The sequence below is a fragment of the Mustelus asterias genome, chromosome 17 (assembly GCF_964213995.1).
Source record: "Mustelus asterias chromosome 17, sMusAst1.hap1.1, whole genome shotgun sequence".
Taxonomy (NCBI): domain Eukaryota; kingdom Metazoa; phylum Chordata; class Chondrichthyes; order Carcharhiniformes; family Triakidae; genus Mustelus; species Mustelus asterias.
In genome coordinates this window covers 62,493,999-62,565,399 of record NC_135817.1, presented here as the reverse complement: position 1 = coordinate 62,565,399, position 71,401 = coordinate 62,493,999, and the positions used below count along the sequence as shown (strand labels likewise).

At 44.0% G+C, this 71,401-nt stretch overlaps 2 protein-coding genes across 2 annotated transcripts in view; both read right to left on the bottom strand.

Annotated features, from left to right (window-relative positions):
• LOC144506180 (sorting nexin-9-like) overlaps positions 1–3,087 on the bottom strand; it is an 87,594-nt gene extending 84,507 nt beyond the window's left edge. The window contains exon 1 of the mRNA XM_078232028.1: positions 3,046–3,087. Within this exon, the coding sequence (XP_078088154.1) occupies positions 3,046–3,087 (42 nt within the window). The remainder of the gene's footprint in view (positions 1–3,045) is intronic.
• A 7,850-nt stretch (positions 3,088–10,937) lies between these two features.
• On the bottom strand, positions 10,938–57,462 carry paxbp1 (PAX3 and PAX7 binding protein 1). Its single transcript, XM_078232817.1, has 18 exons — positions 56,923–57,462; positions 47,537–47,662; positions 45,206–45,379; positions 44,529–44,744; positions 42,309–42,412; positions 41,409–41,629; positions 39,424–39,610; positions 30,875–30,998; positions 29,686–29,788; positions 27,292–27,407; positions 26,029–26,228; positions 22,132–22,279; positions 21,175–21,296; positions 20,168–20,244; positions 15,419–15,485; positions 14,472–14,618; positions 12,433–12,587; positions 10,938–11,550 (listed from the first exon to the last, which is right to left on the bottom strand). Exons 1-18 carry the CDS (start codon positions 57,362–57,364, stop codon positions 11,433–11,435), a joined length of 2,847 nt encoding a protein of 948 aa, XP_078088943.1. The 5' UTR covers positions 57,365–57,462; the 3' UTR covers positions 10,938–11,432.
• Positions 57,463–71,401: the final 13,939 nt, after the last annotated feature.

Sequence of the window (71,401 nt, the reverse complement as noted above, 5' to 3'; positions counted from 1 at the left end):
GACCAGTCTGGACACACAAGCTGATTTCTACTGATGGGTGACTCCAGAAACGCATCTTGAATTTGTCAATGGTTCACTCGAATACACATCTGCAAGTAATACGGCATTCATTGTCGTGCTGGTAGACCTCGTTCCTCAGGTTTCTGAGAGGTAGCATCAAACACATTTTAAGAGGGTATCCCTGGTCTCTAAACAGTCAGCCAGTAACTCTGCCTCTGGGTGTGAATGTGTTTAGGAGCGTGGACTGCCGTAAGACTAAAGCATTGTGGCAGCTGCCCAGGAATATATGCTGATCTCTGAAAAATATCCTTGTGTCCCATACTGATGGAATGGAAAGCTTTGCAGTCAATTTTTAAAAAAAGTTTACTTCTTATTGTCACAAGTAGGCTTACATTAGCACTGCAATGAAGTTACTGTGAAAATCCCCTAGTCGCCACACTCAGGCGCCTTTTCGGGTTCACTGAGGGAGAATTTAGCATGGCCAATGCACCTAACCAGTCTGTCTTTCGGACTGTGGGAGGAAACCGGAGCACCCGGAGGAAACCCACGCAGACACGGGGAGAATGTGCAGACTCCACACAGACAGTGACCCAAGCCAGGAATCAAACTTGAGTCCATGGCGCTGTGAGGTAGCAGTGCTAACCACTGTGGCACCGTGCCACCACTGTGGACATTCCTGGATGATCAATGGGTGCATGATTGCCACAGGTATACAATCCATGACATTCTCTATGAGGACCCAGCGAAAGATGCATAACCAAGCACCCACTGATTCTGACTGCCCAGAAAATGTTGACATAAAAGGCAGCCCTTCCCAAAGAGCCATTCGTCACTTCCCTTATGTATTTGTGGGCCACTGAATGCGATGCATTTCCTGAGGATCAGAAAACATTTCTGGCCAGCTGTGAATTAATATAAGGCACACAGCTTCATCTTTACATTGAAATTGTCAACCTGCATCCTGTGAGGGGGTTGACTGCCTGAACAGTTCCACCTCCAGTCCAACCTGAATCTCCCTCTTTTGGGATTTAAAGCTTCCTCTGCCTTTCATAGCTTCCTGATCAGAGAGCATACGGAAAACATTGATCAGAATGCTTTCAGGGATGAGGGACTCAAGTTACACAGATCAATTGAGAAGCTTCTCCTTAAAAAAGATCGAGGAGATTTGATGTAGGGGTCTTGATGAAGGGGGGGATGCAGGGCTTAGGGGAAAGGACGGGGCAATGGAATTAGCTGAGTTACATTGGCAGAGAGCCAAATACCTTCCTTCTGTTTCTGTCAACGTTCAATGTGATTCCATTCATTTTCCAATAATGTGGAAAAATTCCTTTTGAGTGAATGAAACTGGGGAGATAGAGTCATATTCCGGAATTTTACCGGTATGCCCACCCTGGAATCGGGCGGGCCAGGCTCGCAGAACAGCGTTTTCCGTGGCCTCAGGCGGGATCTTACGAGCCTCGGGCGGGCGAGGGGCTAACATTCCAGCAATAGAGTGTTACAACACAGAACGAGGCCCCTCAGCCCATCATGTCTGTGCCAGCCATCAAACACCTATCTATTTTAATCCCATTTTCCAGAACTTGGTCTATAGCCTTGTATACTATTGTGTTTCAGGTGCTTATTTAAATGCTTCTCAAATGTTGTGAAGGTTTCTGCCGCTACCACTCTTTCAGTTCCAGATTCCCACCACCCTCTGGATTCTCTCAAATCCTCTCTAAATCACCTGCCCCTTACCTTAAATCTATGCCCCCTGGTTATTGCAGGAAAAACTGGAGGGAATTGAGCTCAGCTCCTCTTTACAATCCCCATCTGGGAACAGTAACGTAGCATCATAAGCCGGAACTATTCCACCTCGCCCGCCACAGAATTGGAGCGGGTGAGGGTCTGACAACAGAACTCTCCATTGACCTCGGGCGGGAATTTCCAGTCTCGCCCGAGCGAGGCTGTAAAATCCCACCCATAGATTCATACAGCACTCAAAATGCCCATGGAATCTGCACTGACAATTAACTACGACTAAAGTCACGCTAATCCCATTTTCCAGCACTTGTCCCATATCCTTGCATGTTATGATATTCAAGTGCTCATCCCACTGGTCCTATTGAAAGGACGGGAAGACAACGCTGTTCAATCCCAGTTTAAACATTTACCAAAAGCACAGCATTTTTCCATTTTGATCCGATTTGATTTATTATTGTCACATCTATTGGGATAAAGTGAAAAGTATTGTCAGATTTTATTTCAGGTTCATGGCGACTGGAGTACTTGTCTTTTTTGAGTTAAAATTGGGCTAGTTATTTTGCTGTTGGGAGGTTGTGTTAAAGCCGCCAGTGTCTGCCACCTGCTTCGCCTGTTCATTTCCCAAATTCACCCCCTTGAACACCTCGAATTTTAACAAATTGAATCAATCACCGTCACACTTACATTGCCACCTCGACACACACAAATCCATTTGTTTTAATACTTGATCGTTAATTTTCAATCTTCTAATCGAGCCAGAGTCTTCTTCAGTTCTGAAGTTGCATTGGACTCAAAACGTTGGGTGGAATTCTCCGACCATTCACATCCCATTGCCGCTGCAAGTGAGGATGGAAAATTTGGCGCTCAGCCAAATCTTCATTCACTGCAGCGGAACCAGAGAATCCCGCCAGCCGGAAAAATTCTCTCTCCACAGATGCTGTCAGACCTGCTGAGTTTTTCCAGCATTTTCTGTGTTTAAATTCTTATTCATTACAAACTAAGTCAGAAAATTAAAAAAAAAGTTTCTAAAATCCAATTAAGACAACTTCCCTTATTTACACCTCGTTTAAAAGTAACTTTGCCCTTTAATTAGATTGAAAGGTACCTTTAAAGGATAGCAGTTAACATTCTGTTAGAAAACAACACCCTCATCTTGTCAAGACGTTGAGTTAAAATTTGAGTTTTAAACCAAGACTAATAGACAAATAGTTCCCTAAAATGTAATGCACCCCGGGCGACAGCTCTCAATCCCAGGGTAGCAAAATTGAAATAGTGACATTTTCTCCCGTTAAATTGCGAGCAAGCTCCATGTGTCCCGATTAAAGAATCTCCTACCTTAGTAGACATTCTCTCCGCGTGCCCCAGAGTGTAAAACTGATTGTCAAAGGCAGCAGAGCAAAGCGGCTCAAACACAGCTCTGAACCTCAACGCTCCTTTCACTATCCAGCGACTCGCGTCAGTCGCTCACAGTACACTTTCTCCAGAGACAGTGCTGTCCCTGACTTACAGCAGCAACTAACACCCCTGCTGGACATCAGTCAGCATCGTTTGGTTCAGATTCCCACTGGCTGAGTGATCATCGGCCTCGGCCTCCCATTTCAAATTCCAGACTCATCGTTAAGGAAAAATAACATTTCAAAAAAGCAAGATACACCAGTTCCTGGGGAATCCCAGAACAGAGCAACTGAGAAAACGCCTTCAAACAACTTGAGGTAATGACCAAATACTGCGGATGCTGGAATCTGAAACAAAAACAGAAGATGCTGCAAAATCTGACAGCAAGTCTGATAGCATCTGTGGAATCTATTGGAGAGAAGAGCAGATAAAGGCAAAATACGGCGGATGCTGGAATCTGAAACAAAGCGAAAACTCAGTCGGAATCCTGGAGAAACTCAGAGTTTCTCCAGCATTTTTTGTTTTTGGGAGAAAAAGCAGTACTTCTTCAGGGTAGCATTCCTGGAATAGAAGTTGAGGGCTCACAGACATCAGGTGTCCAACAAGTTTATTTGAAATCTCAAGCTTTCAGAGCTGTTCCTTAGGTGAGTTTTCCTTCCATTCATCTAGAGGGAATACAGTAACTTCATTGCAGTGTTAATGTAAGCCTTACTTGTGACTCATAAATAAACATTTTTAACTTTAATGTCCTTGCAGGGGCCTATGGAACTGCACTCAGTGTCTTTAATAGACAAGTCATAGGGTAATACTGCATGAAAACAGGCCCTTCGGCCCAACCAGTCCATGTTGACCATGGTGACCTCCCAATTGCTTGTGTTTGACCCATATTCCTCTAATCCTTTCCCATCCATGTACTTATCCAAATGCTTTTTAAAATGTTGCTATTGCACCTGCCTCAACCACTTTCTCTGGCAGCTCATTCCATACACACATCACCCTCTGCGTGAAGAAGTTGCCCCTCAGGTTCCTTTGAAATCTTTCCCCTCTAACCTTAAACCCATGCCCCTAGTTTTCAATTCCCCTTCCCTGGGAAAAAGACTATGTGCGTTCATCCTATCTGTGCCCCTCATGATTTTATACAACTCAATAAGTGAACTGGAGGAAAGACATTTTAAAAAAAAATGTGAAGTGCTTGTACCACTAACAATCTGATGAATTGGGCAATAAAAATCTATTATTTTAAAAGATAATTGGTATCGGGAGTACCACTAATGTCTTCTTGTGGTAGCAATGGTGAATTACCAGAAGTCTATGAAATTAAGGAACAAAATCCATGTTAAATGTATGAGAGGTTTATTTAAACATTGTTTTACATGATGTTTGCGGTGTGAGAATGAGAAAAAAATATACTGTGGCCTTGGTGGTTAATGCAGTTTTATTTTTAGAATGGATTTTCCATGTATAGTGATTGTGTCTGTTTTTCCCTATCAGGACCCAACTCCCAGCTTCTCCCCATGTACATTGCTTCAACTCATATAAAAGCAAAATACTGCAGATGCTGGAATCTGAAACAAAAACAGAAAATGCTGGAAAATCTCAGTAGGTCTGACAGCATCTGTGGAGAGAGAATAGAGCCAATGTTTCAAGTCTGGATGAACTAGTTCTGACGAAAGGTTTATAAAAGTATTTATTTATTAGCTACAAGTAAGGCTTACATTAACACTGCAATGAAGTTACTGTGAAATTTCCCTAGTCGCCACAGTCCAGCGCGTGTTCGGGTCAATGCACCTAACCAGCACATCTTTCAGACTGCGGGAAGAAACCGGAGCACCCGGGGGAAACCCACGCAGACAATGTGCAAACTCCACACAGTGACTCAAGCCGGGAATTGAACCCGGGTCCCTGGCGCTGTGAGGCAGCAGTGCTAACCACTGTGCCATCGGTCATCCTGACTTGAAACATTGGTTCTAGTCTCTCTCCACAGATGCTGTCAGACCTGCTGGAATTTTCCAGCATTTTCTGTTTTTGCTTCAACTCATGTTTTTTCCTCTCATCTGATCTTAACAAAATCTTTGGCTTTGAAAAACACTGGCTACCGAGGACTTGAAAAGACTATGCAGTTCATTCAGCAGGTCGACATCATCTGTGGAGAGAGAAACCAAGCTCATGAACCAAGCTTCTTCAACACTTCATATGGACGCGAAAGGTTAGCTCTGTTTTCCACTCCACAGATGCTTCCAGACCTGCTGGGTTTATCCAGCATTTTCTGTTTTTTTTATTGCAGATTTCCAGCATCTGCAGTATTTTGATTTTGCTTATCCAATTCATTCATCTGGCTGACCCTAAACACTAACAGTTTTCAATGACCTTCTTCATCAAACATGAAGCAGTTCTCCCTCAAGTGTTCCACATATCTGCCTCTACTTCCTCCCAGCATTGTATTCCACACATTCACCACCCAATGTGAAAAAGTGTTTCAACTAAATTATTGTTCCTCTACTAAGCTGGATCTCTAATCATGTGGTTCTAGTGTTTGTGACATATTGAACATGTTCAATTTATTGATTCCCTTAATAATCTTAAGCAGTTGAATAGTATCTCAGCAAATTTCTTCTCCAGTGAATCAGGTTTTTATCAGCAACTTGTATTCACATGCTTTTAACAAGGGAGAGACATCCGAAAGTAATTCTCAAACAGAGAATGCAAACAAGCATAGAAAGATATTAATAGTTGCAGAATGGACACACAATAAGCAAATGAACTTCAATATTGATAAGTGTGAGGTGAAAGCTTTTGAAATAAAGGAAGGAGGCTCCATATTGTTGGGATAATAAGTTAATGCTGGAGTATGGCGATCAGGTGTTCTTTATTCATAAATTGGTAAAAGTAACAACTCAGGTTAAAAACATCATTAAAAGGCAAACAAAGCACTCACATTCATTTCTAGAGGGATAGAATTGAAAATCAGAGGAGCTATGTTGAAATTAGATCGAAGTTTGTTTACCCTATATTTTAAGTGCTATGATCGCTTCTGGTCTCCATATTATGAAAGATAAAGAGGCACTGGACAAGGAACAAAAAATATTTATTCGGATGATATAATGAAGAGTTTAGGACTATCAGGAAAGCATAAACAAACTGGAGATCTTTTCCCTGGAAAAGAGAGCGAACACAAAGCCTTACAGAGGTCTTTAAATTTATGAAAGGGTTTGTTATGGTAGACATGGAGGCTGTGATTTACCACTTCGGGCCTAAGTCCGTCAAAAGAGATATTGGGAGAAAACAAAAGCTTTGCAAAGACATGGATTGTACAGTCTTAAGGGAGGTGAGGGAGATGGAGAGGTGGTTGGCTGAAGTCATGATCAACAATAGCAGAGGGACTTCATAAGAGGTATGCCACAGCAATGGAGAATTCAAGTGGATTGTACAGCTGGAGGGTTTCACAAAGGTACTGGAGAGAGAATCAATGCAATTTAATGGACTTAAATTGAAGTATGAGAACGATAAATTTGAGCCAATCTGCAAGATTGGGGTCAACCATAAATCGGATTTGGTGTGAGATAGGATATAAGCAGTTTTGGATGGGATGATGTCTGTAGAGGATGGTAGACTGGCCAGTTGATTATTGAAATTGTCACGAATGCAGATGAAAAACAGTTTCAGTGGAGATGGGCCAAGATAGGAGTGAATAGATAATGGCAGTAATTGTGGAAATCTTTGTGATGGAGGCAATATGGGAGTGTCAAAAGATCAGTTTAAATCAAATGGGGCAAAAAATACTTTTGCTCAGAGTGTAATAGCGGATAGGGAGGGAGTTTGAGTCGTTGGCAAAGTAGAGAAACGGTGGTGGGAGCTAGATTTTCTCACCCTGGGCTAGCAGACTTGGAAGTGGAGGGGTGCCGAAAATAATGCAGAGCTGCACTGGCATGACACCCTGGCACATTCTCACTACCAGGGAAGCTTCCCAGAGGTGGGTTGGGATACCCATCAGCTGCCCACTGAATGGAGGTGGTGTTTCTAACTCACCATTTTATAGCAGTGGTGGGCACCCTTTTTCAACACTACATTTTGCACTCCCTCGTTTCCTTTTCTATGAACGGTATGTTTTGTTTGCATAAGCGCGCAAGAAACAATACTTTTCACTGTATGTTAATACATGTGACAATAATAAATCAAATCAAATCAAATCCCCAACCACCCTGTGCCAGGCTCAGGGTTGTCAGAGCCAGAGCCAACCTTGCACCAACATGAGGCAGCTGGTATCAAAGACCTTACCTAAAGCCAAACATTGCAACCAGAAGGATTTCCCCTCCTCCAAGGAGTCTTGTCTAGGCCTCTCTGTATTGTTATGCCTCTTGAAACACCTCCATTTTGCTGTGCTCTCAAAACATCCTATCTGCCTCAGCATCAAAATCCCACCCTACATCCTTGATAGGATGATTAAACTGCCTCAGGCTGGCTCCATAGGTGCTGGCTCAGGATCCTTACCTGGAGAAAATTTGTGTTGCATCCATTACTGGACTTTGGACAGAGTGCAGAGTCTGATTGAAAGAGTTGAAGAGATTAAGCTGGGTACCATCAGTGCAGATGTGGAATTTGACATTTGTGCATTGCTGCAAATAGCAGCAAGTAGATGAGAAGGCAGAGAGTCAAGAAATAGTTACTGTTGCCAATGTTAATTTATTTTAGGAGCTCCAGTATATTTACTTGGAAAGACCTCCTTTCCATATATCCATGCTGCATTTGATCATACTACCACTGTTGTTATCTCATTTAGGATGCCTTCAGATGTTTGGTTCACAGGCCTGCATTATCCCAAATTGCCCAATACTCTTAAGGATTGGTGCTGTCGGCTACTTTGAAATCCTCAGATACCATTCCCCAGCTCTAATTACAAGGATGTGATTGATTTCAACAACTCTTTCATTAAATACATATGTTCACCTCAGAGATTTATCATCCTCGGCCAGCCAACAGTCACCTGATCTGATATTTGTATTTCCTGAACTATAATTTCCAAGTTGGGAAGAATAATAATGTTTCATTTTAGCATAGAGAACATATGTATGGTATTGGCTTAGATTTTCCGATGAATTATTGACAGTGCTCACTGCCAACATTCAAAAGAGTAGCCCACAAAGATCAAGTGATCAGCAGCGTGGATTTTTGATTAACATGTATTAGCATACAGTGAAATGTATTGTTTCTTGCACACTATACAAAGCATACCATTCATAAAGAAGGAAATGAGAGTGCAGAATGTGGTTAACAGTTAAAGCTACGGTGTAAAGATCAACTTAATGCAGGTCCATTCAAAAGTCTGATGGCAGCAGGGAAGAAGCAATTCTTGAGTTGGTTGGCATGTAAGACTTTTGTATCTTTTTCCCAATGGAAGGTGGAAGAGAATGTCCAGGGTGTGTGGGGGTCCTTAATTATGCTGGCTGCTTTGCCGAGGCAGCGGGAAACGTAGACAGTCGATGGGAGGGAGGCTGGTTTGCGGATGGATTGGGCTACATTCTTGATCTTTATAGTTTCTTGCGGCCTTGGGCAGAGCAGGAGCCATACCAAGCTGTGATACAACCAGAAAGAATGCTTTCTATGGTGCATCTACAAAAGTTGGTGACAGTCGTAGCTGACATGCCAAATTTCCTTAGTCTTCTGAGAAAGTAGAGGCATTGGTGGGCTTTAACTAGTGTCGGCTTGGGAGGACCAGGACAGGTTGGTGATCTGGACACCTAAAAACTTGAAGCTCCCGACCCTTTCTACTTCGTCCCTGTTGATGTGGATAGGGGCATGTTCCCTGTGCTTCCTGAAGTCGATGACAATCTCCTGCATTTTGTTGACATTGAGGGAGATATTATTATCGTGCACCACTTCACCAGATTCGCTATCACATTCCTGTACCCTTTCGTCATTGTTTGAGATCCGACCCACTACAGTGGTGTCGTCAGCAAACTTGGAAATAGAGTTGGAGGGGAATTTGGCCAATCATAGGTGCATAAGGAGTATAGTAGGGGGCTCAGAACTCAGCTTTGTGGGGCACCAGTGTTGAGAATTACCATGGAGCAAGTGGTGTTGCCTATCCTTACTGATGGTGGTCTGCAGGTTAGGAAGTTCAGGATCCAGTCGCAGAGGGAGGAGCCGAGCCCCAGGCCACCAAGTTTTACCTTTCGCCTTTCCTAATGTTTTAATTGAATACAATGACCGTTCAAGGGGATCTCTGATGTCCAGTGAGTGCTGGCTATGCAGGTTAAGCAGCTAATCACATTGAATAATTCTCAGATAACAAAGGAAGTTATAACCCATTATCATTCACTTTTTAATCATTTCACAGAAAGCAAAATAAAGAATGCAACATACACATGAGATGAAGGTAAAAGATGAGAACAGATTGCTGCAACTTATTTACAAGTCTAAGAGCCCTGGAATTTTTTTTAAGTTGCATTCAATTTATTGTAGTTACCAATTTACAGAACGAAGTTTATGCTCATCAATTATCTGCCCACCCTGAGTGTACTGATAATTCAATTTTAATTTGTTCCATTAGATCCCAACTCAGGAGACAAATGATTGATCTACGAACAAGCCAAATATTATTCTTTGCCTTCAACAGCATTTCCTTTGAAAAATATAAGCCAAGGTCCGTAACGCAATGCATATCATGATTGACGGGGCAGATCCAGTAATAGTGGAAAACAGCAAACTGGGACTTTAAATACCTGCAGATTATAGAAGGGAAGGCTGAGCAATTCTAAAGTTTTGTCATCATGGAAAAAGACGAGTTAGAATAGGAGATAGCATAGAGTCTTGATAAACACATAAGGTTGAGTTAGGAAGATTGCTCTAAATGCGGGGTCCTGAACAATGTGGAAAGCTCAGTAATAACTATAGCAGAGAGAGCAAAAGGCAATTTCAGATTAAAAATAATACCGTCACGGTGGCACAGTGGTTAGCATATGCTGCCTCACAGCGCCAAGGACCCGGGTTCAATTCTGGCCTCAGGTCACCGTCTGTGGAGTTTGCACGTTCTCCCATGTCTGTGTGGGTTTCCTCCACGTGTTCAGGTTTCAGTCCAAAGATGTGCGGGTTGGGTTGATTGGCTATGCTAAATTGACTCGTGTCAGGGGATTAGCAGGGTAAATATGTGGGGTTGTGAGAATAGGGCCTGGGTGGGATTGTGGTCAGTGCAGAAGCAATGGGCTGAATGGCCTCCTTCTGCACTGTAAGGATTCTATGATTCAATGATTCATCAGATTCAATTAAGTTCAGGTGCAAACCTGACACCAACAGCCAGATGTTAAAATCCTTTCTAGATCATTTTAGCTTTTTGTAATTTTCCATTGCTTGACTGCAATGGGAATTTGACAATACAAATACTTTGAATTATGAGCTGTAACTCACATTTTAACCCTTGTTTTAAAAACATGGCAATCTAAGGACATGTAGAACAGTACTAATAATGGCATTTATGAGCTTACACACTTAGTTTCTCAGCATGCATGAAGCGAGCTACTGTTATTAGCGTGCCATCACCTTCTTGGCTTTTATAAACTATGCAGAAGATTCTAAGGAAGTAATTCAATGGGTTAGGGCATGGCAGTGAAACAAGTGATGAACTGCCTTTTTCCATTCTGTTTCTGTAGATGATGCAGTAAGGTGAATAATTATTACTTGTGGGGTGTAGAAGATAAGGGATCAAGGGAGAGAAAGTGATTTCCGCATATTATTCTCCCAATAAAATCAAGCAATTCAGCTTGTGTCAAATCTGTATTAGCAGACGAAACATCACAATTTCTACACACTGAATAGCCAGTTTATTTTATTATGCATTTAAAACCATAAAACAAATGTAATTCATCTTCTACTAAATTAAACAAATGCAACCCAATGAACTTAAACTTTATCTGCAGGTTGGACTTGTATTTTCACAGTTTGTTCCCAGTACTTTGATGTAATCTTCTCTGGTGATAGTCCATAATTATTTGGACAAAAACAACCCAAATCTTGTAAATTCAGTTGCTTTTGATAAGAGAAGTCGGTGGATATTAAAAGGTAGAAACCCAGCCAAGATGGATCTAAAAAATTACATTCTCAGTTTGTTGTGTACAGGATGCTGGTTGTAGGAGAGTGCTGTTTCAGGAGTTTAGCTGTACCCTTTGAGCACAAAAGATGGAAAATATTAAATATCAACAAATGTTATTTATTGACAACACCATCAATTTCCTTTTACGAAACATCTGTACATATGTACAAAATCATACAAATGGCAGGAATGTTCATGTGTCTGTCCTACAATCTCATTTCCCATCAAGTAGTGCCTTGATGTCCTTCACTCCATATTCATTTGCTACAGTTGATGCATGGTCCAAAGCATGGATGACAGCCAGAATTTTAATCACTTGCTTGATATTCTCCCTAAAAAGTATTTCAGTTTGAAAAAAGACAAATTATTCACAAAATAATACATAATTACACCACTCATCATAATTACAGAATATTCAATCTTTCGGCTGCTTACATTCAAAGTTTGGACCAAAGTAAATGGCAGAGATACAGCATTTATACATTTTAACATGTCAATTTAACTTTTCAGATTAATCTTCTATCATTTTATACTTCAGCAGGTCCCTAAATGCAACCTGAACCCAGCTATCTCACTGAAGACTCCAACTTCAGCAGACTTTGAAACAAAGTAAACTGCCTTCATTTTAGGCAGAACATCTAATAATTATGCATTTCCTACTTTCCCTTTCTCACTTCAGTGTGGAAGTGGAAAGGAGCATTTTAAAGCAATCAACCAAAATCAGATTTGAAGGAGAAAAAGTGCCCCGAACATGAGGCTTAAGGTTAAGGTGCCAGCCAGCAAAAGAACATGAATCCAGCTGTGCTCTGTGAAGAGGTACTGAACAGGGGTCAGATCTGTCCTTGCATAAAAAAAGGGAACAGTGAGAGGGATAACTACCCTCACCAGAGATCTTGGAGCAGGTCATCCATCTTATTAGCCATGGATGTTGTGAAAAACTAAGAAAAAAATCAAAATGGGGCAAGTATAAATACCTAAAAAGACAACATTTATTCCTGGTCACTTCTCTTTTAAGTAGGCTTTAATGAAGTCACATCGCACATTACCACTGCCCTAAGACAGGGACGCTGCTTTATGGCATCATACAAGTTGTTAAGTTACAAGCAGGTACCGCCATCTAGATACAGAACATACCACCTTTCCCAGTAACTGCTTCAGATCCAGATATGATCGTGGATGGTAATTTAAAACATGTCTTATGTCATTATATATACCTTGCTGTACGTTTTTCTACATCAGAGCACCCAAGGCTTAGCCTGTACATGGTATTGGCCAAATGAACCAGGTAACAGCAGAAATTTTCCATCTGTGGGATACTTTTATCTCCTTTTAGGTTGACAAACCAGTGCTTTGGTAAACAGGTGATGAGCTAAAAGATAAAAGTAGAATCATGAAATTCAGTCTGGTGTTCATCTTTTGATTTACTTTAAGAGCAATATAATTTTTATAGTTATGTCTCAAACATAACGAGAAGTATTTTTGGCACTTTATACTATGTTGGGGTATGATGCACGAATAATCAAGCTTTAGAATCAGAGAAACTTACAGCACAGGAAGTATCCATTTGGCCAGTGCTGGCTCTTCAACAGAGATGTCATGCTTAGTCCCACAGCCCCACTTTTCATCCTGTTATTACATCAAGTACTTGTCCAATTTCCTTTCAACATTATCAATGGAACCAATTTCCACCACCTTTTCACGCAGCAGATTCCAAATCCCAGCAATACAATCAAAAAATTACCTTCCCTCTAGACCTTTTGCCAATAATTTTGAATCTATGATCTATAGTTATTGACCCATTCACCAGAGGGAATAACTTTACTCAATCAAAACCTATCCCTAGGGGAATTTCACAGTAACTTCATTGCAGTGTTAATGTAAGCCTTACTGGTGACTAATAAATAAACGTTAACTTTTAACTTAACCTATCGTGAAAATCTCTAATAGGTCACCTCTTAAACTTCTTGGAACAAAAAACAGTCATAGTTTTTCCAATTTCTCCTCGTAATGGATTTTCAGCTCTGCTAACCTTTTGGTAAACCTCCTCTGTACTCTTCCAATGCCTTTCACCCTTCCTGAAATGTGGTGCCCAGAATTGTTCACAAAGCTAAGTAACCCACATGCTTTTTTAACCACCTTATAACTGGCTCCAGAATTTAAAGTACAACTTGTATAAATAGGAGAATTTATTTTCTCTTAGAGGGTCATGGATCTTTGGAAATCTCTTTGCCAGAGAGCAGTCGAGGTAGGTTCACCAAATATTTTTGAGGCTTTTTTAGATCGATTCTCCTGTTAGTCAAGAATCTAAGGTTATTGGGGGTAAGTGGGAATGTGGAGTTGAGGTTACATCAGATCAGTCATTGTCTTATTGAATGGGTCGAATGGCCCACTCCTGCCCCTAATTCACAAGTTTGTAGTCTCATTTTAGGATTTTAATTCCATGAAAGAAGGTGGCTCACAGTCTATCTGAGCAAACACAACTGTGAAAATAAAGCACTGAAGAAACAGAAGCAGTTTGGAGTACTATTAGCTCAAGAGCTGGTACCCATTAGTGAGCAAATTATGTTAGCTTTTGATGAGTGCAGCACTCTTGCATTGGATCTGCTCTATTGTAGGTTCAAGCCTCACTCCATAGAATACAGCACAAAATCTAGACTGACACTCAAGAATCATAATGAAGGAGTTTTAACACCGTTGAGTGCCAGCTTTTGGATGGTCAAATCCAGACCCCAACTACCACCTCGGGATCTGATGGCACTATTTCAAGAGGAGTGGAGAAATTCTACCAGTGTTCCAACCTACATTTATCCCTCAACCAATACCAAAAGTAGATTTCATCATCATATATGGGACTTTGCCATGTGCAAATTGGCGGTGCAGCTTTCCTACATTACTTTTAAAACAGTCATTGTTGCAGTGGCTGTAAAGTGGTTTAGGAAATTCTGGAGACCAGGCTCTTTCTTTAGTAAACACAAATGTGTAATGCAGTCTCATCAACATATTGATGCCAAGAATGTGGGAAACCAAAACCAAGTATAAAGCTGGAACACAGAACCAACCTTTTAGGTCACTGATCTCACATTTGGCTCATCTGTTGGTGTATAGCTTATAGAATATTAACTGTTAAAATAGCAGCAGAGAAACAATACTGCACAAAATGCCAATTTACTGAAATTCCAGCTTTTCATAGGTGTCTGGGTCTTACTGGCCTGGGATCTTCAAAACATTTCATCCTGTATCTCATCTTACTTACACTCTGACATTTCTTCAGGCTGTCATCTCCCGGATCTGAGTTCTGAAGAGCGAGCAGGATATAGCGATTTAAAAGACTATCCACAGTTAGCTCCTGCAATGCTCGATTTGAGATTATACCAGTCCATTGTAAGATGTTATCCAATAACTGAAAAAAGTAGCATAGAATTTAAGCAAACAAAAGCTTTCAGCCAGATTTATTAAGTAGTGGTAAGGGTTCTATCTGATTACCTGCATCTATTGTGGGGCAATATTTTCTGTTCAAACATATAATAAAAGACTGCACTACTTCCTGCAGCTAATGGAATCCGTAATCAATAAGAAATAGTAGGTGAGTAGCCCATACAGTCACCCAGGCATTGTCCATTATGCAATAAAATCATATAAAAAGAATGCAGAAGCAGCCAACTAAACCTCTTCACTAACACAAATCTACACACAACATAATGCACTCAGAACATAATGCTTTGCTGTCTTGTTACCCTAAAAGTCCTTTGAACCAAAGTAAATTTATCTGTCAAATACTCTGTGACTGAAACATGCTACTGAAACTGATTTAATGAAAATTTCAAGTTACTGAAGAAAATTTAGTTGCAAGTTAACTGAAAACACGGCAGACATAGCCTTTTCCCATGAATCACGGCAGCTGTATGGTTAATGCACTATATTATGCAGGCTGAACTGTTGCAACTTCACTTGAATCAAATAATTCTTAATACTCAACAAATCAGTTTCCCACCCACCAAAGAATGTTGTAATATAAGCATTGCCGCTGGTAAAAAATAAAATCTCTCATGCCATTTCCCAATCAGATTCAGATTAACGCAACATCTGCTCTACACCTTAGAACACAATGAAGCCATGTTCTTCTTCCCAAATTAATGGCAACCAGGTACAGTTAAATGGAAAAACAGTGACATTAAAAACAATTCATTTTTAAGCTCTCACCTTAAGTCCTGACCAAAATTGTCGCTGAAAAAACAGGTAGGGTCCCGAGTTCTTGTTCTCCAGCACACTACAATAATACATTAATGAATTACTTAAATCTAAAAATGAATGACATGGTATGAAACATGAAATTTGAAAATAATTTAATCCAAGTTTCCTTTGGGAGCAGGGTGAAGAGGGTAGAACACTTGAAGGTTAATCCATGCTAATTAAGGTGAAGGATACAAACACAAGCAAATAACTATTTCTTCCATTATCTGCCTAATGTAGTAACTGTTGCCAGATTAAATATAAAAGATATTAAAATCAGAACAAAGAGCTAACTTCCTGGTCTCGGGGTTATCAGAGGATAGACGCATGACCAAAATTACAAAATTGAACCTGCAGGAGTCTTTGACGCACTGACCTATATGGGAATTGCCCAGGAAGTCTCTTGCTACCCTGGTCCCTGCACAAATGTCTCCGAATCATTAATAACTTACCTGGATAGTTACCCAGGAAATATTAAACAGATTAAAACCTAGTCGAACTCCTGGGTAACTCCAGAACAAACCACCACACCTTTGTCTCCCCCACAACTTGACAACACTTTCCCTACCCCCACTCCTCAACCCACTTACCCATCCACTCACTAACATTCAAAGACAATACTTTGAAACACCATAAATTGGACGTGTCCAGCCTTCCCTAACTTGACTCTGCTTTTTGTTGTATTCATATATGGGATGTGGGTGTTGCTGGCTAGGCCAGCATTTATTGCCCATCCTAATTGCCCTTAAGGTGGTGGTGACCTGTCTTCTTGAACCACTGCAATCCATGTGGTGTAGATACACCCACAATGCTGCTAGCGAGGGTGCTCCAGGATTTTGACCCAGCGATAGTGAAGGAACGGCAAAAAATTTCCAAGTCAGGATGGTGTGTGGCCTGGTGGTGGTGAAATCTTCCAGGTGGTGGCGTTTCCAAACGTCTGCAGTCCTTGCCCTTTTAGATCATCGTGGTTCTGGGTTTGGAAGGTGTTGCCTCAGAAGCCTCGGTTAATTCCTGTAGTGCATCTTAGATGGTACACACTGCTGCCACTGTGCATTGGTGATGGAGAGTGAATGTTTGTAGAAGGGGTGCAAATCAAAAAGGTTGCTTTGTCCTAGATGGTATAAAGCTTCTTGAGTGTTGTTGGGGCTACAATTATCCAGGCAAGGTGTAAGTATAACATTACATTCCTGACTTGTGCCTTGTAGATGGTGGACAGGCTTTGAGAGGCTAGGAGGGGAGTTATCTAGTCTCTGCCCAGCTCTTGCAGCCACAGTATTTATATGGTCAATCCAGTTCAGCTTTTGGTCAATGGTAACCCCCATGATGTTGATAGCGGGAGATTCAGCAATAGCAATGCCATTAAACATCAAGGGACAATGGCTAGATGCTCCCTTATTAGAGATGGTCAATGCCTAGCACCTGTGTGGCATGGATGTTACTTGCCACATATCAGCCCAATTCTGGCTACAGTCCAGGTCTTGCTGTATTTGGACCTGAACTGCTTCCTTATGAGTTGTGAATGGTGCTGAACATATCTGACCTTATGATAGAAGGGAGGCCATTGATGGTTGGGCCTAGGACACTACCTTGAGGAATTCCTGCAGTGATGTCCAGGAACTGAAATGATTGACCTCCAATAACCACAACCATCCTCCTTTGTGCTTGGCATGATGGCAACCAGTGGAAAGCTTTCCCCGATTCCCATTGACTCCAGTTTTGCTAGGGCTCCTTAATGCCACACTCGGGCATCAAGGATTTGTCTTAAATGAATAATCCCTTATTTTGCATCTATGCCCTCTGGTCCGACACTCTCTCATGAGTGGAAACACCATCGTGATATTTATTCTGTCTAACCACTAAGAACCTTATGTTTCAATCATATTACCTCTCATTCCTCTGAACACCATGGGTACAGAACCAACCTGTTTAATCCTTCCTCATATTGCAGTTCCTCAAATGTCTCCAGCTAATCCATGGAAACATCCTGCAGTGAAAGAAATTGAGCGCTGTGGTCACCTTTGCTGATACAGACAATAACTGCCTACCACACACCAGTGGCCTTAAGCCCCCTCCAGGATACTGGGTAGGTTAGAAACCCCTGACTTGGCAAACATGGGGTCCTGAGAGAAAAGCAAAATACTGTGGATGCTGGAAATATGAAATCAAAACAAAAAAATCTGGGAAAACTCAGGAGGTCTGGCAGCATCTGTGGAAAGTGAAACAGTGTCACTATTTTGAGTCCAATGTGACTTTTCTTCAGTCTCTTTATGACTCATCACTCTTCACGGTCTTCTGAGACACTGGTGCTCCACTATCTCCATGTAGCTTAGCCTTTATTTCCTTTGAGCTGAGTTCTGCCTTCTTTGAACATTTGGTTGCCTTACTGCTCCTGTGCACCCTGCATGTACACTGGGTGCTCTCCTGTCAGCTGCTGCCATTCCCCATGCGGGGCTGATGCAGTCTCTCTCGCCCTCACAAAAATGGCATAGAATCCATGTGTAATAAGTGTGTGGAGAAGGCATGGCATTTATTCTAGCCAATAAGTGGTATATCCCCATACAACATCCTGAGGGTTACTACTGACAAAGCAACTCAACTGGACTAGCCATAAAGCTACCAGAGCAGGTCAAAGGTGAGGAATCCTACAGCGAGTAACTCACCTCCTGACCCCCAAAGCCTGTCCACCATCCACAAGGCACAAGTCAGTACAGTAATGGAATACACTCCACTTGCCTAGATGAGTGCAGCTCCAATAAAACTCAAGCAGCTCAATACCATTAAGGACAAAGCAGCTCACTGGGTTGCTATCCCCTCCACAAACATCAAATCAGCCACAGTGACAGCAGTGTGTACCCTCTACAAGATGCCCTGTAGGAATTCACCAAGGTTCCTGAGGCAGCACCTTCCAAACGCACAACCACTACCATCTAGAAGGACAAGAGTAGCAGATACCTGGGAAAACCACCACCTAGAGGTTTCCCTCCAAGTCACTCATCATCCTGACTTGGAAATATTTCATCTTTCCTTCATTGTCACTGGGTCAAAATCCTGGAATTCTCTCCCTAACAGCAGTGGGTGGGTGTCCTTGCATCTCAAGGACTGTAGCAGTTCAAGGCAGCAGTTCACCATCAGTTTCTCAAGGGCAACGAAGGATGGGCAATAAATGCTGGCCTAGCCTGTGACGTCCACATCCCATAAAATGAATTAAAGAAAAAACGAGCAACAGAAATAAAGGGATATGAAGTGTTAAATTAGATCTGCTATTTTACCAGTACACACTTCAGTGAATGTCTTTCATATTACCAAGTGCTCAAAATCTAAAGTCAACACCATCAATAAATTACAAATATCAAAGTTAATTAATTTAGGTAATTAGCATATTGTTACAAAATGCGATTCTTATTAGAACATGGAAATTGTCTTTGGGAATAGGTGATAAACACTGTAGTAGTCCCACAGAACTTGCACACCTTGTCGTTCCAAGACATTTGAACTGATAAACCCTAAACAATGGTTAGCATCAGTGCTTCACAGTGCCAGGAACCCAGATTCGATTCCAGCCTTGGGTGACTGTGTGGAGTTTGTACGTTCTTCCTGTACTGCATAGGTTTCCTCTGGGTGCACTAGTTTCCTCTTGGTGCAGGTTAGGTGGATTAGCCATGCTAAATTGTCCCCTTGTGACCAAAGACGTGTCGGTTAGGTGGATTAGCCATGGGGTTATGGGGATAGTGCAGAGGGGGAGGCCTGGGTGGGACACTCTTTCAGAGAGTCGGTGCAGACTCAATGGGCCGAAGACCTTCCTTCTGCACTGTAGGGATTCTATGGTTCTATTCTCTTCTGGAAATGTCACAAATAAATTACCTGAGCAACAGCATATTATAATATGGATTGGGAGGTACAACATTGATGAACAGAAAATTACACCCAGACCAAGCATTTAGCCTGAGTATTAAATATTGTTGAAATGAGAGAAGTGTGTAAAAGATAAACTGCTAGATCATCACTGAAGACAAAGATTCCCCTCACAATGCAATAGGCAAGGAGACAAACATGAAGCAATTAGATTATTCACTGAAGAAATAAACAACAGGCCAAGTAATTTCCTCAATTAAACTGCCAGATAATTTGGTTATCACCTAACTAAATCATCAGCTAGAAGTTGCTCACTTCTATGATTGCATCAATGCAAGTTTGGGAGAACCATATGGTAGCAGGGTTTTATGGCAGAGTGCACAGCACCACATCTGCAGCATTTTACAATAATTCAAAATTCTTGGAATAATTCACTGAAAGCAGAAAGCCACACAATCAAAAACTCATTCAAATTAATACAATGCTGGTTTTAATCAGAAATTATGTTATATTCCCATCCTGTTAAATTAGCAGAATAGTAAAGCATTACGGTGACATTAAAGTAAGCAGCTACATTGGGAGAATTCAATCCACCGGCTGCAAAAATAAGCTTGGAACCACTTTGGTAATTACTGAAATAAATTTAAACTTGGGAAATAACTCCATGCTCGCAAATCTTTTGGACCTTTTGGAAGAAAGCATATCATGACATTCTGTGTTCCATGTAAAGCTTAGGACAAGCAAATGACATAAGTGAAAGGCATATTATAAGCAAATAACAGTTTAAACAATACTATGCAAGGTTTGAGATTTTGAAATCCAAGGAATAAAAATTCAAAAATCTCAGTTGAAAACAGCAAAACATACCTTTTTGGATAAAGTGGCACAAACACATCTTCATCCACTGTTTTCCTGATTCTTAAGACAATGGTCTTTAATAAAGTCTGAGAGAAAATTTGAAGTGTTTCATTCATTTAACAATTGAAAACAACCAGAGACATTTTTCTACACGACAGCATCATACAATTTTAACAGCAGTTATAAAATGAAAACAAAATTTCAACAACATACAAAAGATTAATATATGCCTTAATTGTATATTAAAATTACCAGCCAATGATAACAGTCTAACCGTGAACTAGAGTTGGGTTCACACAACTCCAGAGACCTCAAAATATAATATAGCTGATACTAGAGAGTGCTGCACTGGCAGAAGTGCCATCTTACAGCTGAGCCATGAAACCAAGATTTGGCCTCGAGGTGTAGGCAAAAGACCCCATTGCACTATTCAAAGGGAAGTTTTTCTGGTGTCCCAGTCCAATTTTTCTTTCAGTACACAACAACTGGTGTGCGCACACTGTTATACAGTTAGTCGCTGCTGTCAAATGAGAATTGAACTATTGCAAACTCCATCTCCCACACAAAAACAATTATAAATGCTCAAGATTTTTGATGTGTTTTGCACATACCTAAATTTCAATAGAATCATAGAATGATACAGCACAGGAGATACCCATCTGGTCTTTCATGTCATCTTTTTGTAGCTATACAAATATTCCCATACTCCTGCCCATTCTCTCAGTCCTGCAATGTTTTCCCCTTTTATTTACCCAATTTCCTTTTGGAAGTTACTTCTGTCACCCTTTCAAGGCAGTGTATTCCAGATGATAACTCGCTGTTTAAAAGGTTTCCTCATGTAATCTCTGGTTCTTTCCCAATCACCTAAAATCTATGTCCACTTACTTAACAACCCATCTGTCACTGAAAACAGATTCTCTTCATTTACTCTGAACACCTCGATCAAACCTCCTCTTAACCTCCTCTACTCTAATAGGAATAAAAGCGGAAGAACAGAAAAGGTAACACAGACATACCTGCGTGTATTTATTTTCTCCATTTACAACTGAAGGATATCCTTCAACTAACTTCAGTATTAATTTGACTAGTCGGGACGTCTGAGATGATGATAGAGGATCCCAAACGCTTTCTGCTAGACCTAAGGTAAAGATTCAAAAAGACTTACTTTCACCTCAAGATTTTCTGGTACTCATAATTGTCTTGGTGGAAATTGTTTGAAAGGGTGAAGATGGTGGTGTAGTAGCAATATCACTGAACTAGTAATCCAGATGCCCAGGCTAATGTTATGGAAAGCTGGGTTAAAATACCACCAGAGCAGCTGGTAAAATTTGAATTTAATTATTCTGATTACACTTATGGTAGTTATAGTACCAATTATAGCAAAGGATTAAACAGAAAGCAGATCTTGAACATGAATAATAACTCATACGCAAATATAATAGTACTTATAAAGATAACTTATTTGAAATGGAAAAATCAGGATCACTTTTTTTAAATAACCGAATAAATAATGGGAGACAATTTTACTTTTCTGTCACCATTCCAGTCGATTATTTTAGTAATAATTCCATATTTCTACAGTAGAACTTTGTATGGCAATTACTAGAATGCCAATTTCAGCTTCAGAGAGAGTCTTGCAATCAGAGTCAATAAACTAATTAAAATTAGGATTAATTTGTATATTTTTTTAATCTCACCATTTCTTGATTTTAAAAAATTGATATCTCTGCCACTCAAAGCAGTTTATATTTCCTGGCCTGTTATTATGGAAGACATGCGCCAGTAAAATACAACGTGAAATTGAATTTGTAAAGATTTCTGTAATTTGATCATAGCAGTTACCTTAATAAGCAGCTGGACACAGATAGATAAATGATACACAACAGTAATGAAATCAGGAAACATTGGCCAAATTAGGGGCGTTATTTGGATGCATTCTACCACGGGCCTTAAGGTATTAAAACTTTAATTACCTGTCAGTTTCGGTAAAACCACTTTTTCTACAATTGCAGGCAACAGGTATGTGTCAACATCATCCAGCTGTGGATCTTGCCCCTCTTCACAACCATAAAACAGTAACGATTCAAACCAGAGCATACTTTCAAAATCACGACAATTTGGCTATTTAGAAAAACACAAAGTGATTTATGCAATGTGTATTTATCTACTACAGTTAATATACAAACAAGTTGTAAAGCAATGGCATTAATCTTTATTTCCATGTCCAAAAAACGTTAACTGTTGAGATTTGCACCTTAAGGTAAGTAAATTTTACCCAAGCCCTGCTTGAAATAAAGGCTATTTTTTATTTTTCACTTTACAACAGCAATTATTACATGAATTTTCAGAACTGCATTTACAACTAGTGATCTAGAAATTGGGCTTCCATAGAACAGTACAGCACAGAACAGGCCCTTCGGCCCACGATGTTGTGCCGAGCTTTGTCTGAAACCCAGATCAAGCTATTTCCTCCCTATCATCCCGAAGTACTCCGTGTGCCTATCCAATAGCTTCTTAAATGTACCTAAAGTTTCTGACTCCACTATCCCTGCAGGCAGTCCATTCCACACCCCAACCACTCTCTGCGTAAAGAACCTACCTCGGACATCCTTCCTATATCTCCCACCATGAACCCTATTGGGCAGTTTCTATAAAGGAACTCAGCGATCAATCAAATCAGGTTGAAATGTCATGAGCCAGATCATTATTCAAAAAGGGAGACAAAAATCAGCTAACTATAGGCCAGTTAGCTTAACAACTACCATTGGGAAAATGTTAGAGTCCATTATAAAGGATGCAAAGCATTTGGAATTGCAGAATATAAATAATCATAGTCAACATGGCTTCATAAAGGGAAAATCATGCCTGACAAATTTATGAGAATTCTTTGAGGTGATAATGTGCAGGCTAGATAAAGGGGAACCAGTAAATGCAATATACTTGGATCTACAAGAAACATTCGATAAGATACCGCACAAAAAGCTACTTAATAAGAGCACATGGTATTGAGGATAGTATATTAGCATGGGTAGAAAATTGGTTAACCACTAGAAAACAGAGTGTTGGACAAGAGGACAGGACATTTTAAGGACAGCAACCTGTAGCTAGTGGAGTGCCACAGGGATTAGTGCTGGGTACAATTATTTACAATATATATCAATGACTTAGGTGAGGGAACTGAATGCACTATTGCCAAGTTTGTAGATGACACAAAAATAGGTGAGAAGGCAGCATGTGAGAAGTGGTGAAGATGACACCAACAGTCTACAGAGGGATACAGACAGGTTAAGTGAGAGGACAAAAATTTGGCAGATGGAATATAATGCAGGAAAGTGTGAAGTTATGCACTTCGGTAGGAAGGAGGAGGAAGCTGAATATTATTAAAATAGAGAAACAAATGCAGAACAGAAGGATTTGGGGATCCTCGTGTAAAAATCACACAAGCTAACATGCAAGTTCAGCTGGTAATAGGGAAGGCAAATGGAATGTTGGCCTCTATTTCAAAGGGAATGGAGAATAAAAATAACTTTACAAGGCACTATTTAGACCACACCTGGAATACTGTGAAAAGTTTTGGTCCCCTAATCTGAAGATTTTTTTTATTCGTTCATGGGATCTCAACTTCGCTGGTTGGACCAGCATTTACTGCCCTTCTCTAATTGCCCTGAACTGAGTGGCTTGCTCAGCCATTTCAGAGGTCATTTAAGAGTTAATCACATTGCTATCAATCTGGAGTCACATGTCGGCCAGGTTTCCTTCCAACAAATTTCCTTCTCTCGGGAAGATTAGTTACTCAAATGGGTTTTTACAACAATTAACAATGGTTTCATGGTCCAGAAATCCAGATTTTTATTGAGTTCAAAATTCAACATCTGTGTGGTGGGATTCAAACCCAGATCTCAAGAGCATTACCCTGGTTCTCTGGATTATTATTCCAGTGACAATATCACTACCTCCTCTTGGCATTGGGGGCAGTCCAGAGAATGTTCACTAGGTGGATCCTGGGTATGGAGGCATTTTCTTATGAGGAAAGGTTCAGTAGGTTGGACCTGTATTCATTGAAGTTTACAAGAATGGGAGGCGACCTTATTGAGACATACAGGGTTCGCAAGGGGCTTGATAGGGTAGATGCTGAGAGGGTGTTTCCCTTGTGGGGAGGGTCTAGGACCAAAGGGCATAATCTCAGAGTAAGAGGCCACCCAGTCAAGACAGAGGTTAAGAGGAATTTCTTCTCTGAGGCTGTGAATCTGCGAAATTCGCCACCGCAAAGGGTTGTAGAGGCTAGGTCATTAAGTATGTTCAGGGCTGAGATAGACAGATTTTGATCAGTAAGGAAATCAAGGTGGCAAAGTGCAGTAGAAGATTATCAGTCATAATTTCATTGAATGGCAGAGCAGTCTTGATGGGCCTAATGGCCTAGTTCTGCTCTGAAGTCTTATGAAAGGATGTATTCAAACTCACGTACAGATGGATAGCACATTACATTCACCCAAAACACAGCAAAATCCAATAATTAGTTATTGAATATAAAAAAGCCACAAGTAGTATTTTGCAGCTTTATAAAACTTTGGTGAGGTCGCACTTAAGAGTATTGCATCCAATTGTGATTGCCATATTACAGGAAGGATGTGGAGGCTTTGGAGAGGATGCAGAAGAGGTTTACCAGGATGCTGCTGGATTAGAGGGTATGAGCTATTAGGAGAGGGTGGACAAACTAGAGTTGTTTTTTCTGGTGCGGCGAAGGTTGAGGGGAGACCTGACAGAAGTATACAAAATTAAGAGAGGCATAGATAGGGTTGACAGTCAAAATCTTTTTCCCAGAGTTGAAATGTCTAATAACAGGAGGCATGTACTTAAGATGAGAGAGGGAAAGTTCAAAGGAGATGTGAGAAGCAAGTTTTTTTTTACACACAAAGTGGTAGGTGTCTGGAATGCGCTGTTAGGGCTGGTGGTGCAGGCAGATATGATAGGGGCGTTTAAGGGCCTTTTAGATAAACACATGAGTATGCAAGGAATAGAGGGATGTGGACCAACGGCAGACAGAAGGGATTAGATTAATTTGGCATCATGTTCAGCACAACACCGTGGGCCGAGGGGCCTGTTCCTGTGCTGTACTGCTCTATGTTCTACTCTCAAGATGGGGAAAGGGGAATTCGCAGAAAATATGAAGCTGATGTCTGAGTTCATGGAGAGCCCCCTATTTTGGATTTTCATTCCCTCCCCAAACCAAATAACAAGGCAATATTTCTGAGATAAAGGCAATCGCCATTTCAGACTTGTTTCAGAGTGGCTCATGATCTGAAACGACAATTATGTCTGAAACAGAAAGCAGATCTTGAATGTGAATATAACAACTTGCACACAAATATAATAGTGCCCACAAGGGTAAATTACTTGAAATAATTAGAGACAAGATCACATTAAAAAAAAATACTATAGCTTGGTGCTGTTGAAAATTCAACCCTATAATTGACATTAGAAGTACTTCCCTTTCATTTTTCTATCTTTTTCAATTAACAGTACATTTATTTATAAACATACAGAACATATTTTCAGATGAATAAAATTCTCTGTAGAATTTATCCATTTCACTCTATTTTTCATCAGCCGCACATGAGTTCCCAAGCATGTGTAGGCCATCTGTTCTCTGCCACTGCTCCTCTCCAACCACCCACAAGGCTGCTAACACCCCTGGTGATTCACAAAGCAACTTGTAATCCCCCTGTTGGGGAAGTCAAGTTTGGGAGTTTTCAATTGGGGAAGTCACATTCACAAAGTCAAAGCAATGTTCCACTATACAAAGTTTCAATAAACTCAAGAGCAACTCAGCCAGAAGTATATATATTTTTCAAGCAACCTCCAGTTCTCACCTCAAATGGATTCCATTTGATGAGTTGTAACCGAACAAGTGGATTAAGCAGTTTCGGGAGGCATAGACCAATATATGCATCTTTATAATGCGTGTAATACATTTTTCGCCAGACTTCAAATCGGGTCTTGATACAGTCAAGTGTGCAGAAATCATCTAACACATCTTCAAACACTTTCCTTGATTCATTGACAATTCGATCTACAAAAAAAATTAGTATTTTAACTGTTAAAATAGTTGCTCCATTACACAGACACACAGACAGACACACCCCTTATAGTGCCTTTTTGTTTCTTTATTCTTTCTTGGGATATGGACATCACTGGCAAAGCATTCATTGCCCATCCTTAACTGCCCTTGAACGGAATGGCTTGAGGGGGCATTTAAGTCAACCACATTACTGTGGATCTGGAGTCACAAGTAGGCCAGACTCAGATAAGGAAGGCAAATTTCCTTGCCTAAAGGTCATTAGCAAACCATATGGGTTTTTATGACAATTGGCAATGGTTTCATGATCCTTAGACTTTTAATTCCAGACTTTTCTTTCAGCTGAATTCAAATTTCACCTTCTGCTGTGGTGAGATTCAAATCCAAGCATTACCCTGGGTCTTTTAATTACTAGTCCAGTGACAATACAACTATGCCACAGTCTACAAATATACAAAATGTCTTAAATGGGCTTCCTGAAATAGCGGACAAACTGAACAGTATAAACAGTGCCTTTGCATTTGTCTTTTATGTAAAGCTTCTGCCCTATGGATGTCATTTCCTATGGCATCATTTTTACAACAATTTGAATAGCTAATACAAGATAATAACATTTCATTAATTGCAAATACTTGAGGACGGGGGTGTCGCATGGAAAAGTAGACTTTTTTATATTCATCTATTCAAAGACGTACAATCTATACATCTCTTAAAAGCAAAAGTGCTCTTTCAGACAAATTCAGTTTGTTTATTTATAATTTTATAGCAGACACCACATCCTTTTTGAGCATTACTTGGAAAACCATTCTGCAAACTACTTGCTTGTTGAAGCAGCCCTTGGGCAAATGTGTTCCACCAAAACAAATGAAAACAGGTCATCCCAAGTTAACTCAAAGAAGTCCATTCCTTGCCTATCATTTTGAATTCTAATGTGAAAAGATGAATTTTCCCACAGGATATATTTTATCAGCCACATACTAAAGTTTCCAGTTGTCAAAACACCTCCTTCCTTAAGCTTGCAACTGTATAATTTCAGTATATCTTGCAATAGGCATACCATTTTCTATATTAAAGCCATTGATATCTGTGGAAGTTTCTTCATCGTCACTTGACAGTCCTTCATGGTGTTCAGCCATCTTCCCTGCTTGCTCTCTGGCCAGTCTTCGACGTGCTCTAATTAATTAAAATCCACAGTTAAAATCTGGCATTTTCATCAGGACTGTTCTCTTATTCGTAACCATTTTTATTATAAAGCAATAGAAAGTCACAAAAATATACTTCATCCATTCATTGATTTCTGAAATATTACATATTCCTCTGATTTGCTCTGAACACGAGATTAGATGCAGAATCTTTGTCATTAGATACTTTTCTACATGACTGCAAAATGTCTTTGGTACTTTTCGCTAACAAACACCGAACATGTTTGCTCTCATTTAATTGGAGTTACAACTGAAACAGCACATGGACATGATGTGTATGAAGTACACAAAGACTAGTTGGACCTAGGGATAAATGATGTAGCTGCCTCCATTTAAAGGGCAAGAACTTGTATTTATGTAGTACTTTGACATAGTAAAAACAGCCCAGGGTGTTTCATAGGAATGCTAACACAATTTGATACTGAGCCACACAAGGAGATATGAGGGCAGATGACCAAAAGCTTGCTCTAGAAAGGTCGTAAAGGGGAAAAGGGCCATAGAGGCGACGAGGTTGAAAGGAGAATTCCAGAGCTTATGGCATTGGTTTTGGAAGACATGATCAATAGTGAGGTCGTTAACATCATTGATGCTAGAGAGGACAGAACTGGAGAAGTGCAAATATCTCAAAGGGTTGCAGGGCTAGAGAAATTAAATAGATAGGGAGAGGCAAGGCCATAGAGGGATTTGAAAACATGAGGAATTTTAAAATGGAAACTTTGCTCAACCAAGACCAATGTCGGTTAGGCCAGTAAGGGGTTGGTGGTTGAATGGGACTTGAAGAAAGTTAGGCAGCAGAGTTTTGGATGACCCCAACTTTACAGAGGGTAGAATGGACTGCAGCGGTTCAAGAAGGCAACTCGCCACCACCTGCTCAAGGACAATTAGAGATGGGTAATAAATCCTGGCCTATCCAACATCCTGTAAATGAATAAAACAAAATGAGGAGCTGCTTTAGGGGTGTGCTGGAATGATAAAATCTAACAGTAACTATGGCATGGATGAAGACTTCAGCAGCAGGTGAACTGGAGCAGAAGTACAGTCAGGTGATGTAAAATATGTAGAAAGAGTTGCTATCTTGATAGCATTCTGGTCACATATTTGAGCCATCAAGGTTTGACCTCAGACAGTTGCCAGGGTGGAGTCAGTGGCTATGGAATGTGCCAGGGACTGAAGACTATGGCTTCATAGTGAGATTGGCTATTTGGTACTTCAAACCTGCGCCTTCATTCAATATGACCATGTTGATGTGATTGTGGCCTTAACCCTGTCTGACCCCATAAAACTTGACTGCCTTGTCAATCAAAAATCAGTCTAAAGCAGCCTTGAATGTATTTAATGACCCAGGCTCCACTGCTCACTGTGAAGGGAATTCAAAACACCAACAACCCTCAGAAGAAATTCCTCACCTCCATCTTAAATGGGAGATGCATTATTTTTGAAACTATGCCCCCACATTCTAGATTTCCTCATGGGGAGATATCCTCTTAGTATCAACCCTGTAAAGCCCTCTCAGAATCTTAAGTTTCAATAAAATACCTCTCATTCTTTTAAACTCCAATGAGCATAGGTCCAACTTGTTCAATATTTCCCCTGAAGACAACTCCTTCATCCCAGGTACACGCCTGGTGAACCTTCTCTGAACTGCTTCCAATGCAAATATGCCGCTCCTTAAGCAAGGAGACCGAAACTGTACATAGTGTTCTAGGTACTGTCTCACCAATGCTCTGTACAATTGTACTAAGTCCTTCGTACTTCTGACTCTCCACCCTTCTTGCAATAAAAGCTAACATTCCATTTGCTTTCCTAACTACTTGCTGTCCTTCCATGATGACTTTTTTGCGATTTATGAACAAAGACACTTACGTCCCACTGTATTGCAAGTTCTGCAGTCTCCATTTAAATAATATTCTGCTTTTCTATTCTTCCTGTCAAAATGGACAACCTCACATTTTCTGACATTTCAGTCTATCTGCTAAATTTCTGCCTACTCACTTAACCTATCTCGTCCCTTTGCAGACTCCTTGTGGCTTCCTCACAACTTGTCATCCTACCCATCTTCATTTCTGAGACTTTGGTTACAATACAGTCATCAAAGTCATTAATATAGATTGGAAATAGTTGAGGCCACAGCACCGATCCACTAGTCTTCACAATATTCAGTTGGTGGAATTTTTCTGTTCCTTCTGTACTGGATGTCAAACAAGCAGTTTTCAAATGTAGAATGGGTAACTTTAAATATGCAATCATACCTTCGAGCCTCTCTCTCTGCAATCCTTCGTTGTTTGGCATTTTCTTGATACAAAGCACGATCACGACCAAATGAATCCAGACTTGGTGCCATAACAGTTTTACCTGCAAATATAAAGTGGACAAAATTACCAAATGCTCTTTCAAAACACTATCAAGTAACAATTAACTTTAATTTTCATTGACCACAAAATTTAAGCCTACTGAGACCTACACCATTAGGAACTTGTGAACTGAGTCAGGTTGAGTAAGAACTAATACAACTATTGGTGAAGTTAAAGTGGTTAGAGGTAAGTGAGGAGAAAGAAAGAGTAAAATTACATTTTTAAATAAAATGCATTCATTGTTAAATTTAAACAATTCAATTCTTGGCAATACATAATTTCACAGGCAATGATGCAATTTTCTACCAATTAACGTGTATGCATCAAGTATTGAAAATTAGGAAGTGTTATGAAATAAGCAGGGATCTCTCATCAAAGACTTTGTTGAGAGATCAGCTTTATGACACTTGGAAAACCCGAAGCACAGAACAATCTTTTCCCCTCAGTTGAACCAGCAATTAAGAGATTTAATATTTCCCACTGAAGTGTGGCACTATATAAAAAGCTGTATTAAAATAAACAAAGGGAAGGATTCTTTGCATTGTGATGTTTCTGTACTGAAGGAGATCAGCTGTTGAGATCAGCTGGTAAAATCAGCGGTGCATGCAAGCCTCAGAAAGCCGTTACGCTCCTCTAAAAGTTTCTTTCTGTTCAAATCACAACCTGATAAAAGAGTGAATAATCGAAGGGTGATTTGAACCCTCCGTGCAAAAAATATTGAGCAAAACAAATCTTACTTAGAACTATTCCTCTCTAGCTAAATAAATTGCTTTCAAAAGTATACTGATGTTGTCAGTTTAGCTGTATCTAACCTAAAACCAGAGCCAAAGTTACCTTTTACGTAATAGCAAAACAAGTATCCAATCAAGATTTCCCCATAAAATTGGTCCACCTTGCATCTCCTGAATAAGCTACTTTGTTGCACTTACCCTACCTGTACTAATTTCTTAAAAAACGTATCAAACCATTCCCTCGCTAACTTCAAACCAGTCTTGTATGCTCAATTAATATGCATTTTTATTAATCTAATGTATTACAATGAACAAGGCTGTTCAATGAAAAATAAAAACCTTCAAGATGGACTGACTTGAATGGCTTGAATATTCCGATGATTCATCTTTAATATCATCTTGCCGTCTCTGGACAAACCGGGCAGCCCGCTGTTTCAGCAGCTGGTGCATGGCAGATTCAAGGTCATTAACCAGGGGTACCTGAAAAATATAACACACTACGTAATACCTAGGCCCTTTATAATAGGCCCTGGTCTGCGCAAGTTATACCATGGGTACAGTTTTAAATTCGAGCTAGTCCCTGCAAATATTCAACTACAGTGGGCAAAGTGATGAAAAATATTAGAAGATTATTAGAGCTTCACATTTTCTTACTGAAATAATTTCCACATTCTCAGTCAGTCTGCTATTTAGCCAAACGTATCTGGAAAGTTAAAATACACTAATGTTTTTACTGTAGTTTCCAATTATACTGTAAGTGGACAAAAATGGTTATTTCATTTTTGCCACCGATACCCTTCATGAAAAGCCTGTATATATGCACGTATAAAATAAATCCAAATTAAAGCAAAAAATCCATTCAAAATATCGTGAATCTTCTCATCTTGAATTTCTGGCCGTCCATCACACAATATTCCAAAAGGATCGAAAGACACCAGCAGTTATGTACCCTGGCACTATAGTTTAAACCAACAATGTATTTCCTGCGTTACTGGAAAGTAAAGCACTATTAAACAAAAACATTTAAGCAGCATTTGTGCTGAACTGCAATGTGCCATAATGGAAATTTTCTCAGTGGAAAGCAGTTTAGCAAAAGTGTCTTCCAGATTTGGCCATTTAAGCAAAATTCTAATGCTTTACGTTATTAATGATTGTTTGAGAGATTAAATATCCAGTGGAGGATGCAAAATGGAGCATAGCATAGTTTACTCTATGTTTTGCAGATCTTCTACATGAAGAAGAATCATTTTTTATTCATGTTTATTCTTGATTTTTAAAAAATAGACTTCCAAATTCCACTGCCACAATGTCTAGTGAAACACAAGAAATAAATAAGCGTTTACTTTCTGTATTTTATAGAAGAATAAATCACTCATCTATGGTTATAAATGCCTCATGTACAGGTCACCTGAGCAGCGCAATTGACAGTTTTCCTTTAAAACGGGCATCATTTGTTGATAACTTGACTATTAAGTTTTTTGTCTGCTTTTTCTCCCATTTTCAATCACTAGGTCAAAGTCTTTTGCTTATATCATCAATATGGTGAATTTACACAAAGCTTGTCTAACTTAAACCAGAGCCTGCCATAAATTCATGTCAAATTGTTACCTTGGGGCTAAGTTTATGTTCACAACTTTCTGACCTAATAAAGCTTTTACTCAAATGCTCATCAATATTTTCACTTTTCAGATGTTGACAGGCCTCTTTACAATTTTCAGATATGTCTTTTAAAAAAATATTGCCATGTTTACAACTCATTACAATCTTACAAGGTATAAAGATAAAAACTGACAAGTGTGAAAACTGCCATGAATTTATCACCCTTAACTATCACAATAAATTAACACCCCATTGCAATATATAAACATCCTATATCCATTTAAGAGTTTCTTAGAACTGAAGCCAACTCTCATCCATTGCATTCTGATTTCCAAATGACAATGAATACACTACGCAGATGCTTTAGAGCAAAGAAAACAAATTGATACAGATCACTCTCAGTAAGTAGCCTACTGACAGAGTGTAAAACAACTGATTGTGGTGTAGCTTTTGCTTCAAACTATTCAACTTAAAGTATGACGTCCCATTCTGAAATAACTGACTGTACATTGTGACAAAATGAGTCACTTCACTCTACCAAGAATCTTTTGACAATCCAACATTGCAATCTTCGTGGGATTTTACCCAAAAGGAAGTGCAGTCATTCAAAATATATTAGAGACAAATTTTAAATTTAGGATAAATACTGCATAAAGGAAAGATAGTCATATACTTGGAATGAAGCATCACTATGTAAGACTTCACTATAACATTGCAAACTACTGCAAAACCATGCGAAATTGATGGCCAATTATGTAACACATTTTGAATGATGCAACCAATTCATCCTGTATTATATGATCTTTAAGATATAAACAGGAAATTAAAAACATTGATCTGATCTCTCCAATTGTGAATAGCACTGTTAAGCATGGCTCACTACCCCTCAACAAAAACATTAGCTAACAATATCAATAAGCTCTCTGATTACAGAACAATAATACTCCATTGCTTGTGAAGATCTGGAGAGAAACATTTTTATTTTTTCCACAGGACAGTTTTTAAAGCGAGCGCCATTTCAATGCGGCGTGTTTGCTAATTCATCAGTTTAGTTTCAGATGAACAAAGAAAAATATTGAAGTTTTAAACTTTATTTTAAAAAGTATCTTTCTCAAAGTCAAGATGACAAGTAAATTAACACAAAATGTAGCTTTGGGGTTGATGACAAATATTGAAAATGAAGGCTCTGAGAGCTACCCAAAGTTATATATACGTGGGTTCACTTTCTGTCCCACCCTCTCAGTCAAAGGGGAAATAATTTTGTTAAAGAAGGCAAAAGGTGGGAAGTGATGTGAGCATTTTTTCTCATGAAAATAATGAAGACAACTTTCCATGTGTGGACTATTGGGTAGCATATATTCTTTCTAGTCAATATGTGCATGTTGCAATTGTACTTCACTCTTTCCAATGTGGATGAACATGAGAACAATTTCTGTCTTGACTCACTCATGAAAGACAGTGTGGCTTGTGTGTACAAAATGGTGACGACCAAATGATAAACTTTACTGAATTTCAGAAAAAGCGGACTTGTAAAAGTCCCTAAAAAAAAACTTTAATTTCTTCTCTCTCTCAGCCCTCCCTTCCAATTCCTTGATGGGCCAATGGCAAATTCCATTTGCACATGCTGTTGAATGAAATAAGGAAGAAGTTCATCTGTCAAATTAACTTTGACAATAATTTTCCTGTTTATTGGGCTGCCCAACAATATTATTTATCATTTTTTGTTACTGCTGTTACTTATAACCTGAACAGGTCCCGGAAATAACAAACTTACATTTATTTAGTGTCATTCACATCCACAACCAATGAATTGCTTTTGAAGTGTTGTCACTTATGTCAGGGTGATTTACGATTTTAAATCTGCAGCTATCGTTTATTATGTATACACAAGAGTAACATTTCTAAGAAAAAAGTAAATGCCTAGTCAGTTAAAACTATAACCATTCTTTATGTAATTTGTTTTCAGTCTAGCAATATAGCACAGCATCGTAGTTGTCAGTGGCCATTCTGGAGATAGAAGTCGAAACTTCCTCAGCAAAAACTTGAACTGGTATGAAATCTCAACTTTTTGTTTTTAAATAAATTAAGCGAGATCACTGAAACCTATATTATTTTGCAACCCTGTCAAAAAATTGCCATTCATGTCACTAGTCCATATTAGTTTAACATGTTTAGTTGTTTCTTGCCATTAGAGTAAGACATGAGCAGTAACTTTTCCATCTTCTGAAGCAGTTCATATTTATGGTCGTTAGTATTTATTCTCAAATGTGGGCACTTGAGTTTCTAACAATTATAACTCTCGGTTACTTTTTCCAATCAAGTGAGTCATGATTCAAGATTCATAGCGCAGTCTCACCCAATAGCAAAGTAAATCATACTACAAAATGTGTATGTTCAACAAGCTGAATGTTTTAGTTTGTTAATGTCCTCGGTTCTCAGAATAGGTATTTGCATTTCTTGAGGTTCCAGGGAAAAATTAAGGACTATCCTGTATAGTTTCAAAATGTCATCTTAAGAACTTGTAAACAACGGATGGTAGTTATGGAGAATGTGGTAAAATATAGTACATATTCGGGAAAGAGCAAACAATGTCCACAATAAATTGGCAAGCTCCAAAGGGAGCAGAGTTACCATAATGTATCTATTACAGAATAAGAATGTTTCTTCAAGGCATTTTGAACTGTGTACTATTGAAAAACTTGTGTTTATATAGCATATTCACATCTTCAGTATCTGCCCCGAAGCACTTCACAACAAATTATTTTGTAATGTAGAAGGGCGGCATGGTGGCACAGTGGTTAGCACTGCTGCCTCCCAACACCAGGGACTCAGGTTCAATTCCAACCTTGGGCGACTGTCTATGTGGAGTTTGCATGTTCTCCCTGTGTCTGCCTGGGTTTCCTCCCACAGTCCAAGGTTAGGTGGATTGGCCATGCTAAATTGCTCAAATGTCCCTGGATGTGTGGGTTAGGGGATTAGTGGGATAAATACGTGGGGTTACAGGGATAGTCATGATGTGGAGATGCCGGCGGCGTTGGACTGGGGTGAACACAGTAAGAAGTCTCACAACACCAGGTTTAAAGTCCAACAGGTTTATTTGGTAGCAAATACCATAAGCTTATGGTATTTGCTACCAAATAAACCTGTTGGACTTTAACCTGGTGTTGTGAGACTTCTTACAGGGATAGGCCAGGGTAGGATGTTCTACCAGAGATTGATCGATGAATTGCCTCCTTCTGCACTGTAGGTATTCTACGATTGCAAATCTCCCTCTTTCTCCTCTATTCTAAGAATACGGTAGCTAATTTGTTTGAAGCCAGGGCCCACAACAAGCATTGACATAAATGATCCGATAATCTTCTTAAATGATGCTGACCGAGAGATTAAAAATTAGTCAGGACCCTAGGAGAACTCAAACAGAACCTTTTTACCCAATTCTTTACCCTAGGGAGAGGTTTGGGCCTTATTTTAACAGCTTTGAAAGATAGTACCTTTTGATAGTGCAGAGTTACACACTGAAGTGTGTATGCATGTCTCAACAGGTCGATGTGATACTTCTAGTGTGTGAGTGAAGCTTTCCGCTTGTGTGCCAGTTTGCTTCTCATTTTTAAACTATGCTACTGGCTAGCAGCAATGCAAAAAAAAGAGCCAATGTACAAGTCTTTCCCTGTCAATACAATCTCTCCTTTCAGCACTCCTCAGCTATGCCTCCCCATGGCAAAACACCAAAACTGGGTCTCTCGTGCAGTCGCCCAACACTCTGACACTCATAAACCAAACTCCCAGCTATGGGCAAATAGCTTCACTGTTTGGTGGATACCTTGGGAGAGTTGAAGGCTAAGGGAGCAAACACACAAAAATCTGGAATCCAATCCTCCAGAAACTCCTGCAACCAAGCCAGTGCTAAATATAGCGCTTTGCATTCCTTTGGAGTCAACTGGGGAGGCCAGGAGTGGGCCCCTGATGTTTGGGCAGCTCAGGGTCTTCATATATTTTAACCAGGCTTGCGAGGAGAGGGCATTCTATTTTCACCGCAGAGCAATAAATAACACGGGAGGCAGCAGTTATAAGTACTCAACTCAACTTAGCCGGTGTAGAGAATGGGCTGATTCTGATGGTGGGAAGGATCATTGTGTCCCACTTTTCAGCCACTGCCCACCTCAAGCGGTCAGCCTCCACATTGCAAGGTGCTGAAGCCCACCACAGGCAATTGTGCTTGGGAGTCTCTGCTCAATGAGTGGACACTCTGCATGGGTTTCCTCCCACAGTCCAAAGATGTGTGGGTTAGGTGGATTGGCCATGCTCAATTGCCCCTTTGTGTCAGGGGGACTAGCTGGGGTAAATGCATGGGGTTACGGGGATACGGCCTGGGTGGGATTGTAGTCGGTGCAGACTTGATGGCCAAATGGCCGCCTTCTGCACTGTAGGAATCTATGAGTCTATGATAAATTGCACCAGACAAATTAATTGCTTGGAAGGGCACTGGAAGAGGCAAGATGAAACTAAAAGTTCACCTAGTTGAGAAAAAGATCCAGGGAAAACAGAGGCCAGAGAACTATGCACCTTCTCAGCCTATAATCTTCCTCTGCAGCAAATGTGGCAGAGATGACCACGCCAGAGTGGGGTTCTTCAGCCACACCAGGCACTGCTTAGCAGAGTTAACCACCACAATGCAAACCATCATCTTACAAGTCAGAAGGCTGCCACACAAAAATGTCAGCCTGGAAAGGTGCTCAAGTCTCTGGATTGGAAATAAAGATGTGGAATGCATCTGAAAAAGTATTCAACTATATTGAAGTTTGCATTTAAAATGTACTTTGGGCTCAATGCTTGAACATTTGGAAAGAAAAATATGCACACAAATTTGAATAGTTCTAATGACATGAAAAAGGACAATAAGTAACTGGCAATTTGAGAGGTTCAAAGACATTCCAATTGCTGGCTTTTATCAAAACAATGCATTCGGCAGTTTTGCTTCACAATATTTACAGAAATTAAAAGGTAACCACACTGTATTCATTTCCATAGTCAGTTATACACTCCAAGATGACCTGAGGTTTTTAAGATCATAAAGGAGATTGACAATGTACATTAAGCTAAATTGTACATTGCTTTTAAACTGGTATAAAAGCTTGGGAACTAAAGCAAGTTGGAATCAATAAGGAGAGATATTCCTGGAGACAAATAGCAGAGATATAATGGTGGAAGGGATCAGAATCAAGCAACAATTCCTTTTTGCTGGGCGAAATGGTTGTTTTGAATTCTTCAGTAGTGTATGCACAACTCTAGATGGACAACAATAAAGAATTAACTACCTCCAGAGAACGTATTATACTTTTTTATAAAATAGCAGTTTGAATTTAAGAATTTCTCTAACTGGAGTTAGTTACTACATTTCAAGGAACACCATCAACAGACATGCTTGACTAACAATCGAGAATGTTCCAGTCAAAACTCAAACCAAGGAAGTTGCAAACTCAAAGCATATCCTGTTTGAAGTTCAAACAAAGCTTAACCTGTCACTTTGACTTCAAGTTTTTTTTACCTTTGTGTGGATAGTGCCAGAAACTATTCTGGGTGGGTAAGGGGAGGGGTACGTTACGTTTTGGTTGCTTAATTGCTGTTCCATCTTTATGACATTTCACAGATCATTTCCTTCAACAAATGTATTGAGAGTTCTCACCACACTACTTATTAGAAGATATATTTTATATTAGTTTATCTGACAAGTGGCAATTTTTCAATGCCAAAGGGTATTTTGTTACTTCATGAGCTGGAACTCTTAACTGGCTAAGAATTCAATGATTAATTTAATACAAAAATAAATCACACCCATGCAAAGGTCATGAAGTTTCAGCTTTCAGGCAGACTGCCAATGAATTCACTGAATAAACACCTGTACATTAGACAATTCATTTTATAAAAGTTGTGCAGATGGCTTATAACCCAAGATATCCTCCAAACTCATTTAATAAAACTAACAGCTTGAAAATTAAAGTTTACTTCCAGTTTAACTCATCCAGATTCCTTTCAAGGTTTGATGGGAGGATTTTAAATTCATCCCAAAAATCACAGGAACTCTAGATTCAATCTATTTTGTGACACCATCCGGAGGTTTAGATTATGGTTATTAAAATATGAGACTGCCTGCAGCTCTACAAAATGTGTTTATGCGTAAAAAGTAATGGCTAATAACAAAAGGTGACAGCAATGATAAGCATTTATCACTTTTCCTTACTGTGAAGTCATACTTTCCCAAGAAATTGACTAAAGATTGTCTCTATAAAATTGGTGAATAATTGTCTGCACCTACTTTGTCACCACAGAATACATTTGTTGCCCAACATAATTCACTTGTTATCTGATTTGTAGAATAGTTTTTATTTGGTGAGCGTGTCTATTAGTCCCATTATTTGCAACTCTTTCATCCCTACCAAGCCCATCCAGAGGCACCCGAGCCACTCACCAATGCTCAAGCTGACTATTCGGAACCACGAATGTGGCTCATTGGAAAAGCAACTCCTCTTTTTGGAAGCAATTGCTTTCACCACAGTAACAATACTCAGTGGACAACAGACATAAGTCCAAGTTACAATGTAGTGTACAACGCTACAATGTAGTCATTCTTTTTTTCTGAACGCATCTATTTGATGTTTTAAACCAACTCATTAGCTCGAAAACAATCAATTTAACTAACACCACGAGGTGGCCAAGGTATTAAACGGAAACCTCCTTCATGGCATTCTCGATCTGTGCGCCATTTCACTTCACCAAATATGGTGAACTACTGTTCATCAACTACTGTTTTCTCAGGAAATAGAAAATATTAAAAAGCACAAATAAAAAGACTAAGAACTTACATTCTATGTAATTACTTGGACAATTACATTAGGTTTTAGCAAATGCAAAATCTTTAGGCTACATTCCTAGAATTAGTTGTGAACCCTAGCAGTTGCCTACTTTCACAAAATGTAAATGGAGATAACAATGTTTTTTTGTAATACAGTGAATTACTCTTGCTATCCCATTAATTCCCCCTCTTGCTTTAAAATATTCAACTACACCACAGTTAACCCACCTACCTTTCTCTAGCACTGTTATACTGAAAGGAGCAATATTCACATTTTTTGAAAGGAATCTGGTGGATGGTGGCTAAAATATCAAGTACCCAAGGACAAGATAGAGGTTACCCCCAGTTTACTTCATTGGTATAGTGGCATCTGTGGTGAGGACCCTTAATACATAGAATGTAATTTTTTTGTTTTACTTACAAGTAGGAAGTCCATAAACAATTACTTCAACTTACCTTTTCGTTGAAACACTCAAGCAAGTCTCGGACATACCCTCGCATTTCTTGAAAAAATCTATACCGTCCACTATCATCTGTGATGCCTTCGAGTCTTTCTATTGTTTTAGATGAATTTTCCAGATCTTCATGAAGTTTGTCAAGCCGCTGCTGATTTGTTTTGTGCACATCTTTCATTGAATCCAACCTAACAACAACAGCAATCCATGAAAATTATTTTCACCATTGACCTTAAAGACTAAATAGGAATATTTCAAATACCAATCAAATCTATTCGCTAACCAAATGTTATTACATCTCTTCTATGATATAGCATTGCGAATAACCTCATAGTTTGACTAGGAAATTATCCCAAGCATCTGTATACAGTTAAACTTGTTCTCAGTAGTGACAAATACACTCCCCAAATTCAAAACACTGCAAGTGCTTTGCGCTGCGCCATTAATAAATGCAAACTCTAAAGCCACAGCATTATTGCGCTATTGGTTTGAAATTGCTGGCTGCAAAGTCCAATTTGTCAGCACACTTGAGCAGTAATACAAGCTGCCTCAGGTAGATGAAGCATCTTTGCATGTATGTGTAGCATAGGTAGTTCCAGCCCCACAGATAAACTTTGAATGTTTGGGCATGAAGGTAAGCATATTTTGCACTCTTAAGAAAATGTAAAAAGGGCTCACGAGGTCCAATGGATCATTGTACCTAAACACTTCAAATCTGGATCAATACCTCTGTGAAGTCAGCTCAAGTACAGTAAGAAACAGAAACCGTGAAAATGAAAATCACTCTGAAGCAAGCAGAAGTACCAGTATAACTTATCCTGAGTGCAATTATACATTTCCTTTGATTTTTGATTCAAATCAAAATTAATTATAATGCAACCCACTTTTGGCACAATCCCTCTCTCGTTGTTTTCTACTCTAGTCTATTATTTTCCATTCAGGTGTAGAAACTGACCCAAAAGTATTCATGGATCAACTGGCAGCATGAAATAAAACAAAGCCAAGAGTAGTAACCTTGGGAATTATCAAGCTACAGCAAAGGCTAAAATGATCACCTAATGGAATAATGTCTTGTTAGGCTGGGCAAGAGAGCAACTGCTCTAAGATTTCATTTGTTTAACTGATGTTAATGAAGAAAATAGTTACATTGTAATAGATCAGATTAGTGCTGGGAATATCTCAGAAAATAGATGCCCTTTAGTGTTTTCCAAGAATGTATATTTCTTTGCTTGTTTTGAAATAAAATTATGGACCCAATTATTGACCCTCAATTGTGTCAACAAAGCCAAAAAATCTATATCCATCTAATCGGTATACCTATACTGTCTGTTACAGATTTCAGCCTCAAGATTTTCTTCAAAACTATTGACAACACAAATATTCTCCATCCTCTTATTTAGCAACACGTATTGAAGACTTGCAGCCTCAAAGAACCAAGATGTTTACATACAAATTACCTCTATTTAGAAAGCTTAGATTTTCCCTTTCTTGGACTTCATGGTAGATGTGAATGGACTGTATAATTCAAGTCAACTGAATAAAAACAGCTGCTGTCTTTGAAATAAACTTAGTCTCACTGTACTAAAAGTTGCAACTGATTCAACACAATTGGTCAGATAAACTTTCACTTCACAGTAGAAATATGTAATACATTTTCAGTCAATTAAATCTTGCCTTATGTCACACTTGAACAAGACTCTCTAAGATCCAATTCTTTAAAAGTTATTAGGAACAGTTTCAGAAGTGCAAATATGATATTGCATTCTTAAAACACAAAAGACTGCAGTCACACAGTCATAAGCGATGTCGTGTTCCAAGACAACATCGAATACTGGTTGATGTCTTCTTATGTAGAATGTGTGCTGCTTAGTGAATGTCCCACGACACAATTCTGTCACTTCTTCAGCAGGCTATTTTGTGCCTGAAGGATAAGAAAGCTACAGCACAGGTCTCAGAAGCCTGTTTGAGAGAGCTGGTCTGCCCTACCTGTCTTTAAGGCGTTTCTTTACCAAATCAATAGTAACAGGAGGCATCTCATTAATGGAAGGTTTGAAAGCAATAGCATTATCTGTCTTGATTGGTTTAGACTCTGTTGTTCCATAGGAGCTATATGTAAATGGAAGGTTGTAGGAAGAACCATATGGTATAGCATGGTAGCTGTTCTGGTAGTAAACATTAGCTGGATCTGTAGGATGGCTGCTTTGCACCTATATAGGAAAGAAACAGTATGAGTACATGTTTTTAATAGCAAGTGGCTAATCTTCTGAAGAGAAAATACAAATACCTAAGAGTTTTGCTGAATACCTTAACATAACACAAAACCTGACAGGACTAAATATCTCAATGCTTTTAAGCCAAGCTTTTCATAGGAGCAACAAAGCAGTAAAAGGAAATTAACTGTAATAACTTTGATCTCTTCAGCATACTGCTGACATACACATATTTAGAATAAAATGTGTTTATCCCCTTTCTCACGGGGATATATTTTTACACAGAATGAAAATCCATTGGACACATTTTTAAATTAAAATCTATATATTTTGGAGAACTACAAGAGTTTCGGGAATTAAATAATATTTTGCACTAATTGCACCTTCCAGAGTGATCGCGTCTCTTGGTAGAAAGTTTGTTCACTATTTGAAGCAGTCAACTACTAAATGAGACTGAATAAACATTAAAAATTTACTTTAGGATGCAAGGCTATCAGATTGTTAACACTATAGAAATATTTTGGTGGTGACTGAAGTAATAACTGAAAATGATTATGTTCATATTATAATATGTAACGCTATAAATACTTCTACATAACTATTTTCAAAATGGAAAAATGAACTTAAATCAAAATTTCCAGTCAACGTAAATTAATAGATTAGAGCAAAATGTTACCTGAGGGACACTAATTCCTTTCCTGATCTGCTCCTGTTCCCACATCTTTAATTCTTCATCCTGCTCTGTTGTGTCCAGTGCTTCGTCATCACTTCCTTCAATCCCTATTCACAAACAGAAACAAGTGAAGGTGGCACACAGTACAGCACATATCTCCACAACACTGATAACTCACGGTTATTTTAATTAAGCGGTGCTTTTTTAAAAAAAAGCATTTGTACATGGGGTGCGGGCATTACTGGCTAGACCAACATCTATTGCCCATCTCTAATTGCCCTTTCTTGAACTGCTGCAGTCCATGTGTTGTAGGAACACTCACAGTGCTGCCTGGAAGGAAGTTCCGGGATTTTGACCACGTGAGTGAAGCAACATCAGTATAGTTCCAAGTCAGGATGGTACGTGTTTTGCAAAGGAACTTGGAGGTGGTGCTCCCGTGCATCTGCTGCTCTTGCCCTTCTCAGTGGGAGATATCTCGGGTTTGAGACTTTTAGGGACCTTGAAGCTTTTCCCTGTCTGGTTGATGCTTTATAACTACAAATCATGAAGCTTCCACCTCACTGAGGAAGCTTCATCCACATCTCATAACCTGCTCTGAAAACTCTATTCACATTTTGACAGCTGTGACACATTCTACCACAGCTGTTGAAACAATCCACAATGTTCTAAAACACCATACAACTTGCTAAAAACAAATTCAGTTCATCCTTTCCCCCAATGTTAATGAATGCTTAATTCTAGATGAAATTCTAGATTCCAGATTCAGATCTGCATCTTTGCCAAAATGCTGAGTTCCTACAGCTTAAATCGATAACGACAATATATTGCAATGCTTTAGTGATCCTGGAGCACTGCTAATGTATCAACGCTAATAATGTGACACCACAAACCAATTGTATCTGGACGAAGAAACAACATAGCCATATTAGATATTTTGCCTACCTTTGGTCATTTGTTAAAGTAAAAGTGCAATATCACTTTAAAAAGATTTAAAGAAACACACGGTGGCTCCAGTAGCATTCCTGGCTTTTTTGAGGATTGAGGGAAGTAAAACAGTATGTAAAGCAGATGGAATGAATGTTCATAGAATCCCTACAGTGCAGAAGGAGGCCATTTGGCCCATCGAGTCTGCGCTGAACACAATCCCACCAAGGCCCTATTCTTGTAACCCCACATATTTACCCTGCTAATCCCCTGACACTAAGGGTCAATTTATTATGGCCAATCAAACCTACCCCGCACATCTTTGGACTGTGGAGGAAACCGGAGCACCCAGAGGAAACCCACGCAAACACAGGGAGAATGTGCAAACTCCACACAGTGACCCAAGCCGGGAATCTAACCCAGGTCCCTGGCGCTGTGAGACAGCAGTGCTGACCACTGTGCCACGTGGAATTTTAATTCCAAACAAGTAGTTTTTCAATAGTATTCAAAACACCCTGGCCCTGATTATGCAGCAAAAATAATACTGGGGCTATCAGTACTCATGTTATTAAAAAGTAAACTGGGCATCTATTTTCAATCATGCATGTGCAGCCGAACTTAGAAATCAGAAAGAGTTGCTGTCCTAAATTCTCGGCATTCAAATATATGGAAGGGTGCAAACTTGCAAGACTTATGTAAGCTCGCCAGAAAATGTTAGGGCTTGTCCATTCCAGTACAAGTACTTTTTAATGCCATGTTAAGTTTTAATTACTGCCAAACAACCTCTATAGCACCGAAACTTAACTCGTACAATCGAGTCTCATTCCTTCAATTCCTTTTAATTATTGAAAACGTTTTAAAAAGTGCATTTTAAAAATACTTAATCTTTCAGATTCTTATCTATTGGTCTTAATCCCATCTTTCTTTTTCTCTGAATGTTACTTTTCTAAATAGATTTGGTATTGAACAAATTCTAACTTAAGCGTGACACTTCTTGGTTTAGACTCCGCACCCATCCATAAGAATTTGTCTATATAATTAGCTGATACATAACCGTTTCCCCTGTCAACATAGGTTCTAGGTCCCATGGTTAGGGTACCTGTTGAAATTGATTTCTAATGAGTAAATATTCCAGTACAAAAGGTCATAGAAAGTTTGTAAGCAGTGTGCATTCAGGCTCAAAGGACTGAATGGCCTACTCCTGCTTCTAGTTTCTATGAATAGGTGGCAGTTTGTTCATCAAATCCAGGCAGTTAAATTATGCTTTACATACTACAGTTGCCCTGAGCAAGTACTGACCTATTTCTTCTGCAATCTTTTGCCTTTGTGTTTTTTCCTTTACTGAAAAAACAATCCTGCGTTTCTCATCATCGTCATCACTAGCATCATTCTCATCTTCACGGACTAGTCGGTTTGTACTTGTCTCAATTTCTACAGCTGGACAATCCCCAAGTTCACGAGCCATTTGTCTCCTTTTGCGAGCAGCATGGATAAAAGCAGCATCTGGAATTTCACCTAAAGAAAATACGCCGCATTACGTTTGCAACTGCATTGTTTCCTTTAAAATAACACATCTGGTTTTTAATTTACATCCCTGAAAATTATGCACTGCACATACTATCTGGTTTCCAAAGTCTTTAAATCACATTATACAGTAGAAAGTCACAAAAGTAGCTTAAAATACCAAATATAATGGTAATAAAGGGCAGCTTCCATTTTATTTCCTAAGAAAGGCAGATTTTTTGTTGCAATATAGTAAAGTAGCTTTAGAAAGGGTCACAACGAAAAGTGATTTGCAGTGAATTATTTGCTCAGTTCCTTTTGGAAAATATTTTCACTCCTGCCAGGACATTTTATGATAAATTTTAGTGGCAACAAAATGCATTACATGCATTATGTTGGGAAATTTGCAAAGTGGTCATTTGGATGTCAAAATGAAATTGCTTAAGCATTTTATGCTTCTATATATCTCATACCTGGTCGAAGTGCATTCAGTGTAGATAGAGTGTTGGCAAAGGCTCCCACAGTTTTTGCTTTGCCTTCTTCATCCTGCTCATCACTGTCCACCTCCATTTCCTCCTCTCCTTTCTCACTTTGGCCATCCTCTTGTACAGATTCTTTCACCAAAGGAGGTTTCTCTACTGTGACATCTGCCAAGAAAGAATATGCAGCTGCAGAAAGTCACAGAATTGAAAATGCATTTAAGAGCATTGGAAACTTGCCAATTTACCATGAAATTTGTATTTCCACAAACAGGAAACCAAACAGTACCTTTTGGTGTATTTTGGCATGGCAAACAGGATTTCTACTACTCACAATACATAACCTAAAATGAGATAATGCTACCAAGTTGCTAGGATGTTACAACTCACAAGGACCAACTCTATATTTGTTTTAACAAGCTGAATGATTGCTTTCAGTGCAAGTCCTGGTTAAGACGAATGAGTTAATCTGGGGGATGCCTGTTTTTAGCCACAAAATATAAATTTTTAGAAGTTTTCAAGTACAACTAGGAAATAATATTGTCCAGTACTATAACACTGTCATGAAAAACTTAGCTACGTTAGTGGGCATAATAATATGCTAATTCAGTCTGTTTTCTGTTATTACAGATTATTGTTCAAATTAATTCTATGCACCGTGAAAATAAAATTGTATACATTCAATTTTCAAAGAAATTTTATGCAAAAACAATCAGAAGTTGAATTATTCTTCACAGAAAAACAATTATTTTGCAATTGCTTGTTAATTATTTTAGAATAAGTGATGGGAGTTACATTAAATAAATGTGCACTCAGTATTAATGGCCAATTCCATAAGTGAATTTGCATCCTTTATAACGCAAATGTATTGACTGAATGGGACATTTACCAGCACATTTTGATTCACTTGAATACATCGTGTGTCATCACAGTGAATCCTTACAATGCAAAAGGAGGCCGTTCGGCCCATCAAATCTGCATTGACTCTTACCCAGGCCTACCCCATAATCCCCCTAACCCACACATCTTGCGACACAAAGGGGCAATTTAGCAGGCCAATCAACTTTACCTACACATATTTGGACTGTGGGAGCAAACTGGAGCATCCGGAGGAAACCCACCGGGAGAACATGCAAACTCCACACAGTTGCCCAAGGCCGAAGTTGAACCGAGGTCCCTGGAGCTGTAAGGCAACAGTGCTAACCATGGTGCCACTGTGCCAGCTTGATTTCCACAACTTTGGGAGATGACAAATTGTAAAGCAACAAATTTGTGTTTAACAGCTAAATGGACAGCATTCAGTACAAAAAGTGTGTATTTACAGTAATTTACAAAGTATACTATCCTCATGGAAATACAACAAACATGTTCTCCCAATACTTTCAACATAAAATTCATCGGCAAAACATGGTCATTCCCTTGAAAGTCATATAGCATCATGGTTCAGACTTACCACTGACCAACAAAGTCTAACACTTACATCATTCACTGCCTTTGAAGGTGCACTGAAACAAGAACATTAACTGTATTTTGTTGTTCAATTATATCTGGTTAATAGCCTGTTGACAGCTGTCAGTTATCCAAGATGCATATCCAGAGAATCACCCTCTATAAAACCATGGTGGTTCCAAAGATAGGGAGGGGGGAAAGATCACATAGGGATTTGAGCACAAGGATGACAATTTTGAGATGTTTCTGAAGTGGAAAACAATGTAGGACCATGAACACAGCAGTAATGGATAAACATGTGCAAGTTAGGATTCAGGCAATACTTTTCCTCAATGAGCTGAAGGTTGGAAGATGAGAGGTTGAAAGGAAAATAGCAAAACAGTTACTAGAAACTATGGGTTGGTTGAAAAATCACAAACTCACTTTGAACAAAGAACAAAGAAAATTACAGCACAAGAGCAGGCCCTTCGGCCCTCCAAGCTCCAAATACATTTTTGTACTGAACGCTGTCCATTTAGCTGTTTAACACAAAATAAATTTCTTGCTTTATAGCTTGAGACCATGCTGCCTGACTTAATTAAAACCCCCGATCCTTCCGGAGACCATATCCCTCCATTCCCATCCTATTCATGCATTTGCCAAGACGCCCCATAAAAGTCACTATCGTATCTGCTTCCACTACAGAACTTTTACTTTTAAACTGGCAGACACTGAATTTAAACTCAGACCCGAGAAGTAGACTTACAGTTCAAGGCAGTAATGAAAGTAGTCCAAAATAAATAAACAATGTAAATTTAATTTACTGTTGAAAACCACCATTTCTTTACATCTGTAATGAAGAAATATTGAACTGTGTACCTCTGCAATGTTACTTACTTGAAACCTGAGAGTTCACATCACTTTTTGCCAAAGATTTTTCAAGATCTTCCTTATACTCTTTCTTGAGTTTATTTACAATCTTTTTACTGTAATTTGATTTCTTGACTTTAAAAACCTCTTCTTCTGTAGAAGGAAACAGGAAAGATAAATCAGGATGTTTAAACAGCAGGCAATGTGCAATTTACAGATAGGAACTTTTGCATCATCAGCAAACAATTGATTTGAAAGTTTAACTCTTTTTAAGAAAAAGTAATTTTAATCGTCCAATGAACAGAATGAAAAATAATATTTCAACATGAAACAAGCTTGAATCATGAATATCCCACACCAACACTTTGCTCTTTCTCCTTCTGCTAATGGCCATTTCCTTGATCAGAAAAGCTGCTATTCTGTGATACCTGTTACCAGTTTGGTGTGTATTAGATCAATCGTGCTTGCAGGGTCCACTATTCTCATCTTAATGCTCTATATTTAATTATAAAGAAACAGGAAATTTTTGGTCATACCCATTAATCTAGCCACACATCGATTTAAATGGTTAGATAAAAAGCCATAAGTTAGCAACAATGGTCTGAATTTTCGTAGAGATTGAAAAGTCAAATTAGCATTGGAGCCCCGATCTCAGACGTCCTGCACCCCTCCAATCCTGTACACAACACCAGTGGTTCAGGGAGATAGCTGCTCATGGAAAAGTGCAGCTGCCTTCAAACAGATGCAATTTCTGTTACCGGGCTGCCCAAACTACAGCTCGTGGGCTTTAGACATTTGAGGAAAAGGTCTAAAGTCAGAGCTATTTGAAGGGGCCCCGGTGCCATTTGAGAAAGACACGAATATGTTGAAAAATAAATAAGCTCAGTGGAACTGTCAAGCTGGCAAGTCATTTAAACCCCTAAGCACTTTACATTTTTGAACAACCTGCTGTGGCTGTTTGCAATTTCAAGAGATGTTTGTTGACATAACCCTGAGGGCATTCATAATAGGATTAGCTACTTATGAGTGATTACAGAGCCTATCATTACCACAGTGGGGGTCTTGTAAGTTCACAGTTTAATTGAGAGCTCCAAGTGGTTATAAAGTCTTTAATGTAGGGCAATGAATTCAGATGTTTTCATAAGCAATTAAGCACCTGAAGGAATTTGAACGTATTGATTGGATTAAGAATGTTTTTTTTAGTAAATTGAACTTTATTTTATTTCATCTCACCATAGATCCTGAGGTCTGCCCATGATGGATGCTAGATGAGTTGGCATGCAGGATGTACAGCCAAAGGGTTGTAGGTAGGGGCATTGGATGGCACTAAGTTGACATAGGAGCTATAAAAGGCCAGGGGGAATAGGTAGAGGGGCATAGGTTGGCATGGAGATATGAGGGGCCATGGGGTCAGTGGAGTGTTTGAGGGAAGTGAGGGATGAGAGCAATAGGGCTTTTTTATTTTCTCATTTGATAGTGACTGAGACAAAGTCCCAGAGCACTGAGGAAGGCCTGTTGAACAGCTGCCTTGGCACCCAGCAACCCCAGCATTGTTGCTGGGGACAGCCGACCTGACTGTTGTTAGCACTTGCATCCATTCCATGCACCCACTGTTGGAACCAAGGCTGCAATGAGGTCAAAAGCTGAGTGACTCTGGTGGAACCTAAACTGAGCAGTGAGCAGGTTATTGCTCAGTAAGTGCTGCTTCATAGCACTGTTGGTGACCCCTTCCATCACTTTACTAATGACTGAGAATAGGCTGCTGGGGTGGTAATTGTGTTGGACTTGACCTGCCTTGTGTGTACAGGACATAACTGGGCAATTTCCCACATTGCTGGGTAGTTGCCAGTGTTGTAGCTGTACTGGAACAGCTTGGCCAAGGGTGCGGCAAGTTCTGGAGCGCAACTCTTCAATACTATTGCTGAAATAATGTCAGGGCTCATATCCTTAGCAGTATTCCATGCCTTCAGCTGTTCACGTGGAGTGAATCGAATTGGCTGAAGACTGAATCTGTGATGCTGGGGACCTCCAGAGGAGGCCAGTATAAATCATCCACTCGGCACTTCTGGCTGTGGATTGTTACAATGCTTCAGCCTTTTGCTCTGATGCGCTGGGATGGAATATTTGTATAGCCTCCTCCAGTGAGTTGTTTCACTGTCCACCGCCACTCATGGCTGGATGTGGCAGGACTGCAGAGCTTAGACCTGATCTGTTGGGTTGTGGTCAGCTCTATCTGTTGCCTGTTGTTTACGTCATTTAGCATGCAAGTAGTCCTGTGTTGCAGCTTCACCAGTTATACACCTGATTTTTGGTATGCTCGGTGTTGCTCCTGGCGTTTCCTCCTGCACTCGTCATTGAACCAAGGTTGATCCCTAGCTTGGAGGTAAAGGACATTAGTGAACCAGATGGGTTCATACAACAATCCGTCAGGTATGATTCCATGGTTATGATTATGTCCAGCTGTTGCTTGGCTAGTCTGTGAGACGGCTCTCCCAATTTTGGCACAAGCCCCCAGATGTTAGTGAGGAGAACTTTGCAGATTCAACAAGGTTTGCCGTTGTCATTTTCGGTGCCTAGGTCGATGCCAGGCAGTCCGTCTGGTTTCATTCCCTCGTCTTTTCTTTGTAGTAGCTGGATACAGCTGCGTGGCTTGCTAGACTATTTCAGAGGTCATTTTATAGTCAACCGCATTGCTGAGGGTCTGGAGTCACACATAGGCCAAACCAGGTAAGGACAACAGATTTCCTTCCCTAAAGGACGTTTTTTTTAAATGATAATCATCAATGGTTTCATGGTCATCATTAGACTCTTAATTCCAGATATTTTTATTGAATTTAAATTCCATCTGTCATGTTGAGATTCAAACCCAGGTCCCCAGAGAATTACCCCAGGTTTCTGGATTACTAGTTCAGCGACAGTACCACTACATCACCTCCTGATTTTCTCAGCTCTACACTCCCAACTCAGGAGCAAAAGTTCAATTCTATGACCACTGAAGGAATCTTCTCATACAAAGGAGCAGAAACTGAACTAGAACATTAAAACAAACTAGATGCTTTGGTCAACATCACGACTCAATAACTTCAATTTTTGATGTTGAAACTAAGGTTGGCAAACATGAAAAAAGCCTGTTTCACAATTAACATATTATTTTGAGGTAACAGAAATAGAAAAATGCTGGAAAAGCTCAGCAGGTCTGACTGCATCTGTGGAGAGAGAATAGAGCCAATGTTTTGAATCTGGACGACCCTTCGTCAGAGCGGCCATCATTATTTTGAGGTGTTTGAGTACCTTAGTAATGTTTTTACTCCTAAAGTTTGCGATGCAGTTAATATTGTAACGAGTGCTATCTCTCTGGCAGTCAGAGGGAGCACCTACACAATGCTTACAATTCCAGGGTGATCGAACTTTTATATGGACAGTTCTCAATACTTCAACCGTATTTCCTTCCTTCCCACATTTAAAGTATTCACCTACGGATGTACTTTAATTCATCTTTAATTCTCCTCACCTCAAGAAATACTCAAGTCATCAAATCAATTCCCTTTCCCCTAAAAATTAAACCTTACAGGTTGTTGAACATTAACCGTGATGCTACAAGATGCAAAATTAATCCGCAAGAGACTGAGAATTTATCCCTTATATTTACTTCTATTTAGCACATACTGCATCACCTGGAATACTGAAAGACACCTGTGTGGGATACACGAGGGATTGATTTAGTAAAAAACAAGAAAGTAAGCTATTGTGGAGCCACAAAGAAAATGACATAAACTAGGTCAATAACAATCTGCAATGATTCAGTTTGGATGTGCAATGAGCTAAAAAAACAAAAAAGTGGCAGCAAATCATCCATTGAAGGGGGAGTGGGGAAGCATGAAAAGCGATTTTACAATATGGTCTGATGAATAAATAAATATAAAGGATCAGTGTATGAACTATATTAATGCTTATCACCAAAGCTCTGTAAAGATTTAAGAAATGTTCAAGGCCATAATATATCCTGAGTTTTTAAGTGAGTAACAAATTATTTTGTAGCTTGGTACATTCTGAAACCGGCTCACATACAATGTGAAAAATATAAAAAGGATCTGCAATACACAATGCAATAAAAAGGCAGCCCTAATTCTTGTTGCCTTCAACTGAAATTTCAAGAGTCATGATGATCCCTGCCAGTTTAAAGAAGCCAACTCTCTCTGCAGAGAGCCAGCTAGTCTGTTTTCTCCCTTCCATGTGTTCAAGCTATTCTTGGTTTCTGCTTGCCTAACAAAATGGCAACCTTCAGTTCCGAGTTGTCTTTGCTCTAATCCACTTTAACAGTCAATATTTTGTGAACACTATAACAGAACTCAGTGTGTACAGGTACCCAAAATAATGCAAGTCTCTTTGAAGAATTAAGGTGAATTTTTGCAGCAATGATCATTTTTAGAAAGGCTTCTGTCTGTAAGCAAAAGTCTAAAATGTTAAGATAGGCAACCTAAATGCATAAGAAAGCATGGCGAGTTAATTTCTAAACCCCGACAACAGAGAACAATGGAAAATGTAACGGTCCAATTGAAAAGTGTACAGGTTGAACACTCTGCAATTTGGAAATGCTTCACAGGTTATTGCCAAATAATTTAATGTCGCCAGGGTGATCTTTAGCATCATTTCATGCAAGTTACAAAGTTGAAGCCTTTTATTAAAATAAATTTGGTAAACATATGGTTTTTTGTAGCAAAATGACAAGTTTAATGCTCATTTGTATTTGTTGTTACTGATTTTCCTCATCTTTGCCAACAATTACACATGGCTGATGAGTTTTGCTGGCTAGCTTAATACAAAACACGTAAGCACATTCTCCAGGAGGTAATGTTATTGTGTGTATGAAACATAATAAGCTATATCAAAACTTTTCCTGAACATGTGCTAAGTGGCCACAACAGTCAAGGGAATGTATTAAAAGACATTCATGTAGACAGTTTGAGCTTTTATTCCAGCACTCTATAAACACAGCGATCCTTATAGAAAAAAATCACATAATCTTCAAAGCCTACAACTATTTCTGATTTTTCCTCACTTATGTCAACAGCCAGATATGACTGCTGAATTTTGGCGAGTAGCTTCACATTGCATCAGAGAATGGATGTGGGAAAGACATTTATAAAGCTGATACTAAATACTTGTGGAGGGGGCAAGAAAAATTAAGCTCAAGCAATTTACAGATCCATTTGAACTCTATATTGAATATGCTCTCAAACTAGTTTCCAGAGGTTTCCTCTTCTGAGTTTTGCCATTCAAATCAATTTTTAACAGGAGTGCATCCTCGTATTAAGTTGATCTTTCTCTACACCCTAACTATGACTGTGACACTGCATTCTGCACTCTCTCCTTTTCTTCTCTATGAACGGTATGCTTTGTCTGTATAGCGCGCAAGAAACAATTCTTTTCACTAATACATGTAACAATAATAAATCAAATCAACTCACTTCAGTGGTTTTGAGGGCCATTATAAAGTGAGAGCAGAACTTGTGTGGCTCAGTCACTCAAACTTCGAGAATGGACTTTAGTTTGGGATAGTTTCAGAAGGAAAGGCAATTTTTACTCTTTTGACTCTAATGGAAGTACGTCCAAGTCTTTCTTTCTCTCTATTCCTTTTTATACTTGGATATCCAAATCTACAGACAATGGCCTAACTAGTATTTTTCAAAATGTAAATATTTCTTTATTTTTGCACTCTATTCAAAACAATATTTGCATAGAGGATTTCAGAGGCAGTTATGTTTTAAAAGGTCTCTTTTAACTCAATATAAAGTTGGAAATTTGGAAGAACCCAGCTTAGAGACATGACTAGTTGCAATGGGAGCAAAACTCAAACTGAAATCTATTGAAATCAAGTGACAGTTTTCACACCTGTACACAGTAACTCTCAGAAAAGGGGTGAGAGCTGATATTTGAGACACAAACGAGGCTGATATTTGAGACACAGATGAGGCAGATATTGCTCTGCAAAGAAGAACAGCTACTGTGGAGAAGCAAGATGCTTAAAGAGTTTGGTTCCTGCTCAAAAGGAATGGGACATAATCGATGGTTTTTCTTTTGGAGATTTAAGGAACAAGGAGCTGTTGAGGTGAGCCTCACGTATGGAATTCGGATCTGGAAGACTCAGGCTGAGTGGAATGATTGTCAAAGAGCGGCAGTAGTTTTGAACTAGTGCAGCAGGGAGAAGTGAGCCTGTCAGAGTTGGGAGAAATTATAAATTGTTCTTGGAACTGCTGTATATCCACCAGAAGTGAAAGGGATTGTATGATTTATCTCAATTGTGTTACCAGTTAAGTAAAAGTGCCTTTTCTTTAGCTGGGTGTAGTGAGAAATGTTTGACCTGTGTTAATTTTAGTTTGTCTGTTACAGTAAAATACTTAAAAGCTGAAATCTTGTCCTTTGCTTATTTCCACTCATTTGGGAAATTCATCTCTTCTTAAAAGTTCAGTCTATATAGGAATCATAATATCTATAGGACTAAAATACGATGACCCTTTTTATAGCTTTATATTTGCATTTTCAGGGAACTATATATTTAACCACAAACTCCAGGTCTCTATCTATCCACATCATCAGTTGTCTTTTAACTAAGTGCATGGTTTCAATCTTTTATTTTACTGAAAAATGTATTACCTCACACTAAATCTATCCGAATTATTGCTTGGCCACTCATTGCATTATTTTATCCACATCTTCTCAGAGACCTCAATACCAAGCCAAAGCTGGGTGGAAGGGTGAGCTGTGAGGAATATGCAGAGATGCTTCAGTTTGATTTGGACAAAGCTGAGTTAGCGGGCAAATGCATGGCAGATGCCATATAATGTGGATAAATGTGAGGTTATTCACTTTGGTAGCAAAACACAGGAAGACAGATTATCTGAAAGGTTATAAATTGAGAGGGGGGAATGTGCAACGAGACCTGTGTTTCCTCGTACACCAGTCCCCGAAGGTAAGCATGCAAGTACAGCATGCGGTAAAAAGGCAAATGGTATGTTGACCTGCATCGCAAGACAATTTGAGCAGGGATGTCGTGCTACAATTATACAAGGCCTTAATGAAGCCACATCTGTGTGCAATTTTGATCTCCTTATGAGGAAGGATCATCTTGCTACAGAGGGAGTGCAGCGAAGATTCATCAGACTGATTCCTGGGACGGCGGAACTAACATATGAGGACAGATTGATTCAGTTAGGATTACATTTGCTGGAGTTCAGAAAAATGAGTGCGGCGACGGGGGTGGGGGGAGTGGATTTCATAGAAGCCGATAAACTTCTAACAGGACTAGACCGGGTAGATGCAGAAGGGATGTTCCCGATGGTTGAAGGGTCCAGAGCCATAGACTAAGGATATGGGGCAAACCTTTCAGGACTGAGGAGAAATTTCTTCACCCAGAAAGTGGTAACCCTGTGCAATTCACTACCACAGAAAGCAGTTGAGACCAAAATATAAGGGTGGTACAGTGGTAAGCACTGCTGATTCACAGCACCAGGGACCCAGGTTCGATTCCCAGCTTGGATCACTGTCTGTGCGGAGTTTGCACATTCTCCTCATGGCTGCATGGGTTTCCTCCAGGTGCTCCGGTTTCCTCCCACAATCCAAAGATGTGTGGGTTAGGTGGATTGGCTATGCTAAAATTGCCCCTTAGTGTCAGGGGGACTAGCTAGGGCAAATGTATGGGATAGGACCTGGGTGGGGTTGTGGTCGGTGCAGACTCGATGGGCCGAATGGCCTCCTTCTGCACTGTAATTGTATGTTTTCAAGGAGTAAGCCATAGCTCTTGCAGTGAAGGGGATCAAAGAATATAGGGGGGAAGACAGGAATCAGGATATTGAGTTGGATGATCAGCCATGATCATAATGTATGGCAGAACAGGCTTGAAGGGCTGTATGGCCCACCCCTGCTCCAATTTTCTGTTTCTCAAGCCCATTCTTTAATGCCATTAGAAAAAAAAATTGAGATTGTAATTTACATATATAAAGAACAGAAATGCAGTACTGATCCCTGGTGATAAGCCTTCACCAGAATATTACACATATACGCGAATAGTTTCCCGTCCATTAACCAATTTTCTATCATGAATATCAGTCAGATGAAAGGGCATCAATCTGAAACGTTAACTTTCTCCACAAATGCTGCCTGACCTGATTTTACCAGCATTTTCTGTGTTTATTTCAGATTTCTTGCATCTACAATATTCTGCTTCTCTACCCATGTTTAGGAACATAGGAACAGCAGTAGGCCATTCAGCCAGTCGAGCCTGCTCTGCCATTCAATATGATCATAGCTAACTGGGCACTTTAATGCCTTTTACACACTCACTAGCCCCATAACCCTTTACATTACTGTTTCTGTATTTTTTGAGTCAGTTGCATTTTTCTCATGAGACAGCTTACAAAACACCATCTAAAAATCCACGTAAGGCTTTTCTGAGCAGACACTTAAAAAAAAAACAGCTGTCAAAGGTAACTCACTTTTTGCAAATTAATGCTGGCTGCGCCGGAATCTAAATACTTATCAATATGATCTCAAATTTGGATTCCAAGAGTGTGTAACGGACATTAAGCCACAGTATGGGTAAACTTGTTTATCCACCCCTACTTTTTTGAACAACCTCAACACAAAATTGCATTGGTCATCGACTCGAAATGTTAATTCTGTTTCTCTCTACGTGCAGATGCTGAATCACAAGAGGATTGAAAGATTGCTGTATCTGCAACTCCAATCTAGAGTGTGTATTTATTTATCTTACATAGATCTTTCTGTTCCTGGCCGTTTCTCCCACTGAGTGCACACGTTACAGTCAGATGAGTAACAGCAGTTTGAGAATGGTGAAATTCACCCCCCCCCCCCCCCCCCGCCCCAGTCTCGGATAAAATGGAATCCGACTCCTTAATTAAGTTATATAATAGTTTAGCAGCAATATTCAAAATTTGAGAGTCTTCATTATCTATTTTAACTTTCTCCACAGATGCGGCCAGACCTGCTGAGTTTATCCATCATTTTCTGCTTTCGTAACTATTTTAACGAGCTGTAAGAGTACACCATTTATGGGTGGCACAGGTGGTTAGCACTGTGCCAGGAACCTGGGTTTGATTCCCAGCTTGGGTCACTGTCTGTGCAGAGTCTGCAATTTTTTCCGGGTGCTCCGGTTTCCTCCCACAGTCCGAAAGACGTGCTGGTTAGGGTGCACTGGCTATGCTAAATTCTCCCTCAGTGTACCCGAACAGGCGCCAGTGTGGCAACTCGGGAATTTTCACAGTAACTTCATTGCAGTGTTAATGTAAGCCGACTTGTGACAAATAAATAAATATCAATTACACATTCCTTGAAACCCCTCCAGCTCCCTCCCCTCCACATTAATCTGAAGCCCAGATCCTGCGGCCTCTCCTCACCTTCCTCCTCATCCTGGAAGCTGAGTAACGCGGCCCTGGGCGCTTCTTTTTCGCGGCCCCGTTTCTTGTCTCTGACGCCGAGTTTGGTCGCGGCGAGGCAGGGCCCGGCTTTGAGAACGAGGCCTGGGGTGGCTTTGACAGGCCGCAGGCCCGGCACCGCTTTGAGAGGAGTGAGAGCGGCAGGCAGTGAGTTAGCAGGCCCCAGGCTCGGTAGACAGAGCGCGGGCCTGGACAGCGCTTGTGGGCCTGGGCCCGGGCCCGGGACGGCGGCTGGCTCGCTGCTGCCCTGAGGCGGCGGCGGCGGCTCGGCGCTTTTCTCGTGGCTGTTGTTGGTAAGCGGGGCCTCGGCCGCCGGGCCCGCCTGAACAGCCTCCTGGTCTTCGCGCTCCTCCTCCTCAGAGTCGTTCCGCCGCCTGAAATTCCGCCGCGATTTCTTGAACATGATCACCCGTAGATCCAAACCGGCAGCAGGGAAACAACTCCGAGACACTGGCGGCGGCTCCCAGACACAGCCCGCCCGTCACAGCGCCCCCCAGAGTCACCTCCCGCCCGTCACAGCGCCCCCAGAGTCACCTCCCGCGCGCCCGCCCGTCACAGCGCCCCCCAGAGTCACCTCCCGCTCGTCACAGCGACCCCCAGAGTCACCTCCCGCTCGTCACAGCGCCCCCCAGAGTCACCTCCCGCTCGTCACAGCGCCCCCCAGAGTCACCTCCCGCCCATCACAGCGCTCCCCAGAGTCACCTCCCGCCCATCACAGCGCCCCCCAGAGTCACCTCCCGCCCACCCGTCACAGAGCCCCCCAGAGTCACCGCGCGCCCGCCCGTCACAGCGCCCCCCAGAGTCACCTCCCGCCCGCCCGTCACAGCGCCCCCCAGAGTCACCTCCCGCCCGCCCGTCACAGCGCCCCCCAGAGTCACCTCCCGCCCATCACAGCGCTCCCGAGAGTCACCTCCCGCCCATCACAGAGCTCCCCAGAGTCACCTCCCGCCCACCCGTCACAGCGCCCCCCAGAGTCACCTCCCGCCCATCACAGCGCTCCCGAGAGTCACCTCCCGCCCATCACAGCGCTCCCCAGAGTCACCTCCCGCCCGCCCGTCACAGCGCCCCCCAGAGTCACCTCCCGCCCACCCGTCACAGCGCCCCCCAGAGTCACCTCCCGCCCACCCGTCACAGCGCCCCCCAGAGTCACCTCCCGCCCACCCGTCACAGCGCCCCCCAGAGTCACCTCCCGCCCACCCGTCACAGCAACCTCCCAGAGTCACCTCCCGCCCGTCACAGCGCCCCCCAGAGTCACCTCCCGCACGCCCGTCACAGCGCCCCCCCAGAGTCACCTCCCGCACGCCCGTCACAGCGCCCCCCAGAGTCACCTCCCGCACGCCCGTCACAGCGCCCCCCAGAGTCACCTCCAGCCTGCCCCTCACAGCGCCCCCCAGAGTCACCTCCCGCCCGCCCGTCACAGCGCCCTCCCACAGTCACCTCCCGCCCGCCCGTCACAGCGCCCTCCCACAGTCACCTCCCGCCCGGCACAGCGCCTCCCAGAGTCACCTCCCGCCCGTCACAGCGCCCTCCCAGAGTCACCTCCCGCCCGTCACAGCGCCCTCCCAGAGTCACCTCCCGCCCGTCACAGCGCCCCCCAGAGTCACCTCCCGCCCGTCACAGTGCCCCCCAGAGTCACCGCCCGCCCGTCACAGCGCCCTCCCAGAGTCACCTCCCGCCCGCCCGTCACAGCGCCCTCCCAGAGTCACCTCCCGCCCGTCACAGCGCCCCCCAGAGTCACCTCCCGCCCGCCCGTCACAGCGCCCTCCCAGAGTCACCTCCCGCCCGTCACAGCGTCCCCCAGAGTCACCTCCCGCCCGCCCGTCACAGCGCCCTCCCAGAGTCACCTCCCGCCCGCCCGTCACAGTGCCCTCCCAGAGTCACCTCCCGCCTGTCACAGCGCCCCCCAGAGTCACCTCCCGCCCGCCCGTCACAGCGCCCTCCCAGAGTCACCTCCCGCCCGTCACAGCGCCCGCCAGAGTCACCTCCCGCACGCCCGTCACAGCGCCCCCCAGAGTCACCTCCAGCCTGCCCCTCACAGCGCCCCCCAGAGTCACCTCCCGCCCGCCCGTCACAGCGCCCTCCCACAGTCACCTCCCGCCCGCCCGTCACAGCGCCCTCCCACAGTCACCTCCCGCCCGTCACAGCGCCTCCCAGAGTCACCTCCCGCCCGTCACAGCGCCCTCCCAGAGTCACCTCCCGCCCGTCACAGCGCCCCCCAGAGTCACCTCCCGCCCGTCACAGCGCCCCCCAGAGTCACCGCCCGCCCGTCACAGCGCCCTCCCAGAGTCACCTCCCGCCCGCCCGTCACAGCGCCCTCCCAGAGTCACCTCCCGCCCGTCACAGCGCCCCCCAGAGTCACCTCCCGCCCGCCCGTCACAGCGCCCTCCCAGAGTCACCTCCCGCCCGTCACAGCGTCCCCCAGAGTCACCTCCCGCCCGCCCGTCACAGCGCCCTCCCAGAGTAACCTCCCGCCCGCCCGTCACAGTGCCCTCCCAGAGTCACCTCCCGCCCGTCGCAGCGCCCCCCAGAGTCACCTCCCGCCCGCCCGTCACAGCGCCCTCCCAGAGTCACCTCCCGCCCGTCACAGCGCCCCCCAGAGTCACCTCCCGCCCGCCCGTCACAGCGCCCTCCCAGAGTCACCTCCCGCCCGTCACAGCGCCCCCCCAGAGTCACCTCCCGCCCACCCGTCACAGCGCCCCCCAGAGTCACCTCCCGCCCACCCGCCCGTCACAGCGCCCCCCAGAGTCACCTCCTGCCCGCCCGTCACAGCGCCCCCCAGAGTCACCTCGCGTTCGCCCGCCCGCCCGTCACAGCGCCCCCCCCCCAGAGTCACCTCCCGCCCGCAGGCCCGTCACAGCGCCCCCCCAGAGTCACCTCCTGCCCGCCCGTCACAGCGCCCCCCCCAGAGTCACCTCCTGCCTGCCCGTCACAGCGCCCCCCAGAGTCACCTCCCGCCCGCCCGTCACAGCGCCCCCCAGAGTCACCTCCCGCCCGCCCGTCACAGCGCCCCCAGAGTCACCTCCCGCCCGCCTTTCGCAGCGCCCCCCAGAGTCACCTCCCGCCCGCCCGCTCGTCACAGCACCCCCCCGAGTCACCTCCAGCCCGCCCGTCACAGCGCCCCCCAGAGTCACCGCGCGCCCGCCTTTCGCAGCGCCCCCCAGAGTCACCTCCAGCCCGCCCGTCACAGCGCCTCCCAGAGTCACCTCCCGCCCGCCTTTCGCAGCGCCCCCCAGAGTCACCTCCCGCCCGCCCGTCACAGCGCCCCCCAGAGTCACCTTCCGCCCGCCTGTCACAGCGCGCCCCAGAGTCACCTCCCGCCCGCCTTTCGCAGCGCCCCCTAGAGTCACCTCCCGCCCGCCCGCTCGTCACAGCACCCCCCAGAGTCACCTCCAGCCTGCCCATCACAGCGCCCCCCAGAGTCACCGCGCGCCCGCCTTTCGCAGCGCCCCCCAGAGTCACCTCCAGCCCGCCCGTCACAGCGCCTCCCAGAGTCACCTCCCGCCCGCCTTTCGCAGCGCCCCCCAGAGTCACCTCCCGCCCGCCCGTCACAGCGCCCCCCAGAGTCACCTCCCGCCCGCCCGTCACAACGCCCCCCAGAGTCACCTCCCGCCCGCCCGTCACAGCGCCCCCCAGAGTCACCTCCCGCCCGCCCGTCACAGCGCCCCCCAGAGTCACCTTCCGCCCGCCTGTCACTGCGCCCCCAAGAGTCACCTCCCACCCGCCCGTCACAGCGCCCCCCAGAGTCACCTACTGCCCGCCCGTCACAGCGCCCTCCAGACTCGCCTCCTGCCCGCCCGCCCGTCGCAGCGCCCCCCAGAGTTACCTCCCGCCCGCCCGTCACAGCGCCCCCCAGAGTTACCTACGACCCGCCCGCCCGTCACAGCGCCCCCCAGAGTCACCTCCCGCCTGTCCATCACAGCGCCCCACAGAGTCACCTCCCGCCCGCCCGTCACAGCGCTCCCCAGAGTTACCTCCCGCCCGCCCGTCACAGCGCCCCCCAGAGTCACCTACTGCCCGCCCATCACAGCGCCCCCCCCCAGAGTCACCTCCCTCCCGCCCGTCACAGCGCCCCCGAGAGTCACCGCCCGCCCGTCACAGCGCCCCCCCCAGAGTCACCTCCCTCCCGCCCGTCACAGCACCCCCGAGAGTCACCTCCCGCCCGTCACAGCGCCCCCAAGAGTCACCGCGTGTCACAGCGCCCCCCCCCCCCGCTCCCCAGAGTCACATAAGAACATAAGAACTAGGAGCAGGAGTAGGCCATCTGGCCCCTCGAGCCTGCTCCGCCATTCAATAAGATCATGGTTGATCTTTTCATGACCTCAGCTCCACTTACCCGCCCATTCACCATAACCCTTAATTCCTTTACTGTTCAAAAATGCATCTATCCTTGTCTTAAAAACATTCAATGTGGTAGCCTCAACTACTTCACTGGGCAGGGAATTCCACAGATCCACAACCCTTTGTGTGAAGAAGTTCCTCCTCAACTCAGTCCTAAATCTGCTTCCCCTTATTTTGAGGCTATGCCCCCTAGTTCTAGTTTCACCCGCCAGTGGAAACAACTTCCCTGCTTCTATCTTATCTATTCCCTTCAGAATCTTATATGTTTCTCTAAGATCTCCCCTCATTCTTCTGAATTCCAATGAGTATAGCCCCAGTCTACTCAGCCTTTCCTCATAAGCCAACCCTCTCAACTCCGGAATCAACCTAGTGAATCTCCTCTGCACCCCCTCCAGTGCCAGTATATCCTTTCTCAAGTAAGGAGACCAAAACTGTACCAGTACTCCAGGTGTGGCCTCACCAGCACCCTATACAGCTGCAACATAATCTCGCTGTTTTTAAACTCCATCCCTCCAGCAATGAAGGACAAAATTCCATTTGCCTTCTTAATTACCTGCTGCACCTGCAAACCAACTCCTTGAGATTCCTGCACAAGGACACTCAGGTCCCTCTGCACAGCAGCATGCTGCAATTTTTTTACCATTTAAATAATAGTCTATTTTGCTGTTATTCCTACCAAAATGGATGACCTCACATTTACCAACATTGTACTCCATCTGCCAGACCCTCGCCCACGCACTTAGACTATCTATATCCCTTTGCAGACTTTCAGCATCCTCTGCACACTTTGCTCTTCCCCCCATCTTAGTGTCATCTGCAAATTTTGACACACTACACTTGCTCCTCTATGTAAATCGCAAACAATTGCGGTCCCAACACTGATCCCTGAGACACACCACTAGTCACTGATCGCCAACCAGAAAAACACCCATTTACCCCCACTCTTTGCTTTCTGTTAGTTAACCAATCCTCTATCCATGCTAATACATTACCCGTAACACCGTGCACCTTTATCTTATGTAGCAGTCTTTGGTGCACACCTTGTCAAATGCCTTCTGGAAATCCAGATACACCACATCCACAGGTTCCCCATTGTCCACGGCCCACCCATCACAGCGCCCCCCAGAGTCACCACCCATCACAGCGCCCGCCCCCCGAGTCACCTCCCACCCGCCAGTCACAGTGCCCCCCACAGTCACCTCCCACCCGCCAGTCACAGTGCCCCCCACAGTCACCTCCTCCCCACCAGTCACAGCGCCTCCCCGGAGTCACCGCCCATCACAGCGTCCCCCCAGAGTCACCTGCCGCCCACCAGTCACAGCACCCCCCCCAGAGTCACCTCCCACCCGCCAGTCACAGTGCCCCCCAGAGTCACCTGCCGCCCACCAGTCACAGCACCCCCCCAGAGTCACCACCCATCACAGCGCCCCCAGAGTCACCGCCCGTCACAGCGCCCCCAGAGTCACCACCCATCACAGCGCCCCCAGAGTCACCGCCCGTCACAGCGCCCCCAGAGTCACCACCCATCACAGCGCCCCCAGAGTCACCGCCCGTCACAGCGCCCCCAGAGTCACCGCCAGTCACAGCGCCCCCAGAGTCACCACCCATCACAGCGCCCCCAGAGTCACCGCCAGTCACAGCGCCCCCAGAGTCACCATCCATCACAGCAGCTCCCCAGAGTCACTGCTAGTCACAGCGCCCCCCAGAATCACCACCCCCATCACAGTGCCACCCCCCGCCCCCCCCCCCCCCCCCACAGTCACCACCCTCCAGTCACAGCGCCCCCCGAGTCACCTCTGGCCCGCCAGTCACAGCACTCCCCAGAGTCACCGCCCATCACAGCGCTCCCCCAGTGTCAGAGTCGCCGCCCCCATCACAGAGCCCCAGCCCCCCCCCCCTCCAAGTCATCACCCACCAGTCACAGCGCCCACCAGAGTCACCTCCGGCCTGCCAGTCACAGCGTCCCCCAGAATCACCGTCCATCACAGTGCCCCCCCCCCACCAAAGTCACTGCCCATCACAGCACCCCCCCAGAGTCACCTCTGGCCTGCCAGTCACAGCGCCCCCCAGAGTCACCGCCCATCACAGCGTCACTGCCCATCACAGCGCCCCCCCAGAGTCAACGCCAATCACAGCGTCACTGCCCATCACAGCGCCCCCCAGAGTCACCGCCCATCACAGCGTCACTGCCAATCACAGCGCCCCCAGAGTCACCGCCCATCACAGCGTCACTGCCAATCACAGCGCCCCCAGAGTCACCGCCCATCACAGCGCCCCGCAGAGTCACCGCCCATCACAGCGTCACTGCCAATCACAGCGCCCCCAGAGTCACCGCCCATCACAGCGCCCCCCAGAGTCACCGCCCATCACAGCGCCCCCCCAGAGTCACCTCTGGCCCGCCTGTCACAGCGCCCCCCAGAGTCACCGCCCATCACAGCGCCCCCCAGAGTCACTGCCCATCATAGCACCCCCCCCAGAGTCAACGCCAATCACAGTGCCCCCCAGAGTCACCGCCCATCACAGCGCCCCCCCAGAGTCACCTCTGGCCCGCCTGTCACAGCGCCCCCCAGAGTCACCGCCCATCACAGCGCCCCCCAGAGTCACCGCCCATCATAGCACCCCCCCCAGAGTCAACGCCAATCACAGTGCCCCCCAGAGTCACCGCCCATCACAGAGCCCCCCCCAGAGTCACCGCCCATCACAGCACCCCCCCATAGTCACCGCCCATCACAGCGCCCCCCAGAGTCACCGCCCATCACAGTGCCCCCCAGAGTCACCGCCCATCACAGCGCCCCCCCCAGTCACCACCCATCACAGCGAACCCCAGAGTTATCGCCCATCACAGCACCCCCCCAGAGTCACCGCCCATCACAGCACCCCCCAGAGTTATCGCCCATCACAGCGCCCCCCCCAGTCACCACCCATCACAGCGAACCCCAGAGTCACCGCCCATCACAGCACCCCCCCAGAGTTATCGCCCATCACAGCGAACCCCAGAGTCACCGCCCATCACAGCGCCCCCCCCAGTCACCGCCCATCACAGCGCCCCCCAGAATCACCACCTGTCACAATGCCCCCCAGAGTCACCTTCCATCACAGTGCCCCCCAGAGTTACTGCCTGTCACAGCGCCCCCCAGAGTCACCGCCTGTCACAGCGCCCCCCATAGTCACCACCCATCACAGCGCCCCCAGAGTCACCACCCATCACAGCGCCCCCAGAGTCACCGCCCGTCACAGCGCCCCCCAGAGTCACCACCCATCACAGCGCCCCCAGAGTCACCACCCATCACAGCGCCCCCAGAGTCACCACCCATCACAGCGCCCCCAGAGTCACCACCCATCACAGCGCCCCCAGAGTCACCACCCATCACAGCGCCCCCAGAGTCACCACCCATCACAGCGCCCCCCAGAGTCACCACCCATCACAGCGCCCCCAGAGTCACCACCCATCACAGCGCCCCCAGAGTCACCACCCATCACAGCGCCCCCAGAGTCACCACCCATCACAGCGCCCCCAGAGTCACCACCCATCACAGCGCCCCCAGAGTCACCACCCATCACAGCGCCCCCAGAGTCACCACCCATCACAGCGCCCCCAGAGTCACCACCCATCACAGCGCCCCCCAGAGTCACCACCCATCACAGCGCCCCCAGAGTCACCACCCATCACAGCGCCCCCAGAGTCACCACCCATCACAGCGCCCCCAGAGTCACCACCCATCACAGCGCCCCCAGAGTCACCACCCATCACAGCGCCCCCAGAGTCACCACCCATCACAGCGCCCCCAGAGTCACCGCCCGTCACAGCGCCCCCAGAGTCACCGCCAGTCACAGCGCCCCCAGAGTCACCGCCAGTCACAGCGCCCCCAGAGTCACCATCCATCACAGCGCCCCCAGAGTCACCACCCATCACAGCGCCCCCAGAGTCACCACCCATCACAGCGCCCCCAGAGTCACCACCCATCACAGCAGCTCCCAGAGTCACCGCCAGTCACAGCGCCCCCAGAGTCACCGCCAGTCACAGCGCCCCCAGAGTCACCGCCAGTCACAGCGCCCCCAGAGTCACCATCCATCACAGCAGCTCCCCAGAGTCACTGCTGGTCACAGCGCCCCCCAGAATCACCACCCCCATCACAGTGTCACCCCCCGCCCCCACCCCCCCCCCCCCACAGTCACCACCCTCCAGTCACAGCGCCCCCCGAGTCACCTCTGGCCCGCCAGTCACAGCACTCCCCAGAGTCACAGCCCATCACAGCGCTCCCCCAGTGTCAGAGTCGCCGCCCCCATCACAGAGCCCCAGCACCCCCCCCCCTCCAAGTCATCACCCACCAGTCACAGCGTCCCCCAGAATCACCGTCCATCACAGCGCCCCCCCAGAGTCAACGCCAATCACAGCGCCCCCAGAGTCACCGCCTGTCACAGCCCCCCCAGAGTCAACGCCAATCACAGCGCCCCCAGAGTCACCGCCTGTCACAGCGCCTCCAGAGTCACCGCCCATCACAGCGCCCCCCCAGAGTCACCTCTGGCCCGCCTGTCACAGCGCCCCCCAGAGTCACCGCCCATCACAGCGTCACTGCCCATCACAGCGCCCCCCCAGAGTCACCTCTGGCCCGCCTGTCACAGCGCCCCCCAGAGTCACCGCCCATCACAGCGCCCCCCAGAGTCACCGCCCATCACAGCGCCCCCCCAGAGTCACCACCCATCACAGCGCCCCCCAGAGTTATTGCCCATCACAGCGCCCCCCAGAGTCACCGCCCATCACAGCGCCTCCCCAGAGTCACCGCCTGTCACAGCGCCCCCCAGAGTTATCGCCCATCACAGCGCCCCCCAGAGTCACCGCCCATCACAGCGCCCCCCAGAGTCACCGCCCATCACAGCGCCCCCCAGAGTTATCGCCCATCACAGCGCCCCCCCAGAGTCACCTCTGGCCCGCCTGTCACAGCGCCCCCCAGAGTTATCGCCCATCACAGCGCCCCCCCAGAGTCACCTCTGGCCCGCCTGTCACAGCGCCCCCCAGAGTCAACGCCAATCACAGTGCCCCCCAGAGTCACCGCCCATCACAGCGCCCCCCCCAGAGTCACCGCCCATCACAGCGCCCCCCCCAGAGTCACCGCCCATCACAGCGCCCCCCCCCCAGAGTCACCACCCATCACAGCACCCCCCAGAGTTATCGCCCATCACAGCACCCCCCAGAGTCACCACCCATCACAGCGAACCCCAGAGTCACCGCCCATCACAGCACCCCCCAGAGTCACCGCCCATCACAGTGCCCCCCAGAGTCACCGCCCATCACAGCGCCCCCCAGAGTCACCACCCATCACAGTGCCCCCCAGAGTCACCGCCCATCACAGCGCCCCCCAGAGTCACCGCCCATCACAGCACCCCCCAGAGTTATCGCCCATCACAGCCCCCCCCAGAGTCACCGCCCATCACAGCACCCCCCAGAGTTATCGCCCATCACAGCCCCCCCCAGAATCACCGCCCATCACAGCACCCCCCAGAGTTATCGCCCATCACAGCGCCCCCCAGAGTTATCGCCCATCACAGCGCCCCCCAGAGTTATCGCCCATCACAGCGCCCCCCCAGAGTTATCGCCCATCACAGCGCCCCCCAGAGTTATCGCCCATCACAGCGCCCCCCAGAGTTATCGCCCATCACAGCGCCCCCCAGAGTTATCGCCCATCACAGCACCCCCCCAGAATCACCGCCCATCACAGCGCCCCCAGAGTCAACGCCTGTCACAGCACCCCCCAGAGTCACTGCCCATCACAGCGCCCCCCTGAGTCACCGCCCGTAATAGCGCCCCCCCAGTGTCACCGCCAATCACAGTGCCCCCAGAGTCACCGCCAGTCACAGTGCCCTCCAGAGTCACTGCCCGTAATAGTACCCCCCAGAATCACTGCCCGTCACAGCGCCCTCCGGAGTCACCACCCATCACAGCGCCCCCAGAATCACCACCTGTCACAATGCCCCCCAGAGTCACCTTCCATCACAGTGCCCCCCAGAGTTACTGCCTGTCACAGCGCCCCCCAGAGTCACCGCCTGTCACAGCGCCCCCCAGAGTCAACACCCATAATAGCGCCCCCCAGTGTCACTGTCCGTCACAGCGCCTCTCAGAGTTATTGCCCATCACAGCGCCTCCCAGAGTCACTGCCTGTCACAGCGCCCCCAAATGACACCGCCCATCACAGCGTCCCCCAGAGTCACCGCTCGCCCGCCTGTCACAAGCCCCCCAGACTCACCGACCGCCCATCACAGTACCCCGTAGAGTCACCGACTGCCCGCCCATCACAACGCCCCCTAGAGTCACCACCCGCCTGTCACAGTGTCCCTCAGAGTCACCGTCCGCCCGCCCGTCACAGCGCCCCCCCTCCAGACTCACGCCTGCCTGTCACAGCGCCCCGTAGAGTCACCGACCACCCGCCCCATTACAGCGCCCCCAGAGTCACCACCTGCCCGTCACAGCGTCCCCCAGAGTCACCACCCATCCGCCCGCCCGTCACAACGCTCCCCCAGAGTCACCGCTGGCCCGTCACAGCGGCCCCCCCCCCCCAAGAGTCACCGTTTGCCCGCCAGTCACTGCGCCCCCCAGAGTCACCACCTGCCACCCGCCATAGCGCCCCCCAGAGTCACTATCTGCCCATCACTGTGCCCCCCAGAGTCACCGCCCGTCACAGCGTCCCCCCTCCCCCCCCCAGAGTCACCATCCGCCCGTCACTTCGTTCTCCAGAGTAATAGTGGAGAATCAGATCGCACTGAGATAAGCTACTTGGCAAAATAACCAGAGGTGACATGAGGATTCTTTTTCCCCACGCAGCAAGCAATTAGTATCTGGAATGCACTGCCTGACAGTGTGGTGGAGGCAGATTTAATTGTGATTTTCAAAGGGTTAATTATCTCAAAAGGAAAGATTTGCAGGACTATAGGGAAAAGATAGAAGAATGGGCAGCACGGTGGCACAGTGGTTAGCACTGTTGCCCCACAGTGCCAGGGACCCGGGTTCAATTCCGGCCTCGAGCGACTGTGTGTGTGTGGAGTTTGTACATTCTCCCCATGACTGTGTAGGTATCCTCCCAAGCTGTGCAGGTCAGGTGAATTGGCACATAGTAAATGCAAAGGTTCCTGGGTTAGGGCAGAGGGGAAGCCCTGGGTGGGATGCTCTTTTGGAGAATCGGTGCACATTCAATGGCCCAAATTTCTTTCTGCATTGTAGAGATTCTACGGCTCTATGAATGGGAGAATCTAAGTCGCTCTTGCAAAGAGCTGGCACAGGCATGAGTGTCGTGCGAAGAATGAGGTTCTTTTTAATATTTTGGGGTTTATTGTGTTATTTTGTGAAGCAGGCTTTTGATTGTGTCTCTGTGTATGCGTGTCTGTGTGTGTGATTAATTAAATTAAGCTGAGGACTGTGTGTATACAGAGTTGAGGATGTATAAGCAGTGTAGGTGTGAACAGCAGGCACTTGAAGTACAAATGACCAAGGTTGAATTGTTCAGAAGTAAATAAGCCAGAGGCAGAAATTTGCATTAGGAGATAAAGAAGGTTTGTTGTATTGAGTTGTTAAATGTCATAGGAAAGAAACAGGGTTTACAATTTGGAAAAGGTTATAAATAAATAAGGCAAGGCTATTAAATTTTTAGCCCTAAAGTGTTGACAATAAGGAAAGCATAAAAGTTTTTTAATTCTGGAAAAGGGAAATTTCTAAGAATGAAAAGGACAATGGAATCAAGATGAAAGAGGGGAAACTAAGGAGATGTGCTGAGAGCTTGGTGGGGTTCACTATGTAGGACTTCCTGGAGTGTGCTCTGTGCTGGAAGAGAACTGTGAAAAAATAAAGTGAGGCAGCTTCCAGTCAATCCAGAAAGTTTTTTTTCCTGTTAAAGCAGTTTTAAATCAACAGCCCAATTAAGCTAGAAATGCCTTGATGCTGTAAACAGCAATCTGGTATCTGAAGTTGAAATTCCAGAGCAGAGTGGAAGAAAAGTGTGAGATATCGTGTAGTATGCCTCACCAAAGTGATAGTAGCTTTGCCTTGGGCGTATTTTATGTTGGATACTTTAGATAAAATATCCAGTGCTCTGCTATTGTAGTAGTGTCAGGGAGTCTGAGTATATCAAATTTATTTCTCAGTTTCCTTCTGAGGCAAAAGATTGCAGGTGAATTTTGTGTGGCGGCGTGCATAGTGTTCCGATAGGGCATCAGAAAGTTGTTTACATTTCAGAATGGTGAACCTTCATCTTTCGACGCTTTGATGGCAAGTTTCTGTCACTATACTAGCCTCTCCGCCAATCTGTTTATGGATGGATGATATGGAACAGTCCTTATGTGTTGTATCCCATTGTTCTTAAGGCAATCTACAAATTCCTGGGATGTGAATTGCATCCCATTATCACTGACCAGTTATTCAAGCTGTCCAAATTTGTGAACAACTCATCCAACTCCTTTATGGTTCTTTCTGTTGAGGTGGATTTTATCATCCTGCCTTCAAGCCACTTTGAATGCCTGTCTAGTTCATAAGATATAGGAGCAGAATTAGGCCATTCGGCCCATCGGGCCTGCTCTGCCATTCAATCATGGCCGATATGCTCCACATCCCCAGCCTTTAGTGGGTTCCACAAAATCACTTTGTATCCTCTGCCAAGGTTGTTTTGGCCAATCCCACTGGCGAAGTGGTTGTAGAAGTGGGGTACTCCATATTCTAGCGCATGACTGACATTGCCCCACTTTTTCTTTGATTTGTGAATCAAGACCCAGCCACCAAAAATAGCTTTGTGCGGGCTCTTTCGCACTATCCCAGAAGACCTTTCTGCAGTTGATCCAGGATTCGGCTTTGTGAGCTTGGAGGGATGATCACCCTGATTCCCAATAGCAATATGCCATTTTGGACAGTTCAAGTTCAAGTTCCCTTATATAAGGTCCGAATTCAGGATTCTTCATTTGATTGTCCAATGATGTTCTTCTTAAAAGCATGTCCATGACTGGAGCCATTACGTACTCTGTATCTACGATGAAGTGCAAATGCTTGAGAGCTGCAAGTTTCTAGGTGTTCAGATCATCATCATGGTGTTCAGATCATGGTCCTTCCACACTGACACTTATAGTTAAGAAAGCCCATCAATGCCTCTACTTTCTCAAGCGGCTAAGGAAATTCGGCATGTCAGCTACAACTCTCACCAACTTTTACAGATGCACCATAGAAAGCATTCTTTCTAGTTGTATCACAGCTTGGTATGGGGCTCCTGCTCTGACCAAGACCGCAAGAAACTGCAAAGGGTTGTGAATGGAGCCCAGTCCATCACGCAAACCAGCCTTCCATCCATTGACTGTCTACATTTCCTGCTGCCTTGGAAAAGCAGCCAGCATAATCAAGGACCCCTGCTGCCATCAGAATTTTGAATGGACCTGCCCTTTATTCAGCTGATCTTTCACTTCACCCTATCTGTAACTGCAACACTATATTCTGTACCGTTTCCTTTCTTTCTCCACTAGGTACTCTATTAATGTTATGTTTTTGTATGTATAGCGTGTAAGAAACAATCCTTTTCACTGTATCCCCTTATTGTTTCCCCTTATGGGAGAGAATAGGAGCAGAGGGCACAATCTCAAGAGTAAGGGGCCACTCATTTAAGACAACAATGAAGAGGAATTTCTTCTCTCAGAGGGTAGTGAATCTGTGGAATGCTTTACCGCAGAAGATAGTAGAGGTTGGGTTGTTAAGTCTGTACAGTGCTGAGATAGACAAATTTTTAATTCGTAAGGGAGTCAAGAGTTATGGGGATAAAGCGGGAAAGTGAAGTTGATCATCAGATCGGATCAGTCAAGTCATGACCTCATTGAATGGCGGAGCAGACTCAATGGCCTACATCTGCTCCTACATCTTATGGTGTGTTCAAAAGTAGTCTTGTGTGTTTAAGTTTCATTTTCATTTGTTAATAAATGTTGTACTTTAATATTTAAAACCTATAAAATGTTAATGGAATTTATAGCTTCTGACTTTAGCACACATATCTTCCCGTGGTAAAAGTACAAAAAGAAAAGAGTTGTGACAGCTTGCCAAATTTCCCTTTGGGATTTAGTTTGCATGGCACTTACCACCTGCAAG

Excerpts from the sequence above, each read along its gene's own strand:
- paxbp1 (XM_078232817.1), bottom strand. The coding sequence starts at position 57,364 with ATGTTCAAGAAATCGCGGCGGAATTTCAGGCGGCGGAACGACTCTGAG. Across the intron at positions 20,245-21,174 it reads GAGAAAATAAATACACGCAG|ACTTTATTAAAGACCATTGT; the intron begins GTATGTCTGTGT and ends ATTTTCTCTCAG. Across the intron at positions 11,551-12,432 it reads GTAGAAAAACGTACAGCAAG|GGAGAATATCAAGCAAGTGA; the intron begins GTATATATAATG and ends AATACTTTTTAG.